At 47.7% G+C, this 70,504-nt stretch overlaps 3 protein-coding genes across 9 annotated transcripts; 1 reads left to right on the plus strand and 2 right to left on the minus strand.

The window, feature by feature from the left end:
* Positions 1-22,323: 22,323 nt before the first annotated feature.
* KBTBD13 (kelch repeat and BTB domain containing 13) lies at positions 22,324-23,700 on the minus strand. Its single transcript, XM_068962475.1, has one exon. The coding sequence runs from the start codon at positions 23,698-23,700 to the stop codon at positions 22,324-22,326; it is 1,377 nt and encodes a 458-aa protein (XP_068818576.1).
* A 7,330-nt stretch (positions 23,701-31,030) lies between these two features.
* Positions 31,031-45,556, plus strand: RASL12 (RAS like family 12). Of its 2 annotated transcripts, XM_068966364.1 has the most exons (5): positions 31,031-31,133; positions 33,066-33,122; positions 39,271-39,344; positions 40,075-40,265; positions 45,181-45,556. In XM_068966364.1, exons 1-5 carry the CDS (start codon positions 31,031-31,033, stop codon positions 45,554-45,556), a joined length of 801 nt encoding a protein of 266 aa, XP_068822465.1. The 2 variants fall into 2 exon arrangements, with proteins under 2 accessions (XP_068822465.1, XP_068822466.1); XM_068966365.1 differs by lacking the exon at positions 33,066-33,122.
* Positions 45,557-47,206: 1,650 nt separating this feature from the next.
* Positions 47,207-57,195, minus strand: SLC51B (SLC51 subunit beta). 6 transcript variants are annotated; one of them, XM_068965162.1, is made up of 6 exons: positions 56,980-57,164; positions 52,184-52,262; positions 51,771-51,871; positions 51,107-51,317; positions 49,947-50,037; positions 47,207-47,520 (listed from the first exon to the last, which is right to left on the minus strand). In XM_068965162.1, the coding sequence occupies exons 4-6, from the start codon at positions 51,201-51,203 to the stop codon at positions 47,316-47,318; spliced, it is 393 nt and encodes a 130-aa protein (XP_068821263.1). In that variant the 5' UTR covers positions 51,204-51,317; positions 51,771-51,871; positions 52,184-52,262; positions 56,980-57,164; the 3' UTR covers positions 47,207-47,315. The 6 variants fall into 6 exon arrangements, with proteins under 6 accessions (XP_068821263.1, XP_068821264.1, XP_068821262.1 ...); XM_068965163.1 differs by lacking the exon at positions 52,184-52,262; XM_068965161.1 differs by lacking the exon at positions 51,771-51,871.
* Between the last annotated feature and the right edge of the window lie 13,309 nt (positions 57,196-70,504).

Consider the following 70,504-nt stretch of genomic DNA (forward strand, 5'->3'; position numbering starts at 1 on the left):
TGTCCAAAGCCCCGCTCCTGGATAATCTGATTCAGAAAGTCCATCTTGGCAGCCCGCAGGAATCTGTTTTGTTTTTATAAGAAGCTCTCTGGAGAGTCTTTCATTTTCCTTTTTATTTTTTAAATCACTGTTTTGATTATATTGTTGAGCCTCTTCATTCATTTCCCCCCTCTCCCATCCCCCACCTCTGGCAACCACTATCTGTTCTTTGTATCTGTGAGCTTGTTTTTGTTTGGTAGTCCATGTATAAGAAAGATCATACAGTATTTGTCTTTCTGTGTCTGATTTGTCCCACGTAGCATAATGCCCTCAAGGCCCATCCATGTTATTACAAATGGCAAGATCTCATTCTTCCTTACGGCTGAATAATATCCATTGTATACACACCAGAGTCTCTACCCATGCACCCGTCAGTAGGCACTTAGGCGGTTGCTGTTGTCTTGGTGGTTTCTAATAATATGGCAGTGAACCTTTGGGGTGCAGATATACCTTTTCAAGTTAGTGTTTTCGTTTTCTTCAGATAATATCCAGAAGTGGAATTACTGGCTCATAAGGTAGCTCTATTTTTAATTTTTGGAGGCACCTCCACACCATCTTCCTGTTTTCCATAATGGCTGCACCAACTTCTATCCCCACAATGTGCATGAGGGTTCCCTTTTCTCCATATCCTCACGAACACTTGTGATTTCTTGTCGTTTTGATACTAGTCATTCTGATAGGTGTGAGATGGCATCTCATTGTGGTTTTGATTTATATTTCCCTAATAATGATGTTTTCATATACATATTGGCCTTCTGTATGTCTTCTTTGGGAAAAACTCTATTTAGATCTTCCCATTTTAAAATCAGATTGTGTAGGTATTTTGTTTTTGTTTTTTGGGTTTTTGTTTGCTGCTGACTTTATGAGTTCTTTTTCTAAAAATTATTTTTAATTTTCTATTATTTTTTGGCCGTACCATGGAGCATGCAGGATCTTAACTCCCCAACCAGGGATCCAACAGTACCCTTTGTGGTGGAAGCTCAGAATCTGAACCACTGGACCACAAGGGAAGTCCCTGAATGAGTTCTTTATCTATTTTGGATATTAGCTCCTTATCAGATATATGATTTGCAAATATTTTCTTTCATTATGCAGGTTGCCTTTTCACTCTGTTGATGGTTTCCTTTGCTGTACAGAGCTTTTTATAATAGTTTGATACAGTCCCACTTGCTTACTTTTGCTTTTGTTACATTTGCTTTGTGTCAGATTTAAAAAGTCCTCACCCAGACTGACGTCAAGGAGCTTACTGCCTATGTTTTCTTCTGGGAGTTTCATGGTTTCATATCTAACATTCAAGTCTTTAATTCCCTTGAGTTAATTTTTGTGTGTGGTGTGAGATAGTAGTGGGGTTTTATTCTTTTGCATACAGCTGCCCAGTTTTCACGGAGAAGGCGATGGCACCCAATTCCAGTCCTCTTGCCTGGAAAATCCCATGGGCGGAGGAGCCTGGTGGGCTGCAGTCCATGGGGTTGCGAAAAGTCAGACACGACTGAGCGACTTTCCTTTCACTTTTCACTTTCATGCATTGGAGAAGGAGATGGCAACCCACACCAGTGTTCTTGCCTGGAGAGTCCCAGGGACGGGGGAGCCTGGTGGGCTGCCATCTATGGGGTCGCACAGAGTCGACATGACTGAAACGACTTAGCAGCAGCAGCAGCATTAGCCCAGTTTTCTGAAGAGCTGTTGCTGTTCAGTCACTCAGTCGTGTCTGACTCTCTGCAACCCCATGGACTGCAGCACACCAGGCTTCCCAGTCCATCACCAACTCCTGAAGCTTGCTCAAACTCATGTCCATCAAGTTGGTGATGCCATCCAACCATCTCATCCTCTGTCGTCCCCTTCTCCTCCTGCCTTCAATCTTTCCCAGCATCAGGGCCTTTTCCAATGAGTCCGTTCTTTGCATCAGGTGGCCAAAGTATTGGAGCTTCAGCTTCAGCATCAGTCTTTCCAATGAATAGTCAGGACTGATTTCCTTTAGGATTGACTGGTTGGATCTCCTTGCAGTCCAAGGGACTCTCAAGAGTCTTATCCAACACCACAGTTCAAAAGCATCAATTCTTCAGTGCTCAGACTTCTTTATGGTCCAACTCTTACATCCTTACATGACAACTGGAAAAACCATAGCTTTCACTAGACGGACCTTTGTTGGCAAAGAATGTCTTTGCTTTTTAATATGCTGTTTAGGTTTGATATAGCTTTTCTTGCAAGGAGCAATCATCTTTTAATTTCATGGCTGAAGTCACCATCTGTAGTGATTTTGAAGCCCAAGAAAGTAAAGTCTGTCACTGTTTCCATTGTTTCCCCATCTGTTTGCCATGAAGGGATGGGAGCAAATGCCATGGTCTTCATTTTTTGAATGTTCAGTTTTAAGCCAGCTTTTCACTCTTCTCTTTCACCTTCATCAACAGGCTCTTTAGTTCCTCTTTGCTTTCTGCTATAAGAGTGGTATCATAAGGGTGTCATTGAAGAAACTGTCTTTTCCTCATTGTATATTCTTGGCTCCTTGATTGTAATTAACTGACCACATATATGTGTGGGTTTATTTCCCGGCTCTCTAGTCTGTTCCATTGATCTGTGTGTCTGTTTTTATGCCAATATCTTGGGGGATTTTTAGTCAATGTAATGGGCCCATGGACAATGTGTCTGGCTTCTGCTTTCACAGTCTGTGACCCTATATCAGTTTTCCCTGACTTGGGGATTAGGACCAGAGTTGTCTTCAGTCATCCCAGGCCTATCTTCTGGAGGTCCCTAGGGACTGAGGGGACAAATTGCTGGGGCTGCCCATGACAGGCAAGTAGACGTTAGAGGACAGTACGCTGATGCCTCTGTCCTTCCCAGTTGCCCTGAGCACTGACCTGGAGCAATTAGTGCAGAACTGAAATCTCTCAGCCCCCTCTACCCAACAAACAGGGCTGGACCTAGGGCTGAGGCCTGTAAAAAGACAAAATCTTGTTTGAACATGCAGTGAGGACCTTAGCAGGCCTACCCAGGCCTAAACAGAACCTGGGTCTTCTGAGGTCCATCCAGTCCCTGAGTACTTTCCACTAAGCCTCAAGGCCTGCCAACTTGAAATTACATTAAAAATATTCTTTGCCCTTAAAATTTTGCTTTAAATAACTTGCAGGCAATATAAAACTATTTGAGAAATCCGTGAGATGGCATAAAGTTAGTAAAAAAAATATAACTGCATTTGGAAAAGACAGGAAAATTAAAATTCAATTCTAAGATGCAATGTTACATCCAAGGCTCTTTCTGTTTTGATTAAGGTAATCTGCCTTAGTCTGCTGCTTTATTCAGTCCCCTTGATTGGAGGCGACCAGTTGGCTGGCCCCTCCCCCACATTCCAGTGCCTTGCTCTGTGTTACTCCCCCATCCTTCTCCCGTCTGCCCCAAACCTTCCCATCCCCAGAGACTATGGTTTGATTACAAATGAAACGTCAATGGGCACATTGTTAGTTTACATTATGTTTTAGGAGGTAGAATAGTGTCATAGTTAAAGGGCATGGGCTCTGAAGTCAAATTTGGGCTGAAACTGCAGCCCTGTTACTAACTAGCTGTGTGACCTTTTGAAAGTCTTAACCTATCTGTGCCTCAGTTCCTTACCCATAAAACATGGATACTAAAGCTTCCCAATTAGAATGATTAAACAGGAAAATGCACAGGAAGCTTATGACATGGTATCTAGTAGCTATTTTCTTATTTATTCACATTTATGCCCTACTTTGTTCTATAATCACTACTATCTTTATTCTGTCATCCTTCCCATTATTGTTATGGTTAAAAAATCTCCAGCATTTGTAATCAAACTCAGAAAACCTGGGAGAACTTCTCCCCCAGTGACTTAGCCTGTTAGCAGGATTTAAGAAGAGGGCCAGAGCAGAGGATTGTGGGAGAGAAACAATCTCAACAACTAATAGAAAGGGTCGTTGGTGGCCCCTTGAAACAGCAGCAGATGGCACATTCAGCCATCTGAAGCCAGAGTCTAGACAACGTAACCCTTGGAGAGGAAGCCAGGCGATGGTGGAGTCCCCCAAGGGGACCATTCTGACCCAAAGGTGCAGAATGAAGTAAGCTCTCCCTGACGCTTTGCTTCTGCTTCTGTCCCCACATACTCTGTCTCCTCTTCTGGGTCCCCACCATGTTCCCTCAGAGACCCCGGGTCAGCAGTTTGAAGAACCTGACTGATGGGGAGGGTGCGGTATTTCAGGCTGAAACCCCAAGTTCTCCCAAGTTCTTTGTGTGTTCCCTTCCCAGGGAGATGTATGCCCTCTAACTAGCTGACCCTTCTGCCTCCTTCTCATAATGACCTTTGTGATTACGTTGGGCCTACCTGGATAATCCAGGCTAATCTCCCACCTCAGAATCAGTAATCACATCTGCCAAGTCTCTTGCACCATGTAAGGTAGTTAACTCCAAGGATTAGAACATGGACACCTTTGGGGGACCATTATTCAGTCCCACACAGGGGGCAGTGATTAACCCCAAATAATATGTGACTACTGGTGGAATTTCAGGCAGTCACATAAGGGGGTTTTGTTGTGGTTTGCGTTACTCTTTACACAAAGAGCATTTCTATTTTGGAACAGAATGACAGTGGGGCAGGCCTTACCCAGGGGTCAGGGTCTCAGGCGAGGCCAGGCCCTCAGCAGGCTCAGGCCCACACAACTGGCTCTGCTCCCCTCTCGCCTCCAACAGGAGCCTCTGGGGCGCTAGCTTCAACTTGAGTCCACCTTCTACAGCTGACAATATTCTCCTGGTACCTGGAGCAGTGCCAGCTGAGAGGCTGCCAGAGGCTCCTCTTGGCCCTGACCATTCCCCTCAGGGGCAGCGGAGGAGGACACGCCTTCTGGGCACAGGTGGCATCCAGGGATCCCCGGAGGACTCAGGAGCTTCCTCTTCCCGGGGCCTCCTCCCCTCTGGGCCCCTTCATTCCCACTTCCTCCCTGCCTCTGCCCCCATCTGACCCCTTGCTGCCCTGTTCTCCTGTCTTAGCTACTGATTAGACAGGTGATTGTCGGCCCCTGCAGAGAAATACTCTTTGCCGTTTATAAGAGGATTTAGGGCCAGAGCGATGCTTCCCTCGTGAATAGTGGCTCATAAATGAGAAGCTTTAGGCCAAGTAATGGAGAAGGCAGTGGCACCCCACTCCAGTGCTCTTGCCTGGAAAATCCCATGGACAGAGGAGCCTGGTAGACTGCAGTCCATGGGGTTGCAAGAGTCAGACATGACTGAGCGACTTCACTTTCACTTTTCACTTTCACGCATTGGAGAAGGAAATGGCAACCCACTCCACTGTTCTTGCCTGGAGAATCCCAGGGATGGCAGAGCCTGGTGGCTGCCGTCAATGGGGTTGCACAGAGTCGGACATGACTGAAGCAACTTAGCAGCAGCAGCAGCAGGCCAAGTAAGAGCCAGCTGAGGGATGGGGTGGCTCCCTCAGTTTTCACCTTATTTGACCATCCATTCTGTCTCTTTTAAGACTCACTTAGAGGAGGATTTGGGGCTTTTGGGGGTGCTGGAAAGAGTGTTTCCTAATGAGAACTGGGGGAGGCTTCCAGAGCCCTTTCCTCAGGACAGGGTCGCCTGGCACACACCTCCCCAACCTTCCCACACCAAGGTGAGGGCTTTGTTCTCAGACATGCTGAGTTCAGACGAACACTTAGACAATCGGGAATCTCCTAGAAAGGCCTCCCCACCCCCACCACTCTCTCTCTTCCTCTCTATCACTTGTTGATTTTTAGTTGTACTGGGTCTTAGTTGTGGCATATGGAATCTAGTTCCCTGACGAGGGATCAAACCCAGGCCCTCTGCATTGAGAACACAGTCTTACTCACTGGACCGCCAGGGAAGTCTCTCTCTCTCTTATAGCTGCCCCACCTCACTGTCCTGGAGTTGGGTTGGTGGGGGGCGGCTTTGGGAAATGAAGCCCCATCCCAGGCATTCTCTGGAACAGTTGTGGAGCACGCATGCCTTCCTGCTTGGGACAAGGTAACCCTGAGTGAGGTAAGAACTGATGGCTCAAATTGACTTGAAGGCAGGAGCCACCCAAGCACCAAGTTCTTTCTTAAGCACCCACTTAGCTGTGTGCTAGTCTCCCTAAGAAGGCCCTACCCGTGTTCCGGGGGCTACAGCCTAGCTGATGAGCCCAAACTACCATTAAACAGCCATTCACTTAATAAGTCTTCTACCCAACAAAGCTTTACGGCATGCCAGCTGGGAGCCAGGACCTGCAGGCCCACAAGTGTGGGGAGTTGGGAAGGAAAGTGAGCCATGGCCCAGCCTGGGGTGGGAGGGTTCTGGGTGCCAGGCTGGTGGTGTGGGTCAGCGTGGCAGCTGGCTGTGAGCGGTCAATGTCTGTGTTGCTGCTGCTGGCAGGGCAGGCGGAAGGACAGGCGGGCTTTGGCCTGAGCAGGGCCTCTGGAGATGGTACGTGTCCAGCTCTTCCTGCGGAGCTGGGTCCTCGCCAGTACCCCTGCTGGCCCCACTCCCGGCCCAGCGATGGGGCACCCACCCCCACCCCTACCTCCCTGTCTCCTGGCGGGTGGCTCTGCCTCCTGCCCATTCTCCTCCTGAACCTGCCCTTATAAGGCCACCCACTCAGGAGACGTGTGTTCTGTGTCCTCTGGGAAGTTGCCCACACAACGTCATCTGCTGTTTTATTGCTTGAGACTGTTAACCTATGATTTTATTTATTTATTTATTTTTTGTCTTTAAGAAAATGTTTCCAGGCTGAACGGAGACATTAACTGGGTGAAGGTGGAAGGAGGGAAGTCAGGGGACCCAGGACAGGCCAGCCCCAGGGCAAGGCTTAATCACAGACTCTGAAAGCCTCAGCAGTCAGGCAATTTCACGAATCTCAGCTGGCCCTGTGCTGGGTACAGGGAAGACATGGGGATGGCGGGGAGGGCGTCAGGGGCTCTGCCAAGGGGACAGATGACTCCTTAGCTCCCGAGGCTGGTGCAGCAAGGGCGGCCTCCAGGCAGAGGTGAGCCCCACCTGGCAGGAGCTCTCACCAGGCTGAGGGAGGAGCCTCAGGCTGGCAAGAGGCGTCTTTCAGGAGGGGGCACAACTGAACTGGGTCTTGCAGGGTAGGTAGGAGTTCTTCATGTGGAGAAGGAGAGGATGGGTGTTCCAGGCTGCTGTCACCCAGGCAGGAGACAACCTGGGGTGGGAAGGGAGAGGTGAGGACCCCAGTGTTCCTGAAAGGTCATGGCTGGGCCCTGAGGGGTTCACACTTAACCCTGCAGCCAGGGAGCTGCGGAGTCGACACAGTGGTGCCAGCGAGTGGGGATAGAAGGGAGCCTGGAGTGATCACTGCTGCTTTCTGGCTACCTAGCTGGCGGCCCTTCCCCCTCCTTCTTCTTTTTTTTAATAACATACTTTTAAAAAATATTTATCTGTTTGGCTGCAGCAGGTCTTTGTTGTAGCACACGGGATCCTCGATCTTCATTGCAGCATTCAGGATCTTTAGTTGCAGCATGTGGGATCAAGTTCCCTGGCCAGGGATTGAACCTGGGCACGCCCACAGTGGGAACGTAGAGTCTTAGCCACTGAAACAGCAGGGAGGTCCTCCCCTCCCCCGCCCCACTGCCACTGCCGCCTTATTCTTAACTGACACTCGGGGATCCTGGAGGAATTCCCTCCCCCAGCTGTGGGTCATCTTGTTGTCAAGGTGCCCTGTCCTTCCCTGACCTGGCAGATGGGCACATGTCACCTGCACTGGACCTGGCTGACTGGCTGTGTCACCTTGGAACCTTGAGCACACTCATTCTGTCCTTTCTCAGCCAGTGCTCTGACCTTCCCTGGGAGCCTGGAGCTACTCAATGTCCTTCCACTAGAAGTCTGCTGTCCTTAATTTAGCTAAAGGTGGGTTCTCTGTCAGAACCCAAAGCATCCTGCTGATGCAATGAGAGAACGTGAGTAAAGGCAGCCCCAAATGGGGCGGAGAAAGGTCTAAGAGTGTAAAGCAGGCTGAGGGAAACATGGGCCAAGGTGTGGGCTTTCTCCATCAGGGACACCCTGCGGTCTTGTAACTGCGGACAGGTGCCCCCATCATGGCTTGTGAAGCCCTGGAGGGGGGCGGGCGGGAACCGAACCTGCTTTGTCTCGCTGCCCCCGTGCCTGACACAGCTTGTGATTAGAGGAGTTACTCCGAGTATTTGCTGAATGAAGAAGGAGGAAGGAAGGGAAGGAGGGAAAAGATGAAAATTAGCCCTCTAGGGAGGGTCTATGCCGAAGGTAGCTGGCTTCCAAGGAAGTGTCACCGATTTGCCTGATGAATGACTCACCAGAGGTGTTAGGGAAGCTCTGGGTACTTGGAATGACACTTTTAGCACAGTGGTCTTGGGGGACAAAGTCAGCCCCCATTCCCTAGTGCCCAGCCCCTCAGAGCCTGGAGGGGCCATGTGGCTGGCACTGGAGTGAGTAAGCCATCCCGGTGGCTGCTAGGAGGGTCCCATGGAAGGGACACAGGCTCAAGCTGGCTCACGACCCCTGTGATGGGCTCCCATGGGGACTGCATGGCCCCTTTTGGATGGCAGCAGGGCTGGATAGGAACAAGAGAGGGTCAGTGTCCCTGAGCAGGCCAGAAGAACTGACCACACTGTGGTGGATCACGCTGAGCTCTGAGGAGAGGGGTGGGCGCTGCTGGTCAAGGACGAGACCAGCCCTGACTCTGTGATGAGGAGCTTTCTTCTGTCTACCCCAGTGCCAGGGGATGTGGGGGCAGGTGGCCAAGGAGACGGCTGAGCGATGGTTCAAGGTAGGTCACTGCTGCTGAAGCTGTGTTTTGAGCTCCCCAGGGGAGCAGGGCTTTCAGTACAGGGGCTGGGGCCCTAGGATCATGGGGATGACACTGTCTCAGTATCTGGTGGGAGAACTCATATGCCTGCCCTACCACCCCACCAGCTCTATGACCCTAAGATGCTGCAGGCCCAGGGGTTACACTCTGGAGATGATGGCTAGCTGGGAGGACTGGCGGGAGAGGCTTTCAGGGCTCCCGGCCACACCATGTAGTCATTGCCTTCTCCATCGGAAGCCAGTCTGACTGCTACTGACCAGATAACCCACTGCCCTCGCCTGAGGGTGGAGAGTTTTCTGGGGTTTACTGACACTTGCTGTGGGCTTGGTACTGACTTTGGCTCCTTCTGTGTACTATTTTGCTCACGTCCCAACAGTCTTCATTGACTCATACCACCTGAGGCTCAGAGAGGCTAAGAGGTGCCCAGGGTCCCCTGGTCAGAAAGCGTTAAAATTGAGTTAGAATTCAGAAAGTCTGAAATAGAAGCTGGAGCACCAGGCTCCCCTCATCATGGGCCTGCACACTCATCCCCTCACCTGACCATACAGCAAACATGTGCACCAGACTGATGCTATGTCTTCAGTGACGGATGCAAAGTGGGGCTCAGAGAGGTGGTGCACTGGGCCCAAACGTCACGCGGCACATGGGTGGCAGGGCCAGGGCTGCAATGAAGGTCTCTAGGGCTCCTCAGGACCCCTTGGTTGAACCTGGTAAAAGTCAGGTCTGACCAGGACAGCTAGGCCCTACCTAGAGGCCAGGATTGCAGACCTGCCTGGTCCCTCCCTTGGGAAGGGGCGGCAAAAGCTGTGCTCCCTGGAGCTCATGCACTAGGTTCTTTTTTCATTCCCAGCCACTCCACTGAGAGCTTCTAAAGGTCACTTTTTTCCCCTCAAATTCAAGTGGTTTGGGAAGCAAGTCCCTAGCTTCCGGTCACTGAGGCACCACCCATTCTGGTAAGATGTTTCTCTGGTTCCCATCACTGTGTAATCAGACCAAGATAGTGAGATGGACATTTTCCAGTCCAGGCGTATCTTGGAGATATTGCAGGTTTTGTTCTAGGGCACTACAATAAAGCAAATATCACAATAACGTGAGTCACATGAATTTTTTGGTTCCCAGTGTAAAAGTTATGTTTACGTTTATTCTATACACTATTAAGGGCTTCCTGGGTGGCAAGATCCCCTGGAGGAAGGCATGGCAAGTGACTCCAGTATTTTTTTTTTAATTAGTTAATTTATTTTATTTATTCTTTAATTGAAGGATAATTGCTTTACAGAATTTTGTTTTCTGTCAAACCTCAACATGTATCAGCCATAGGTTCCCTCCCTCTTGAACCTCCCTCCTATCTCCCTCCCCATCCCACTCCTCCAGGTTGATACAGAGCCCCTGTTTGAGTTCCTTCAGACACACAGCAAATTCCCATTGGCTATTTTACATATGGTAGTGTAAGCTTCCATGTTAGTCTCTCCATACATCTTACCCTCTCCTCCTCTCTCCCTGCGTGCCTAAGTCCATTCTCCGTGTCTGTTTCTCCATTGCTGCCCTGCAAATAAATTCTTCAGTACCATATTTCTAGATTCCATATATATGCTTTAGTATATGATATTTATCTTTCTCTTTCTGACTTACTTCACTCTATAATAGGCTCTAGGTTCATCCACCTCATCAGAACTGACTCAGATGCATTCCTTTTTATGGCTGAGTTAAATTCCTTTGTGTATATGTACCACAAATTCTCTATCCATTCACCTGTCAATGGACATCTAGGTTACTTCCATGTTCTAGCTATTGTAAATAGTGCTGCAATGAACATTGGGATATACGTGTCTTTTTCAATTTTGGTTTCTTCAGGGTATATGCCTAGGAGTGGGATTGCTGGGTCATATGGTGGTTTTATTCCTGGTTTTTAAAGCAATCTCCATACCACCTTCCATAGTGGCTGTATCAATTTACATTCCCACCAACAGTGCAAGAGCATTCCCTTTTCTCCACACCCTCTCTAGCATTTATTATTTGTAGACTTTTTGATGATGGTCTCATTGTAGTTTTGATTTGCATTTCTTTAATAATGAGTGATGTTGAGCATCTTTTCATGTGTTTGTTAGCCATCTGTATGTCTTCTTTGGAGAAATGTCTGTTTAGATATTTTTCCCACTTTTTGATTGGGTTGTTTGTTTTTCTGTTATTGAGTTGTATGAGCTCCTTGTATATTTTGGAAATTAATCCTTTGTCAGTTGTTTCATTTGCTATTATTTTCTCCCATTTTGAGGGTTGTCTTTTCATCTTGATTATGGTTTCCTTTGCTGTGCAAAAGCTTTTAAGTTTAATTAGGTCCCACTTGTTTACTTTTGTTTTTATTTCCATTACTCTAGGAGGTAGGTCATAGAGAATCTTGTCTTGATTTATGTCATTGAGCATTCTATGTTCTCCTCTTAGAAGTTTTCTAGTTTCTGGCCTTACATGTAGGTCTTTAATCCATTTTGAGTTTATCTTTGTGTATGGTGTTAGGAATTGTTCTAATTTCATTCTTTTACATGTAGCTGTCCAGTTTTCCCAGCACCACTTTTTGAATAAGCTGTCTTTGCCCCATTGTATATTCTTGCCTCCTTTGTCAAAAGTAAGATATGAATAGGTGTGTGGGTTTATCTGTGGGCATTCTATCTTGTTCCATTGGTCTATATTTCTGTTTTTGTGCCAGTACCATACTGTCTTAATGACTGTAGCTTTGTAGTATAATCTGAAGTCAGGAAGGTTGATTCCTCCAGCTCCATTCTTCTTTCTCAAGACTCCTATAGCTATTTGGGGTCTTTTGTTTTTCCATATGAGTTGTGAAATTTTTTGTTCTAGTTCTATGAAAAAATGCCATTGGTAATTTGATAGGGATCACATTGAATCTGTAGATTGCATTTGGAAGTATAGTCATTTTCACAATATTGATTCTTCCTACCCAGGAACATGTAATATCTCTCCATCTGTTTATGTTATCTTTGAGTTCTTTCACTAGTGTCTGATAATTTTCTGTATATAGTTCTTTTGTCTCCTTAGGTAGGTTAGTTCCTATATATTTTATTCTTTTTGTTGCAGTGGTGAATGGGATTGATTCCTTAATTATCTTTTCTGATTTTTCATTATTAGTATATAGGAATGCAAGTAATTTCTGTGTATTGATTTTGTATCCTGTAATTTTGCTAAATTCACTGATTAGCTCTAGTAATTGTCTGATAGTATCTTTAGGGCTTTCTATACATATTATCATGTCATCTGGAAACAGTGAGAGCTTTTCTTCTTCTTTTCTGATCTGGATTCCTTTTATTTATTTTTCTTCTCTGATTGCTGTAGCTAGGATTTCCAAAACTATTTTGAATAATAGTGGTGAGCCCACTCCAGTATTCTTGTCTGGAAAATCCCATAAACAGAGGAGGCTGGTGGGCTACTATTGATAGGGTCGCAGAGTTGGACATGATTGACTGATTAAGCAAGCACACATACACTATAAAGTGTGCATTAGTGTAATATCTTAAAAAAAGTATCAGTTCAGTTCAGTCTCTCAATCATGTCTGACCCTTTGCAACCCCATGGACTGCAGCACACCAGGCCTCCCTGTCCATCACCAACTTCCAGAGCTTACTCAAACTCATGTCCGTTGAGTCAGTGATGCCATCCAACCATCTCATCCTCCATCATCCCCTTCTTCTCCCACCTTCAATCTTTCCCAATATCAGGACTGATTTCCTTTAGGATGGACTGGTTGGATCTCCTTGAAGTCCAAGGGACTCTCAAGAGTCTTCTCCAACACCACCGTTCAAAAGCATCAATTCTTCAGTGCTCAGCTTTCTTTATAGTCCAACTCTCACATTCATACATGACTATTGGAAGAACCATAGCTTTGACTAGATGGACCTTTGTTGGCAAAGTAATGTCTCTGCTTTTTAATATGTTGTCTAGGTGATCATAGCTTTTCTTCCAAGGAAAGCATCTTTTAATTTCATGGCTGCAATCACCATCTGCAGTGATTTTGGAGCCCCTCAAAATAAAGTCTCTCACTATTTCCATTGTTTCCCATCTATTTGCCATGAAGTGAGGGGACCAGATGCCATGATCTTTGTTTTTTGAATGTTGAGTTTTAAGACAGCTTTTTCACTCTCCTCTTTCACTTTTATCAAGAGGTTCTTTAGTTCTTCTTTACTTTCTGCCATAAGGGTGGTGTCATCTGCATATCTGAGGTTATTAATATCTCTCCCAGTAATCTTGATTCCAGCTGTGCTTTATCCAGCCCTGCATTTTGCATGATGTACTCTGCTAAGTTAAATAACCAGGGTGACAGTATACAGCCTTGGTGTACTCCTTTCCTGATTTGGAACCAGTCTGTTGTTCCCTGTCCAGTTCTAACTGTTGCTTCTTGACCTGCATACAGATTTCTCAGGAGGCAGGTCAGGTGGTCTGGTATTCCCATCTCTTGAAGAATTTTCCACAGTTTGTTGTGACCCACACAGTCAAAGCCTTTGGTATAGTCAATAAAGCAGAAGTTTTAAATAAATAAAGCTAAAGACAAAGGAGAAAAGGAAAGATATACCCATTTGAATGCAGAGTTCCGGAGAATAGCAAGGAGAGATAAGAAAGCCTTCCTTAGTGATCAATGCAAAGAAATAGAGGAAAACAATGGAATGGGAAAGACTAGAGATCTCTTCAAGAAAATTAGAGATACCAAGGGAACATTTCATGCAAAGATGGGCACAATAAATGACATAAATGGTATGGAGCTAACAGAAGCAGAAGATATTAAGAAGAGGTGGCAAGAATACGCAGAAGATCTATACAAAAAAGATCTTCATGACCCAGATAATCATGATGGTGTGATCACGCACGTAGAGCCAGACATCCTGAAATGCGAAGTCCAGTGGGCCTTAGGAAGCATCACTATGAACAAAGCTAGTGGAGGTGATGAAATTCCATTTGAGCTCTTTCAAACCCTAAAAGATGATGCTGTGAAAGTGCTGCACTCAATATGCCAGCAAATTTGGAAAACTCAGCAGTGGCCACAGGACTGGAAAAGGTCAGTTTTCATCCCAATTCCAAAGAAAGGTAATGCCAAAGAATGTTCAAACTACCATACAATTGCACTCATCTCACAGGCTAGCAAAGTAATGCTCAAAATTCTCCAAGCCAGGCTTCAACAGTACATGAGCCATGAACTTCCAGATGTTCAAGCTGGATTTAGAAAAGGCAGAGGAACCAGAGATCAAATTGCCAACATCTGTTGGATCACTGAAAAAAAAACAGTATAGCGACCTTAATTTTAAAAGATTTTGTTGCTGAAAAATGCTAACCATCTTCTAAGCCTTCAGAGAGTCATAATCTTTTTTTCGGTGGTGGTAGGGGCCTTGCCTCTTGTTGATGGCTGCTAATTGATCAGGGTGGTGGTGGCTGAATGTTAGGGAGGCTGGGCAAATTTCTTAAAATAATGCAACAATGAAGTTTGCCACATTGATTGACTTCCTTTTATGAATGACTTGTCTGTTGTATGCAGAGCTCTTTGACAGCATTTCACCCACAATAGAACATCTTTCAAAACTGGAGTCAGTCCTCTCAAACCCTGCCATTGCTTTACCAACTAAGTTTATGTAACAGTCTAAATATTTTCTTGTCATTTCAACAATTTATTAAGTTCACCATCTTTTATGGGTGCAGCTCAAGGCACCCCCAAACAATTACAACAGTAACATCTGATCACCATAACAAATAAAGTAACAATGAAAATGTTTTAAATACTGCAAAATTACCAAACAGACAAAGTGAGCAAGTGCTTGTTGGAAAAATTGGGCCAGGGCTTCCCTGGTGGTCCAGTGGTTGAGAATCTGCCTTGCAGTGCAAGGGACACTGGTTCAATCCCTGGTCCAGGCCCGGTCCCACATGCCACTAAGTCCATGTACCACAGCTACTGAGCCTGCAAGCTGCAACTACTGATTCTGAGTGCTGCAGCTACTGAAGCCTGTGCACCAGAGCCTGTGCTCTGCAAAAAGAACCCACTGCAACAAGAAGCCAATGCACCACAACTGGAGAAAGCCTGGGCGCAGCAACAGAGACCCACCACAGCCAAAATATAAGTCAACAAACTAAATTTTAAAAAATAAAAATGGCAGCAACACTCGCTCAGTGCAGGGCTGCCACAGACCTTCAATTCGTAAAAAAATGCAACATTGGCAAAGCATGATAAAGCAAAGCACAATAGCACGAGGTAAGCCTGTATCCTTTGCTGTTGCAAACCAAGGCACTTGATGACCGATGCCCAGAGAGACGAGTGCCAGAGGGGACAGGGCATGCATCTTGGCAGGAAAGAGATGGCAAGTCAAATCAGGTCACTAGAGGAGACTTGAGTGAAGAGGCTGTTTACCAAGGACAGAGGTTACTGCTATGGGGCTGGTGCAGGGCTAGCGCCAGTGGGGCTCTTGCCTTTCCCAGGCCTGCAGGGGGAGGGGAGAGGTGGCCACCACAACCAAGAGACTGACAGCGCTGCAAGGGACGGGCCACCCGACAGGAGCTGTGACTGTGGTCAGTGCAGGAAAGAGGTAGGTGCAAAGCTGCTGGGCAGGGAGGGAGCCGGCAATGAAGTCCCCAGACTCCTGCGCTCCTCTGCCCCTCACCTGCTGCTGCTGTCCCCACTGGAGTCAAGAGTCAAGGGGACCAGTAATGCAACACAAAGGGCACCCTCCCAGGGCAAGGGACAGGAGAGGGGAGAGTGGCTCTGAAGGGCAGGTAGGCCAGCTGAGGGGCTTGCTCTTGGAATTTGAGAAGCATGGCATCCATTTTCCATATTCATCACCCCAAACACATGCTGTGGCTCCCTCTTCCTACAGAATGAGACCCACAATCTCAGCCTGGCATTAAAGGCTCTTCGCACCCAGACTCCAACCTCCCTCCCTCCTGGGAGAGATACAGGTGCTTCACAGGATCTACTTGCACAACACCTCTGGGTACAATGAACCTCATTATCCTCGACATTTTATGAATAGATGGAGTTTGCATATGGATGACACAGCTGACAAGTAGTGGAGTTGGAATGTGAACCCAGCTCCACTGATGCTGAAGCCAATGCTTACCCACGCTGCCATGCAGCCTCCTCGCCGAGGGATACATGCCTGGACCATAGGACTGTGTTCATCCCACCCCTGGCCTGCCTCACAGAAAGGGTCTCAGTGGAGAAGGGGAGGGAGGAGAAAGGAACACGGATGGTGAGCATAACCTGTGCTGGCTTCTAGGTCCTCATTCCACTCTCATAACCACCCTCCAGGGAAGGAATTATCCTCCCTGTTTAGAGTTGAGACATCTTAATATCAGAAAGGTTAAGGAAATTTACCGTGGTCAGAAAGCAGAGCTGGGCCTTGACCTTGAAACCAGCTGCCTGCTCCGGGCACAGCTGGCCCTCTGCAGAGCCTCAGCCTCTTGTCTCCACCCCAGGGCAATGCTCACTCCCTCTCTGAGCCCCTGAAATTTCCTCTGCTAATCAGGACTATGGAGCTAGGACTATCCACAGAAGGCCCCAGTTAGAATGAAAATATTTCACTTGAGAGAAAAAGCATAGTGGGCCAGTGTCATAAGGCCACCCTTAGAGTTGTCAAAATCATGACTGTGTGTGCGTGTAATGTGAAGGGCCCAGGTGCTCAGATACCACCATTACAGATCAAGCCCTTTGTCTCTTTCTGCTGAATAAAGCAGAGTGCTAAAAAAATGTGACACAAGAGGGTTATATTTCCTGGAAAAGTGAGCATGGAGGTCCGGAATCAGGGAGGGCAGACCGGATGGGTCATTTTGGAGACCTCCCTCATGGGTGTCCTGGCAGGCAACACAAGAGATGCAGCATGGTGTGACGGGAAGAAGATTCTAGAGATGGGGGTCAGAGTGGTCCACTGCATTGCTGCGTGTCTCCACACAAGCTATGTGCCCTGCCCTTGCCAACTTCCCTTTCCTCACTGTTCTAAGACCCTGCAACCTGACAGAAAGACCTCTTCACCTTTTGCTAATTGCTAAGATGCCAGAGAGAGAATCCCCATTCCAGCCCGGGCAGAATCTTGAGGGTTGCAGGGACATCGCTGGGAGGAGACCCAGGAGAACCCCTCCAAGGGGGTCCTGCATCCCACGCCCACAATGAGCCTGCTCAGACATAGCCTGTCTGCCTACAGCTGTGTCTCCCACCAGCACAGTTAACTTGCCACCGTTCCTGGGAAGTGACAGCAACTTGAAGCAAAGCAATTAGGATGAAAAAGAGGTCCAGCTGCTTGGGGCCAAAGGAAAATAAACAGACCAGCCCTGTGTGTATTCCACCGCCAAGAGGAGCAATTCTTCACGGGATGATTAGCACTTTCATTCCCGTCACCTCCCCTCCACGAGCCTCTGGGCTGCTGCCGTTTTCAGATCCCACTCTTCCCACGGTGTGCTGTGCACCCCACAGCGCATCACCTCATCATGAAGGTCTCCCCTAGTCACCTGCCCACGCTACCCCCTGCCAGAAATGATACCCCTCTCCTCTGAAATCTGACAGCCTCTCTCTGTGGGTTTTCCATGTGATGGATTCATTTATTCTTTTGATATCCATTGAGCACCATTCATTCATTCAATATCAGTATTTATTAAGCCCTTACTATGTTCTATTCACTGTCCTGGTGATACAGCAGTGAACAAACAGACACGAATCTCTGTCCTCATGGAGCTCAGCTTCAGTAGATGAAGGATGAAATCGGGAGGAAATGGGACAGGGGATCTGGACTGGACTTGGCTCTCACTCAAGAGAGATGAGACACACCCAAGGGTCTAAGCTGAGAAGCACCAGTTCATGGCCGGTGGGTCATCAGGACAGCTCTGCCCATGTGAGCATGCTGGAGTGGCCAGCAGGGAAGCAGGCCCTGGATGGAGTGTGGGAAAGGCTGGTGAGTCCTCTTGCCTCTGTCAGGCAGGCTATGTAAGCAAACCAGAAAATTCCCAGGGAGAGGAACACTTGGGGTGCAGGGCATCCAGCATCAGGGTCAGGGAGAAAGTTTACAGAAGACAGGAGGGAGCTCCAGGGAACGGGGCTACAGGGCTCTCATGGAAGTTCAGGGAAATGCACCTTACTGAATTAAGCTGTGTGTGTGTGTGTGTGTGTGTGTGTGTGTGTGTGTGTGTGTGCGCGCGTGCGCATGTGCGTTTGTGTGTGTGTAGATCTCTCTAGAAGGACAAAACTTCTTAGAGTGTCCCTCTGGGCGGGCACAGAGAGATTTCAAACTCAGCCTTCTGGGCTCCCAATATCTCTGTAACTTGCCTTCCTGCACCTAGCCTGCTCCCCCAGGCACCTACGTGCAGTTTGGATGCCAGGGCATGAGAGGTGGAGAATCCCAAATCCTGGTCACAGGTCCACGCTCTTCCACTTTACCGACTGTGTGACTCTGCGTGAAAGCCGAAGTTCTGTCAGGATACCCTACCCCATCTCCTCCCAGACTTCCGCTTTCTGCAAACCACACATGGTAACCATCTTTGCCAAGGGCGCAGGCTGTAGGAAGAAATGATGGAGCCTGACCTGTGAGGCCAGAAGAGGAGGTGGGCTGGATTATTAATACCGCCCCACACTGAGGGAGTATCTGTCAATGTGTCGATGCCCGCCCCCAGGTCTTCATCAGTCATTAACACCCTTTCGTTAATTAATTAATTAACACCCTTTTGAAGGGGGCCATTCACCTCCCAGGTAGATCCTAAGGCAAGAGAACCCAGGACAGTTAATTTTCCTATCTCAGGGGTTAGAGAGAAAGGGCTGAGTCCAGGGGGGCAGATGAACCCCGAGAGAAGAGGTGCAGTAAGACGGGTAACAGGGAGGGGAGTGTAATTGAGAGTGGCAGAACCACTCTGTCCATCCCAGTATGTCAGTGGAACAGGGAGGGGAGGCAGCAACAGAAAACAGCACATGGCCCTGGGGTCAAAGCCAGGATCTGCTACTTCCTACTCAGGCCTCTTCTAGTCAATGTGACCTTTAGGTGTTTGGGTTTGTTTATTTGTTGTTGTTGTTTTAACTTTATCTTTAAGAAGGGAGTGCGGATGTTGCCCAGCTGCCTACCACTTAAAATTCTTGCAAAGCTTAAATAAGTCTACTGTGGGAAAACTCTCTGTGAATACTGTGTTATTATTACACACAAAAGGCATCTCAGTAAGGGCTGCTCTGGACCAACGGACAACTGAACCCTGGAGCCAGCAGGCCGGTCTGGGCTGGTTCATGTGGTTGGCTGCAGAAGCTGACGAAGGTCTGCAGGCTGAGAGAGCCGAGGAGCTGGTGGGCCTGGAGACCAGAAGTGTGTTCAGCATCAGTCAGGAGGAGTGAGCAAGGAGGAGAGTGTTCTGCGCTTTAAGAAAAATTATCCGTAACTTGGAAATAGGCAAAAGGAGGACTGTGTGTCCTTTCAGTGTCATTCTGGGGCAGGATTGAAGCACTCAGAGTTATTTAATTCTCCCTGGGTTGGGAAGATCCTCTGGAGGAGGGCATGGCAATCCACTCCAGTATTCTTGCCCGGAGAATCCAAGGACAGAGGAGCCTGGTAGGCAACGTATGGTCCATAGGGTTGCAAAGAGTCGGACATGACTGAAGTGACTTGGCAAGAGACTGTACCTTTGTTCTACAATTTACTGTTTTAAAAAACTATTTATTTGGCTGCATCAGGTCTTAGTTGTGTCACATGGGATTTTTCGTTGCAGTACAGGTTTAGTTGCTCTGCAGCATGTGGGACCCTAGTTCCCTGACCAGGGATCAAACCTGTGTCCCCAGCATTGAGAGGCAGATTCTTAACCACTGGGCCACTGGAAAAGTCCCAACAATTTACTACTGATTAGGGTCCTGACTTTGTAGAGTTATATGCTAACTTGTAGCTCCATATACAAGTATGTATGTGGATATAGGTGAATATGAAAAGGAATTTAGCCCAGTAGAGAACCACAAAATTTATGGCATTATTCTCTATAAGATATTAACCAGCTTCACCTCTACCTTAGCAAACTTATTTTGGTGTGTCTTTTCCAACAAAATATACAGACCTTTTGCCTCTCAAATGGACCACTGAACAAGCCTTACTATTTTTTGGTTCCCTTCTTAATGAGTTAGATTTGACATGTGAATAAAATGACACTTTGATAGAACAAAAAAGTGATGGGCTCTGTGGTGTGGGCCAGCCACTTGGTCACTGAACCTCACATATCTCATGAACTGGGAGAAGGTACACAACCCTCAGGCTGAGGCAGGGCTAGAATGGGAAGACAGATGAGAAAGTACTCTGCACATCATTCACAGGATGGAAAAGTCAGGATTTATTATTGTGACTCATCAGATTAGGTTAATCCAGGCCTGAAAGGTCCCAGGCTTCTAGGTCCATGTTCTCCAGGGTTTGGGACATAGTTCAGGGGAAAGGCAGCAAGGGGCAACCCAGACACTAGGTTCCATGCCCAGGAGGTATCTGGCTGATGCTGTTACTCGCCATTTGTGACGAGGCCAGGATTTCCCACAGCCCTTGCATCTTGGAGGATGGAGACCATTTAGGACCACTCAAAGAAGTCTGCCCAGGGGATGGAGCAGCCGGGCGACTGAGCTGGGCATCTGACCAGAGACCAGCGTAGGGGTATGCTAAAGGAGAGATAAGAGTCCTAACACCAGAGGTCAGAACCAGATCCCTAACTAGCAGTCGCTATAGCCTGGGGTCTTTTAGGACCTCGTGTTTTTCTTTCTTTTTTTAAAAAAAATTTTATTGAACTATTTACAATATTGTGTTAATTTCTGGTGTACAGCAAAGTGACTCATATATATATGTCTATATATATATATATATATTTCCATTATGGTTTATCACAGGATATTGCTTTTAATCCTCTGTGCTATATGTAAGTAGGACCTTGTTGCTTATCCATTTTGTATATAATAGTTTGTATCTACTAAACCCAGACTTTCAATCCTTCCCTCCCAAACCCTCCTCTTCCTTGGCAATCCCAAGCCCTTCTTTATGTCTGTGAGCCTGCTTCTGTTTTATAGATATGTGCATTTGTAGGACCTCATCATTTGATTCTGCAGGTAGGAAAGTGCCCCGGCTCAGCTGACAGCACAATAAGATCTGTGTTCTTGCTATCTGCATACGTGCACACAGCTGCACGAATGTGCACATACAGACACAGACAATGATGTCAGCCAGGGGTCCAATGAGCAATGCAGGCAGTCAAGGCTGGGAACAGCCAACCCTGCACAGAGGAGGTAGGTACAGAGGCAACAGAGAGAGAGAGAGAGGCATTCCAGGTTCAGGGAATGGCCACAATGGAGGCCGTTTGTTTATTTACTAAGTCCTATCTGACTCTTTTGCAACCCTATGGACTGTAGCTCACCAGGCTCCTCTGTCCATGGGATTTCCCAAGCAAGAATACTGGAGTGGGTTGCCATTTCCTTCTCCAGGAGATCTTCCTGGCCCAGGGATCAAACCCGTGTCTCCTGCATTGGCAGGCGGATTCTTTACCAGCAGAGCCACCATCAGACCTGCTCTAAATTGGGCGCATACTTTGAGTAACCTAAAGTTATGAAAATTAACAGTCCACTGCCCCTGGGGTGATGACAAAAAGGCAGTGGGCAAGAGACCTCCGACTGGGCTCTCCCCTGTGGGCCCACATCCCATTAAATGGTGCCGGGATCCCGTTCTCCCTCACAGGTCTCACTCCAGGTGCTGTTCAGTCTCCCTCTCCACAGGCCAGGCCAGCCTCGATGCCTCCCCAGAGGCCTCCATCTACAGCTGCTCTGCCTCAAAGGCAGGGCTCACAGACTCTTCCCATCTGCCCAGCTTTCCCTGCCTCTCCTCTTCTGAATCTCCCCCTTTAGCAGCTAATTATCCTGTCCGTCTTAATACAGTTTGTTTACTACCCTCCTGCCTGGAATAACATATTTTCCCTCTCCCTATTTTCCCTTTGTCCTGATTGCTTCAGTACTTTGTTTATTATATTGCAGGGTTTGTTTCTTGTTTGTTTTTCTAAGTTGCCTTCAGCCCTCTGTGGATCAAGACAAGTGCATGTAAACACTTTGTTGTTCTGGGCTAGACTCGAAGCTTTTGAACCCCTGTCTGGTAACGACAGTCACATTAGGCGCAATGTGCCTAATTCTTACTTGACTGGCAGTTTCATTAACATCACTTAACCCACTCCCAGCCGGTCCTCAATTACTGGCCCTTTCACACACAAGCCTGGATTATTGAAATCCTATCCCCCATCCCTTCCACTGACGTTGTGACCCACCAGCTCTCAAGAGAGCCCAAGTAATTTGAGGGTTGAGATCCCGAGTCGACGCTTCCTGAGATTCTTGGATACCTTCACACAACCAGAAGTCACAAGACCCTGGACATCTCAACCAGGGCCTGAAGTTTCCGGCAGCTCCTAAGGTCACTCTCATAGACTCAGCCATAGCTCACAGAAGGCTCTGGGCATCTAGTCCGAAAAGTCCAGCCTAAGGATCACAGTTCTGGTGTTGTCGAGGCCACAGGCCCCCGGGCACCGGGAGGCAGCCTCAGGAGAAAGGTCTGCAAGGAACCGGGCCGTGGGAAGCCGGCCTTCTCCCTAAGCAACCGCCAGGAGCCGCCCTCAATGGCATAGAGCAGGGTGAACACGCGGTTGACCGTATAGACGGTGTCGCCGCGCACCACGGCAGTGAAGAGCGCGCCTTTGCTGTTGACGAACTGACCGGGCAGCGCTGTCCACTGGCCCGTGGCTAGGTTGAGGCAGTCGATGGCGCAGTGCAGGAAGTCATCCTTAGGTCCGTTACGCACCACGTAGAGGCTGTCGCGGTGGGCCACCATGCAGTGGCCGTAGCTCTGCGGGCGCCGCAGCTCGGCCACGGGCAGCCACTCATCAGCCCGCACAGCGTACTCCACTACGGCCGTCGTGTCTGCCGGCTGCCACAGACACACGAAGAGGCGGCCGCGGGCATGTGCGCAGGGTACGCCGGCAGCTGGCTGCGGCAAGTCGGCCATGAAGCTCCAGCAGCCCGAGGCCGGGTCGTAGCGCTCCACTGAGCTCATAGCTGTCCTCTGGAACTCCCCCCCGATGGCGTAGAGGTGGCCCTCGAAGCCGGCCAGCGCCGTGTCGTAGCGCGGCTGGTGGGGGCTGGGGAACTCGCGCCACGTTCCGCCGTCGGGGTCGTAGCAGAAGCCCAGGTCCACCACCTCCTTGTTGGGGCCCCGCACACCCCCCACAATGTAGAGCTTGTTGCCCAGCGTGGCCACGCCGGCCAGGAGCGTGCTGGCCTCCAGGGGCAGCGCGGCCAGCGTCCGCCAGGTGTCCTCCTCCTCATCCAGGTAGCACATGGTGCGCGAAGGGTCCTCCAGGAAGCCGGGCGCCGGCGCATGTGTGCTCACGGCCACGTAGCTGCTGGGCCGCAGAGCCGCCACGTAGGTGCGGGCCTCGGGCAGCGCCAGCTCGGCCGCCAGCTCGCGGGCGCCGTCGCGGATGAAGAGCGCGGCGCTGTGGAAGACGTCGTGCAGGCCGAAGGCTGCGGCCGCGTCGCACAGCAGCGCGCAGTTCTCCGACGTGAGGCTGTGCTCTAGGAAGCGCGCCAGCGCCGGCGCCTGCAGGAAGGCGGCGCACTCCACCGCCTGCAGCAGCTCGTCGGCAGCCGCCAGCGCTGGACGCTCTCCGCGCAGCACCCGCAGCGTGGTGCGGAAGCCGTCCGGGCTCAGCGCGCCCAGGTGCACCTCGGCAGCGCGCGCCTCCCGCATGCCCGAGCGGAAGAGGCCGCGGAAGAAGCCGCAGTGCTCCACTAGCAGGGCCCGGTCTGCCTGGAAGAGTTGGCTGCCCACCCACACCTGCACCGGGGTTTCTGGGCCCTGCGGCATGGCGGGCTCGAGGGGCAGAGGCCGCCTCTGGGGGCCTGGACGCAGCAGCCACGCACACTGGGGCTCCCCCGCAGCGACAGAAACTTCCCCCAGGAGATATAAATATCTCCCTGGCTAAAGATAGTAGGGCTCATGTGATGTGGTGGCCAGCAGGCTGGATGGCCGAGGGCCCGGAGGGCATCTGGACACCTGCCGGGTCACTCACTTCCGTGTGATAAATAATAATAATAATAATAGTGACCATATAGTGGGCACCTACGGGCCTTAGGGCACCGTGAAGACAGTCTACAAAGATATCCCATTTAACCTGCACTAAATCAGCTGTAACCCCTTGTGCAGATACCCTAACTCTGACCCTCTGCTTCCTCAAAATGGGGCCAATAATTAACACCTATTGCACGGTATTTGGACAATATCTAAAGTGTTCAGAATGAAGGTCGGAAAATTTATATGGCTTTTCAAGGTCATTCAGCTGGGAAAGTGCAAGGAGGAGGTTAATACCTGGCCCACCCCTTGGTTGGTGAGGCAGGGGTACTTGGGTGCCAGACAGACAGAGGTAGAGTCTGTCCAGGGCCAGGCTGGGGTCCAGGGCAGATTCTCCTTTGCCTTGGGCCTCTGCCTCTGAATCCAGCTAGTCCAGTTTCTTTTTGAGCCTTGATTTCCTACTCTGTAAAACGGATGGGTAACAGGTGAACGTTCAGTAAGTCCCTTGAGTGTGGAAGTAGTCTCTGATTGGGGATGGGAATGGGAAGCTGATGTCTCTTCCCCACTGGGTACTCCCTGCTCGTCCATTGCTGTATAGCTCAGATCTTGGGGGAAAGAAAAGTGGCGCTGCTAAGGGGACTCTGTGTCTGTGGACGGGAAGGAGACAGGCTGCTTCTGTTTAAGTGAAGCCTTAAACTGCACTGCAGGCCTTTTCGTGAGCACTGTAACTTCCATAATCCTTACAACAATCTGACGAGTAGATACTGTTATTTTCCCTCAGTTGATAGATGTTATCCATTTTTTGCTTACAGCATGCATGAGTCAAATATTATTAAACTCATAGATGAGGAGACAGAGTCACCAAGAGGTTTGCTCACCCGGCCGAGGTGACGTGGCCAGAGAGCAGCACAGCTAGGACTGGAGTGCACCCAGTGTGATCCCAGAACCCACATCCCTAACCATTGTGTTCTCTGTCCTCTCTGTGCTACAAATGCTGGGCAATCACTTTGTGCCAGGAGGTCACAGTCGGAAGGAATTTCGGTGTCCTATGATTCAACCCCTTCATTTACAGTGTGAAAGTGAAAGTGTTAGTTGCTTCCAACAAGCCTTTGCAACAGCCTGGACTATAGCCCACCAGGCTCCTCTGTTCATGGAATTCTCCAGGCAAGAATACTGGAGTGGGTTGCCATTCCCTTCTGAAAGGGATCTTCCTGTCCCAAGTATCCAACTTGGGTCTCCTGCATTGCAGGCAGATTCTTTACTACCCGAGCCACCAGGGAAACTTCAGAAAGGGAATTGCCCAGGGTTGCGTAGCTGGTAGCAGAGAGCCCCAGGCCTCCTGCTATCCATCTTGCCTGGGACTTTCCTGGGTTACCAGCTAAGACTCTGGATTCTAAAATGTCAGCCAGAGGGAGCTTAGTGGTTAACTTCTCTGCTACTTTGTGCTACAAGTTGGTTAACTGAGGCCCAGCCCTGTGTAGGATGTATCTTCCCCTCAGGGGATTTTCAGCTGCAGGTCTTCAGGAGGATGGAGTGGCTCAGTGGCTCACAGTGATAAAGCTGTACTTGGGAGGGGAGCTGGGGAACTTCCCTACCCCCAAGACACACGCATGCATAGACCCTTACGTATCAATCTGTAGATCCAACACGAGTGTGCCTTTCTTGCCAGGGAACTCTCAGCCCAGTTCACCCCATCAAAGCAGGGCTGGGGTGTGGGGACCACTTGTGTGAGCCTGGGAAGCCTGAAGCCTGGAGGCAGCAGCCAGAAATAGCCAAGACTCTCTGCCCCAGAGACCTGACAGGAAGAGGAGGAGGAGATAGAAGGGGTGGGCCAGAGTCCCCATGGGTACTATACCAGGCCCTTAGTCAGCTTTTCTCCTTCCCTGGGGCTAGATGTTGGCTATAGGCATGACAGTCCCCCTCTTGAAGGAAAGGAGGCTCTGCAGTGCCCAGGCCTGACTCTGACCTTGCTGGTGGCCTCCAGGACAGGAAGAATGTCTCTGTTCCCATTTCATGGATGAGGAAAGGGAGGCCTAGAGATGGAATGGGCCTTTCCTTGGTTATGATTGAAGATGTGGGATGGATCGAAGCCCGTCCACTTGACTCCAGGCCCTGGCCCAACTGCCCCTCCTCATCTGCAGTAGCCTTGTCTTTGGGAAGGGTAACTGCTACCTCCTGCCAGGCTCAAACAAAGGGCCACAGTTCCCTCCCCAAATGTCTGATTCCAGGCACCTAGTAACTGGCAGACAGGCAGAACCCCGCTTGTACCTCTCCTGAGAGCGTAAGCCCCTCCAGGCTGAAGTTTGCGTGCAAGCCCAGTTTTCCCACAAGTCCAGCGAGTTGGGCACTAGCACACACACCCAACCCCCACCCTTACAGCCAGGAAGGGAAGTGAGGAGGAGGCCACCCAAGGTGGGGGTCTTGATTCTGAGACTAGATCCAGGATCTGCACTCTGGCTCTGTGCCCGAGGCCCCAGTGGGGTGTTTTCTGCAGCTGGTGAGAGTTTCCTCCACCCGGACAAATGTCCCTCTGGGACTTGGAGAGGACAAGGAGCTGTCATGGCTGTGGACAGCCCACGGAATTCCCAGGCCCTGCGCGACCCCACACCAACCTCCCTCTCTACTTTGTGAGGTTGGGGGTGGGAGCAAGCAGTGGGGCTCTGTGTCAGACTCTGAGCTTTTCCAGAGCGCACCCTGCCTTGTTAATCTCTTTCCCTGCAGTGACTGGGCCCTGACCTGAGGAGGAGTCCCCAGTCTGGTGGAGAAGACACAACCCCTGACCTAGGAGATCCTGCAGGCTGGTGGAGGACTGGGCTCAGCTCCTCCTGTGCTGGGCAGTCCCTTTTGATCCTCCACTATAAATGCAGGGATTGAACCGTATGAGACTGAAGTCTTTTCCAATTGTGACCTCATGGCCTTCCTGCCTGATGAGTGACTCCTGGCCTTTGCCACCATAGTGATGTTTCTGCACACAGGGTAGTGATGTGCTTGCTTGTACCTGAAGAAGAGCACTGTACTAGGAGTCAGGATTCCTGCTGGGTTTTGATGCTGGTATTATCTCTGACTTGAAAAAGCTACCCAAGTTGTCCAGTCCTCGGTTCTTTGTAAAGTGGAGCTTGTATCTGACTTGTAAGGTTTTGTTCAGTTTTCACATCTGACTTTATAATTGAAAAATCACAGAAGAGGTTATCATATTGTGCCTCCAGGGAATGCAGTGACATCTCAAAGGGAGCCAAAAACGTTAGCTTTATATATGGAATGGCTTCTAGGGGTGGGCTGGGTAGCAAGGGCAAGACTTAGTCCTACCTGTTCAGACCTGTCTAGATGGGACTCATGCACTCTGGAGACATCTACTGAGCATCTGTCGAGCCCATTGCTGGGCGAGGAGCCAAATCCTCTGCATTTTGAGTGCCTGAGGACCCCTTATAAGAGCCTCAAAGGTGGGGAAGTGGTGATAAGCAGGGGTGGGATACTGGTTCTAGTAGAATCACCTCTCTCTTAACCTAAAGTGCCCAAACTTCTGGTCATAAAACAGTTTTGACTTCTTGGTAGTTGGGTAAGAAGTGTGAGCTATTTGTGTCTGGGTGAGTTCAGGAAACTATCATTTGCTGTTTGGGCCTATGGGCCAAGCTCTGGGTGGAACATTCTCATGTTATCTCATCTAATACTTAATATTATCCCTATTTTAAAGATGAGGTGTCTCTGTAATTCTTCCACTATGAAATGGGTGTGATAACCATCTCTTAGGATGATAATAAGGAACAGATGGATAAAAACAGAAAGTGTATTGTGAATAATTATAGGAGATTATTAACATATTGGCTTAGTCTAATAGATATTTAATTATATTGCAGCTCTGGGAATTCTGAATGAGTTTTGGGGTCTTTGAAAAATAGACCAAGAAGGCCAACTGAAAATCAATGATAATTTCTCATTGATAGGCATTCCAAACACGTGTATTTCAAATCCTTTAACTCAAAGAGTCCTTTTAGTTCAACATTGTTCATAGATTTTTACAAAATCCCCAAGATAGATTAATAATTTGGTGATGGTATTTGCATATACAAATAGTGAATATTCCTATTCAATGAATTCTACCCTCCAGGGAATGACATAGATGGAAAATGTTGAAATTTTTATATTTCAACCTGATGGGTCTGATCCAGTACTTCATATTTCCTGTGTAAAATTTCCATAATTACTTGACTGTATTTTTGGTTGTTTTGTTTTGGCCACGAGATATCTTACTCTAGTTCCTCAATCAGGGATCGAACGTGTGCCTCCGGCAGTGGAAGTGCAGAGTCTTAACCACTGGACCACCAGGGAAGTCCCTTGACTGTATTTTTGGATAGATTTTGGAACTGCTGGTAGTGTTTGAGAAAATAGTGATGTGTGAGAAAAAACATGCAGAGAGTAATATTCTTTAAAAAAAAAAGATAATAAACTGAGGCCCAGCTTATTCCATGGTTTGACAGTAAATGATGATTCCAAGGGCCTTTCTGGTCCAAGTGGGCACTTCTGGGCGCTGGACAAGCAGCCCACAGATGAAGAGGCTGAGGATGGAGAATGGGCGTGGTTGCAGTTGTGAGGTGGGCAACTGTTTTCCTCCTAAACCTCACAGGAGGGGCAGACTTTGAGCACTTAGCAGTCATAGCTGAGGGTCTGGACAACCAGCTGGCAACCAGTTCAAATAATCTATGAACTAGAAGGGGATTAAGGATCATCTCATCCCATCTTGCAAATCATTGTGGTATCTTCTTACAACAGCAGTCCCCAATACTTTTGGCATCAGGGACTGGTTTTGTGGAAGACAATTTTTTCCACAGACCCGGGGGTGGGATGGTTTCAGGATGATTCAAGTGTACTACATTTATTGTGCAGTTTATTTCTATTATGATTACATCAGCTCCACCTCAGATCATCAGGCATTAGATCCCAGAGGTTGGGGACCCCTGCCTTATAACACCTTGAAATCTCACCCCCATTTGCCTTTAGTGTCAGGAGGTTCATTTCCTCCAGACAGTAGTCCCTTCTAATTATGGACAGCTCAGGTGGTTAGAGTTCACAAAATCACTGAGCTGGAAACTGCTATCTTGAAGCTCCCATCTACTAGTTGGTCTGAGTCTCAAAGACAAGAAAAGTAACTCCCCCCAAATCACATAAGTATAGAAGTAGCAGAGCCCAAGATTATTCCCTGTTGTGTCTCTGGGGTTCCACAGCTTGCCCTCTCTCCAGCAGTCCTCCCATGAGACCGAGTCTCCCCATAGCCCCACCCAGAACAAGTCTGTTCTCCCCGGGCCAGCCCACGGATGTGGCCAGAACTTGGCTCCCACTTTTTCTCCTTCTGCAACTCAAAGGCCATTAGCTGTGTGAGCGATTCTGGCCTGTGGGTGTAATCTAAACAAATTCCTCCTAACACCTTAGAGTCTTAATAACACAGCTGCTTTACCATGATCTCCCAGAAACAATTAGGCTGAGTCACTATTTATGTCCTGTCCTGGAAAATAATTTTCTCTCTTGGTTGAAAAGAAGTTATTACCATCAGGCTCTGACTCCATTCCCTCCATCTGCTGACCTGGACTTTCCTGGTTTCTTCTGTGCGTAGGTGGGTAGATTAGCTGTGGGAGAATAGGGGGGTTGGGGTTGGAGGGGGATAGGTTGTGATGAGAAGTCTCTTGAGATGCCCACATCTTTCCCCACTCTGGTCTGGAGTGTATTTCAAAAGAAAGATCCCACAGGGTTCTAGAAAGTACTTAGACCTGGAACTCAGGGTTGATTTTGGTCACTCTCCATTGGGCCTGAACCACTCATGGAATTTTGGATTCATTTCCCCCTTCCTTTAGCATTATAGATGGGAGTGTGTGTGTGTGTGTGTGTGTGTGTGTGTGTGTGTGTGTGTGAGTGAGTCATTTAGGTCGTGTCTGACTCTTTGCAACCCTATGGACTGTAGCCCACCAGGCTCCTCTGTCCTTGAGATTCTCCAGGCAAGACTACTGGAGTGGGTTGCCATGCACTCCTCCAGGGGATCTTCCCACCCCAGGGACTGAACGTGCGTCTCCTGAGACTCCAGCATTGCAGGCGGATTCTTTACCACTAAGCTACCAGAGAAGCCCATAGATGGAGTCACTAAAGCCCAAAGAAGTGAGATGACTTGCCTAAGGTCACCCATTTAAGATCTGGCACTAGATCCTAAATGTCCAGATTCCTCCTGTTGGTCCTTTGCCCTTTCTCCAGCAGGTCCAGATTTTTCCCTGGGTTTCAAGGCCAATGACAGTTGATCCCTACCAGGTTCATCCGTCCAGGTTTTAGAACAAATAAATGCCCCCCTTTGCACGCTGGGCCACTCATAAGCTCCCATCAGGGAGAAAACCGTAATCCCGGTTGGGTTAGGTTTCTTGAAGCTGGGCCCAGGTTGGCCATGAAATCTTAGTAAGGAGATCTTCCCTCGCCCCTTTCCCAGAAACCAGGGTCCTTTATGGGTTCTGCAGGTCCCACATCGAAGGGGAGGGTAATGTGGTTGGGGAAGTTGAGCGCCAAGGCTGAGGGGGCTTGCGATCCAGAGAAAGCACATGGCTTGGATTTGAACCCGGCAGGCTTCCCGGAGGAGGAGGCGGGGCCGATGGGTAAGACAAAGGGAGGGGTGGATCTTCTTGCTGATGGGAAGTGACTGACTGGAGGTTCAGACCAGGCTGGAAACATCCTTCCCCCGAGTCCCTCTACCCCGTTCCTCCCTCTCTCCCGTCCTTGCCCTTTCCCGTCGGGTCCTGGGGGGCGCTGCGGGCGGTGACGGCTCCCAACCTTCGAGGCCCAGCGCAGCCGTGGGGCGCGCGGCAGGCGGGGAGCCGGGTGAGCGCGCCCCGCAGGGGTCTCCCCGGCCCTTACAAGGAGTCGGCGGCGCTCGGGGCGGCCCCGCCCGCCGGCACCCCCCGCCCCCGCCCCTCCTCCCCGCCGCGGCTGGCGGGGCCGCGGGAACGCCGCCCGCTGGGCGCCGGGCCCGGGAAGCGGACGCCGACGCCGCCGGGCCCGCGAGTGCCAGCGGCCCGCCACTCGCTCCCGAGGCCCCGACGGGCGGGCACGCTGCTCGGGGCCCTGAGGCGGGACCCGCGTCTCTCTCCGCAGCGTCGCCATGGCCTCGGTGTTCGGGAAGCCCCGCGCGGGCGGCGGGCCGCAGAGCGCGCCCCTCGAGGTCAACTTGGCCATCCTGGGGCGCCGCGGGGCGGGCAAGTCCGGTGAGTGGGGTGCGGGCGGAAGGGAAGGGGTTCGGCCGGGACGGGGGACACGGGGAGCGGTGGACAGAAGCGGGAGCTCGGGGTGTGCAGGCAGGCTCTCCCACTGTCTTCAGGGGCTTTCTGCGCCCAGGTGAGCTGGCTGAGACACCGCGATTTTCTTCTGTGCCTCAGTTTCTCTGTTGCTTGGCTCTCCCTCTTGCTTTGTTTTCACCACCTCCGTGTCTCAGCTGTCTTGGGTTCCTGGCCTGCCTGTCCCTCTGTGTCTCCCCACTGACTGTGCGCTCCTTGTCTGTGATCCCAGCTGTCTCCTTTCGTGTCTCTGGTCCCTTGCTGGTCTCCTCCGCGCCTGTACCACCCTCCGTCCCCTCTTCCGGGCCAGCAGACAGCCCTGGTGACTGGCCCCAGAGGGATCTGTGAGGCACTGATTCCCAGCCCCGTGCCCCTATTAGCTTCGTCGCAGCCTTGCTGCTTCTTGATTTCGGCCAGGGGTGAAGGGGCCCCAGACCCCTGAAGGGAGGTGATAAAAGGCACTGACTTTGGGGGTTTCCCAGGGGGAGAGTGCCACTCCCCACTCCCCACCTCAGTTCCCTGCAATTCTGGAACAAAGTGTGAATTCTTTTCAAATGTATTTGTTTCAAGCCAGACCCTTCTCCTGACTTTCTGGAAACACATTGGACTGTAATCTCAGGTGCCTTGGACTGAGCCTTGATGAACAAAGCTCTTGGATTTCTACTCAGGCCATTTCTAGCAACACTGAACAGCCTTCATCACTTCTGGTAGCTATCACCCAGCTGGAGCTCAGGTGGTGGGGGTGTCACTGTAGGCAAAGATTCAGAAAAAGGGTTCACAGCCCTCTGCCACTCTCAGTCCCAGGCAGCTGAAGGTGGGAGGGCCGAGGGGGCTCCTCCACTGGCTGTCTTCCAGTTACAGCCATTAGTAAATGGCCGTCATGGACTCCGCTATGAGTTTCCTTCTTTGAGAGTCACCAGGGGCCTCCTTTCCACTTTTGAAGCCAGCCCCCTGACTCAGAGTGGGGATTCTGAATCATGCTGTCCTACAGAAAAGACTTCCCCTCGTCCCTTAGAAAATCAAACTGTTATTCGCAACTCTGTCACTGGTACATTAGCCAGTGACTACATGAATGAAGGAATTTAAATGTTAAAATATGTGTTCCCTGGATAATTAGTTTGCAAACTGACCCTGTTAGGAATCCTGGGATAGAATTTTAAGGATTTTCTTTAAAATATTGTGCTTCTTTTGAAGAGTCCAGGGTAGTAGTGAGCTGGCCCTTGGCTTTACGTGGCTAAAGTTCTGAACAAAATCAGTCTTGTGAATGCATTCCACCTGGAGACAACTTCCCTGGGTTTTATGTTCTGAGAGACTTGCCTGATGAGTGTGGAGGCCTTAGAGGCGAGACTTGAGGACTAAGAACTAGAGTGTGTTTACTTGGGACTCAGAGGGTTCATATCCCTCCCAGAGATTACCCATTGATCAGCTCAACTTCTACTCTCTCTTTGGCTTATAGCCAAGACTGGGATAAAGGCCCCCATACTTCAGAATCTCTGTGCCTCATCTCTGAAGGGGATCTCTCTCTTCAGTTTCAGTTTCACTAGGCAGACCCTATGGTAACAGTTGATGGGTCCAGACGCCTTAAGTAGGGTCTTCATAAACATAAACACCCCTTAGACTTGCCTCTCATTTCTTTGCTCGCTGCCTCCCCCACCCCCAAAAAATGCAACTGGGAAGGACATGTTCCCCATATTTCTGGTTTCATCTGAGCCTTTCAAACCAGCTCCCCAGCCACATTCTCCCAGAGAGCAAAGGGGTTACAGCACCTAGAAAAGTCTTCTCTAAAATGAGAGGAGCAGCCTCCAGTGTCCAGCAGCCAGACACAATGGGGATACTAAGCCAACTTCTTTCTACTTCTTGCAGCCCTCACCGTGAAGTTTCTGACCAGGAGGTTTATCAGCGAATATGACCCCAACTTGGGTAAGGACCCATCCACTCCTCCCTGTTCCTCTGGCTGTGTCCCGTTGGACTCTCCCCTGCACACCCACATACACTGTGGTAGGTCCAGGCCTGACCGGAACCACGCATCTGGGGGCCAAGGGGAGGAGCCATCAGCATAACCCAGGCCATGGGCAAAATATTTTACGTTCCAGAAATGTACCCTTCCACAGCACACCCCGGATAGCTTGGGGTTTAGCCCAATTAAGAGAACTGAGAGAAGTTGATTTGCCCTAAAATATTAGGTATGATGAGACTTAAAAAAAAAAAAAATCAAACATTGCAGAACATCCACATCCATTAAGTGTGATTCTTTCAGACCGTCATTCAGTATACTTTTCCAGAAAAGCTGGACAAGACATTTGGAAAATTCCCTAGTGATACTGGGTTCTAAACCAGTTTTTTAACCACACAAGAAAACTAGTCTTGTTTGGTGGCTCTCTCATGGTATATTGGGAAAAGGGATGCCTGGTGTCCCTTTTGAATCCTGAGTTTGAATCCTGGCTCGGTCACTTACTGGCTGTGCACCTTTGAAGCAGTCACCTAACCTCTCTGAACTTTTGTTTCCTTATCTGTAAAATGGGCATAAAAATACCTATCTCAGAGAATTACTGTGAGGATTAAAGAAATAATATATGTAAGAGATCTAGCCTAGGGCTTGACCCACAGGAGACACTAAATGCATGTTTTCTTCTCCTTCCTTCTTCCTTCTCAGATGGCTTCCCATCTTTGGTGGCTGAGATTCCCCCAAGTTAATCAAATCAGTGTTTCTGAAAATTAATTTTAGCAGCAGAATGCTTTCCTCAAATAACTGCTTAATGGAACCCCAATATCTAAATAAATACAGAATTTTATTAGTATAAACATAATTTAAGCTCACATTTATAGCATTTCTTTATGGTCAACTTTCCACTGAGAAAAATGGGGTGTCTGGATGCTCTCTGCTTTTTGGAAACGGGGACTGCAGTCTTAGACTATTTTCCCCATTCATGAGAATTGAATAAGCTTTTGTGGAACTCCCAAAGGCCCTCTGAGGAAATCCAAGGCTCTGGGAGGACCCTCGGGGTCCCACCCATTGAAACCTCCACAGTGAAGCACCACTCACAGCAGGCCTCTGATGGAATGCCCCTGTGACACCAAAAGGAAAGAGCTCTTTAGCCCCTAGGTGTCCATCAGCCCCTCAGTCCAGGCTGGGATATTGACTCCCACTGTCAGACCAGGAAGGGGACGTCATGGCTATTTGGTCCAATGGCTTTTAGAATTTATTCCTTAATCAGCAGAATCTCTTCTTCCAAGGAGGTCTTACACAAAACCCCAGGGTGTCAAACAGAGAAAGCAAAAGGGGTTCCTGGCTAAGTCAGGAGTGCAGGGCAGGCAACTTGCTGACAGTCCCTAAGGCGATTTATTCCTCGGAGTTTGGGGTGACTACCTGCGCTTTGACACACCCCTCCGCTGCAGTGGAGGAAGTAGACCCAAGGAACTTTCTGGGCCAAGGTCATCAGTAAGTCTGAGGGGAGCCCATTGATTAGCGGAGGTCAGTGACCTCTGGAGTGTGACACAGGACGCAGTTGTGGGTGGCAGGGGGTGGTGTTGGGAGAGGCCAGACTTGAAGTTGGTCACCGAGGGGAGAGGGAGGGAGAAAAGTCACACAGCAGGGATGTCTGGGAAGGAAAAATGGAGATGCCCAAGGACAGTGCCTGAGAAGACAGATTCTGCCTGCCTCAATATAAGTATGGGACATACTTATAACTATTAGCTGTTTATCTGAAATTCAAGTTTAACTGGTCATCTTGTATTTATTTGACAACCCACCTCCAGTCTCTCTCCTTCCTGTCCCCCAATTCATACACTTCAGGCAGGGTCCCACCAGGGGTGCCTAGTACAGTGGTAGTTTGAGCCTCCTGATTGAGCAGTTTTGGAGTTCTGAGTGGGTGGAGGAATATGAAGTCAGACGGCTGAGGGCGGGGCAGCTGTGCAGTGGTTAGTCACCTCAGCCTTTGGTCTCTCACCCCACCCTCAGAGCTTCTGAGCCTGTCCACTGTCTAAACATTCCAGCCACTATCCCATGGCTGGTTCCAGCAACAGCGGGGACTCTGACCAGATCCTCTTCTGTGCAGAAAAGTCTGAGCATCTAAGGGAGAGTTAGCCATGTGGAGATATAAAACCTTCTAAGAGCCTGAGCCCAAAGAGGCCTCTTCGGGGTGGAGACCTGTGTTGTTCATTCCTGTTTCTAGCTTGGAGTGCAGCATAGGCACAACATAGATGATAGTAAACATGGGATTTGAAATTGGGTTTTAGGATTATTACCCTTTAAAGACCTCCTATTAGTGTGTATGTTAGTCGCGCAGTCGTGTCTGACTCTCTGTGACCCCCATGGACTGTAGCCTGCCAGGCTCCTCTGTCTGTAGGATTCTTCAGGCAAGAATACTGGAGTGGGTTGTCATTCCCATCTCCAGGGGATCTTCCTGACCCAGGGATCAAACTAGATCTCCCACTTTCCAGGCAGATTCTTTACCATTTGAGCCACCAGAGAAGTCCAGACCTCCTATTATTATCCCCATTGTATAAGTAAAGACACTGAGGCAGAGAGGGCTCAGTGTTTTGCCTCAGATCATGGAGAACTTCAGGTGTAAAGGAAGACAAGACACCACTGCAGCTGTCCTCCGTTAAGGGTATCCGTATGCTATTGAGGACTTCCCAGGTGGCTCAGTAGGTAAAGATATATGGGTTTGATACCTGGGTTGGGAAGATCCCCTGGAGGAGGACATGGCAACCCACTCTAGTATCCTTGCCTAGAGAATCCCCATGGGTAAAGGAACCTGGCAGGCTAGTCCATGGGGTCAAAAAGAGTCAGACACGACTGAGCATGCATGAGTGGTATGCTATTGAGGGCCTGAAGTCAGAAGCCTGTGGGATCTCTGAGCCTCAGTTTCCCCATCTGGAAGATAGGACTAATAGACTGTGTTCTCTGTGTGAGTTGTGCCTTGTTATGGAACTAATAAGTTGTGCCTTGTAATAATAATTAATAGTACTAATAAGTTGTGCCTTGTAATAGGACTAATAGACTGTATTCTGTGTGTGAGTTGTGCCTTATTATGGTTTGGGAGCTACTGGAACCAAGAGATTCAGTGCCTGTGTGCCTGTGCTGAGCACTCCAGGAAGGGAGCAGGGTCTCCAGAACACCCTCTTCTCACAGAGGGACTGGGGGAATCTTAGCTGGTTCGCCTAGGGCAGAATGATAGCTTCTTACCTCTCTTCACCCCCAGCCTGCTCCAACAAGGATACAGGTGCCATTTCAGAAGCATTATCCTATACATACAGGAGCTCCTTTGGTGGTGCTTTAAAAATTATCAGTGTAAATGATAGGAAAACACTTGGGGGAAAGAAACTTCTCCAAGCATCAGAGTCCTCAGAAGCTCATTTAGAACTGGGAGTTGTGCTCTGTGCTCAGTCACTTCCATCGTGTCGGACTCTGACCCCGTGGACTGTAGCTCCCAGGCTCCTCTATCTGTGGGATTCTCCAGGCAAGAACACTGCAGGGGGGTGCCATTTCCTTCTCCAGGGGAATCTTCCGTGTCGCTTATGTGTCTCATTTCTCCTGCAGTGGCAGGCAGGTTCTTTACCACTAGTGCCACCTGGGGAACCCTAGGAGTTATGAAGCCCTGATTTATTAAAGGACTCCAGAATGTCCTGAGGGCAGGGAATTTGTGACAGGAAGGCAGGACGTGACTGCATTTTGAAAAGGAGCCCCTACCCCACCCCCAGCCCCTGGAGTCACCTCACTTGCAAGGGAGCGAGGGAGCTGGGTAAGATGATCTCATGACCTCTGAGCCTTCTTCACTCGCCCATGTATGTTCCTCAGTTGCGGCCCAGTCAGAGCTGGAGGACTGGCGGGTCCACTGAACAGAGGGCGTGAGAGGGTCTCACCGTGGAGCCCTTGAGTTCATGTTCTTTCTGGTAGGGTGCTGTGTGCCTGTGACCGAGTTCCCTCCTCTGGGTCTCACCTCCTTGTCATCTCTCTTCAGCAGAGCTAACAGGAATCTCAAAAGGCTATCGTGTTGCACGGGGCTACAGTAGACCAAGCCTGGGCTAATATTTCCCCCCAGGCTGGGCACAGCAACGGTGCCTCCTTGGGCCCAGGACTTGGGAAGCACCTAAAAGGCACGCATCAGACAACTCTGGCAGGAAAATAAAGACAAATCTGAACGAGACGTAGGCATCCACTCTTCTTGCACCAAATATAGTTAAACATTTGGGGCATATTTTCCATTAGATTTTTTTTTTGTCTTTGAATAAGAGTGGCTATTTATCCAAGTCCCCGCAGCAGGCTGGGGATGGGAGCTGTCTGCGATTTCTGCTGGCTGCTAGTGGGCCTGGCATGTGTCCAGGCCTGGCTTGTCTGCCAGTGACCCTCGGAGAGAAGTGTTTGTGAATTCCGCCAGAGTTGGGGGGGACTATTCTCACAGTGGATTCTGCCAGCAAGGCAGAGAGGACCCCAGTTCTGCACAGAGCATTCTTCTTTGGGGTCATCTGGGGGCCCAGGGCCCCCTAGGGAAAGGTGAGGGCCAAGTGCACCCCACATGTGGGCCAGTGGCACAGGGGAAATTTGGGGGTGGGGAAAGAAATTGCCTGTGACAGTGAGGTCCTCTTTGCAGGCCCTGCCACTTGACTCTTTCTCAGGTTTGAGGTCATGAGAACTTTGAAAAATATATATATATATATAAACCAATTTGAAATCCGAATAAGATCAGTGGTTCGGCTCATAGTATGGCACCAAAGTCAGTTTCCTAGTTTTGATCCTTGAACTATGGTTATGTAAGGGGCTAACAGTGTGGGGGAGAGAAGTGCGGGGTAGGGTACACAGGAACTCTGTGTACTGTTTTGCAACTTCTACATGAGTCTAAAATTATTTCAAAATAAAAAGTTAAAAAAAAATCACCTAGGAATGTGAACCTGCCCTGGAAACTTGGGAGCATCATGTCCCCAGCATCCTTTCCCAGGCATTGTGGAGGGCCAGGTATGTGCCTGGGGGCCCATCCAGTCCTCCCACAGCCCTTTGAGATGGTGCAGGGACAAGCCTTTAGCACAGTGCCTGACACAGAGCTGAAACTTGAAAACTGTTAGCCAGTGTTATCATATTATCCCTGGTGCTGCTGCTGCTGCTAGGTCACTTTAGTCATGTCCAACTCTTGGAGACCCCATGGACTGCAGCCCACTAGGCTCCTCTGTCCATGGGATTCTCCAGGCAAGAGTACTGGAGTGGGGTACCATCGCCTTCTCCGTCACGCTGTCCCTATTCACTTTCAAAATTTTTTATTTGGCTGAGCCAGGTGTTAGATGTGGCATGTGGGATCTAGTTTCCTGACCAAGGGTCAAACCCAGGCCCCCTAGCCACTGGACCACCAGGGAAGTCCCACGTTATCCTTATTTTAAAATTAGAAAACAGAGCCTCAAAATGTTGAAAAGACTTGGCCAAGCCACACAGCTTAAAAGTAGCTGACACTGGGTTTGATTTCCATATCTCCAACCTAAAACTTTCAACTCTACTAGATTCCTCTGCATTTATTTTGACATAGATTATGTGTGAAACTTCCTTGGAACTTCTAAACAAGATCTGACTCCCCAGCCTCAGTCACGTTGTGTGTTTCTCCTTTCATGTCCCTTCCCCTCCTGAGGGCGAGAGGATTATCCTGACCGTCCTTGAGGGGCTTCCTGTGGGCAAGGTGCTGTGCTAGGAGAAGAGGGTGGAGAAGCTTGGGGATCAGGAGGAAGGGGCTAGCAGTGTAATTCCCGAGGCCTCTGCTGCTCACTGGGCCCAGGAGCCACACACCTCCTTCTGCAGGCATGGTGGGTGGACCCAGCACATAGTCCTGTCCTCTGTGGCATGTTCTGAGTGACCTCTGATGCTCTGAGCCCTGACAGGTGCAGCAGCATCTCCTTGGTGGGAGGTTCTGCCCGTGTCCTCTATGTGGGTGAGAGCCAAGATCCTCTCCTGTGGTCCCAGCTCAGCCAGCCCCAGAGCAGCCCCCCAGGGGTGCACAGGATCTAGCAGAAAGGCAAGCTGGGAGTCAGACCTAGCTCTCCCTGGAGTGGCCGGCCTGCCTCTGACTGGGCTGACCGTCTGTTACAGAGGACACCTACAGCTCTGAGGAGACCGTGGACCACCAGCCTGTCCACCTGAGGGTCATGGACACTGCAGACCTGGTAACATTACCCCTCTCCCTCCCCCCCACCCCCCCGGCCTTTAGCCCCGAGGAGCTGAGAATCCGTGCAGCCTCTGGAGGAGTCCTGTTTCCAGAGTGGGGGCCTCGGATGGGAATCTGTAAACCTTTTCAGCTCCAATCTGCTGTGTCCCCGAGTTGCTGACCCCTCTGGGTCTGAATCCATTGATTTGCCAAATGAGAAGGGATAGGACGGGGCCTGGGGAGGACTAATGATTGCTGGTGCCATCCCTGAGATCCTGCGCTCTGGGGCTTGGTGCCTGTGTCCACAGGTGCATACCTGTGTTTACAGATGCTCCTCTGACCCCAGCTCCCACTCCCCGCCCAGTACATACATCTTCCTATGCTCCCACCACCCCCTACCAAGGCCCGATGCCAGTTCTTCTCAGAAGCTAAAGGGGCACCATGAACCTGACCCCAAACCAGCAGTGCCCAGGCACAGCCAGGTCTCAGTGGGGGGCATGCCAGAGTCTTGGCTCCGTGCCCCAGAGCAGGTCTCCCAGTCTGTGGTTGGGTGGTGGGAGTGAGGCTCAGAGACAATGTCTCCTTTCACATCAAGCCAAATCCACACTCAAGTGCCCCTTTGAAAAGGGCCCTGCTGGGGAACAATGTACAAAGACCCGGGGAGCAGGGAGGCGGGGAGAGGCAGCTCAGGTGAAGTCCTTTACCCCTGCCTGTTCTGCCCCTGACTGAGGCTGCCTGCTTTGTCCCAGGACACCCCCAGGAACTGTGAGCGCTACCTGAACTGGGCCCACGCCTTCCTGGTGGTGTACAGCGTTGACAGCCGCCAGAGCTTCGAGGGCAGCAGCAGCTACCTGGAGCTGCTCGCTTTGCACGCAAAGGAGACGCAACGCAGCTTCCCAGCTCTGCTGTTGGGCAACAAGCTGGACATGGCCCAGTACAGGTGAGCACGCACTTCGTCCCACAGCCCAGAGCTCGCTTTCCTCATCCAGGCGATATCATCTTTGGGGATTATTTGGCTGCGAAGAAGCGTGATCTCCTCTGATGTAGGTGGAAGGGAGGGGACATGTCGTAAGGGTACAGGGTGGGCAGGTCTTCCAGGCAGTGCCAGGCAGGAAGGGAAAGGCATCCAGGCTGCACAGGGGCTGGACCCTGAAGGTCGGAAGAGAGGCCACTCCTTCCATCTTTCCGGGGCTCTGAGGTCTCTTGGCTTCACCCTTTCTTGCCTGAGACTATATGACCTTCTGTTTCCACTCCCTGCGGCTGGCTGGTCATCCAGGGCCCAATTCCAGTTCTGGAGAGAGAGGCTCTGATAGGCAGCGTGAGTCAGGCCAGTCTGCTCTGGTTCAGCCAGCTCTCGCCTCCCCCAAGTGAGGTCCCCAGGCTCACTCCCACCGTTGGCTGTGCCGAGGGCAGGAGTCTCTTAGAAAGGGCTGGACTTCAATCAAAGGCCACAGACTGGCCTGGGGGCAGATGACCACTGAGTAATGCAGTCATATTTTGTTTGGCCGGCACAGTGTTTTAAAAGACCTGGAACTGGAATGCTCTAGGGCGGGGTGTGCTCCCTCCAGCTGACCACAGGCCTCACCGTCCCCATGGCTTACTCCTCCCCACACATTCAAGTTGCCTGCCTGGCCCCTGAGGTGTTTGAGACTATGACGCCTTCACCTGATGAGTGACCCCACTGGCCTTCTCTAGTTCGGACGTCCATCCCTTGTGGCCAGTCTATTTGGGAGGTAGGGCAGCCTTCCTGCCACCCCTCCCTCCTCAAGGCCAGTCACCCCTGCTTCCCAGATGCCAAAGGCCCATTGACTGGTGTTATAAAGGAGGGGATGCTTGATATAGATCAGGGCTGATGGGCAGTGGGGAAAAGAGGTGTGGTCTCATGAAGAAGATTCACAGGAGGAGCCTTCAAAGGCGGGCATGCCCTCACACCCAGACAAATTCTGTCTCAGGGAATGAGGGAAGTTGTGTGAACTTAAAGCCAAAAAGTAGTCTTCGTGGAGTCAAAGAGCCCCCAGAACCTAGAGGAGGAATCAGAAGACTGGATTGAGAATAATCAGTTTTAAATATGAAGGAAAAAACTAGGCCACTATTTTGGTCCCAATATTTGCCCAAGGGATTGTCTGAAAGTGGTTTGGGAGCAAAGAGCAAAGCAGCCTCAGTTCCCTAAGAAGGAGTCATGATGATTTATCCCCATTTCCTTCTTTGGTTCAGTCCTGATGTTGGTAGGTCAGGATTTGACAGGCACAGTCAATCTAACTTTTGCTGAGCAGTGGCCAATGTCTCCCATGACTGTCTTGCAGCTGAAGGGTAAAATGTGGGTTAGGGCAGTGGTTCCCAAACCACTGATATCATTTTTGCTAGGCTATGCCAAAATAAGCAAAAAGGGTGATAATGTTACATGCTGGGTCAGCCATTCACACACATGCATGCGCACATGGGGTGGTTGTTTCTGAAAGCTCATTATTCAAGGCCCACAATGACAAAGTTTCAGATTCAAGTTCATCACAAAGGCATGTAATACCAAATATCCTTTCAAAAGCTCCTCAGGAAACTCAACTGACAGGACACCAGCCTTGGGTGGGGAATGGATTCTGTGCTGTGCCCTGACCCTTTTCGTCCTAGACACTCTCCCTGTCTGATGGGCTAACCTGCTCCTAGCCCTTGCTTCTGCTAGATTACCCTTGGCTCAGAAATCTTTTCCCTCCATACTTGCCCTGAGTTCTCCTCTAACCTCACAGTCTGTGCCATTGTCCTCAGGGATGGTGGGTGAGGCTGCTCAGCAGTGGGATTCGGCCATTGAAACCTTGATCTCCAGCCCTCAGGGCTGCCCCCGCTGCATCTCTTCTGGACATCTGGTCTACCGAAGGGCCAGTATTTTTCTCTCGCCTGATGTCCATGCTTTCAGGACCTTCCTGAAAGTTACAAATACTTGATCCCACCATCATGAGAGGTGGTTACAAATACTTGATTCCACCATTATGAGTTGTTCAGTCATCCAGTTGTGTCTGACTCTTTGAGACCCCATGAACTGCAGCACGCCAGGCCTCCCTGTCCCTCACCATCTCCTGGAGTTTGCCCAAGTTCATGTTCATTGCATTGGTGATGCTGTCCAGCCATCTCATCCTCTGAAACCTTCTTCTCCTGCCCTCATTCTTTCCCAGCATCAGGGAGTTTTCCAATGAGTTGTCTGTTCACAGCAGATGACCAAAATAATGGAGCTTCAGCATCAGTCTTTCCAGTGAATATTCAGGGTTGATCTCCCTAAAGATTAACTGGTTTGATCTCCTTGCTGTCCACGGGACTTTCAGGAGTCTTCTCCAGCCCCGCAGTTCAAAGGCATCAATTCTTTGGTGTTCTTCTTTCTTTACAGTCCAGCTCTCACAACTGTATGTGACCACTGGGAAAACCATAGCCTTGATAAGGGACCTATACGGACCTTTATTGGCAGAGTAATGTCTCTGCTTTTCAACACACTGTCTTTAGGTTTGTCATCGCTTTCCTGCCAAGAAGCAGTCATCTTCTGATTTCATGGCTGCAGTCACCGTCCACAGTGATTTTGGAGCCTGAGAAGAGGAAATCTGTCACTACTTTCCCCTTTTCCCCTTCTATTTGCCTTGCAGTAATGGGGGCGGATGCCATGATCTTAGTGTTTTTAATATTAATGTTAAGCTGGCTCTTTCACTGTCTTCCTTCACCCTCATCAAGAGGCTCTTTAATTCCTCTGCTGTCTGCTGTTAGAGTGGTATCATCTGCATATCTGCGGTTGTTGATGTTTCCCTCTCCTATCTTGATTCTTTGGGCGGAAAACTCCCTTGATGTTTCCAGTTTTCCTGTAGAGATCTCTAGTCTTTCCCCTTTTGTGTTTTCTTCAATTGTTAAACCCTGTTCACTGAAGAAGGCCTTCTTGTCTCTTCTAGCTATTCTTTGAAATTCTGAGTTTAATTGGATGTACCTCTCTCCCTTGCTTTTTGCTTCTCTTCGTTCTTCTGCTACTCCTAAAGCCTCCTTAGATAATCACTTTGCCTTCTTGCTTTTCTTTTTCTTTGGGACGGTTTTGTTCACTGCCTCCTATACAATGTTACGGACCTTTGTCCATAGTTTTTCAGATACAGTGTTATCTAGATCTAGTCCCTTGAATCTATTCATTACCGCTACTGCGAATTCATATAGGATTTGATTTAAGTCATATCTGACTGGCCTAGTGTTTTTTCCAGTTTTCTTTAGTTTAAGCCTGAAGTTTGCTCTAAGAAGCTGGTGATCTGAGCCACAGTTAGCTCCAGGTCTTGTTTTTTGCTGACTGTATGCAGCTTCTCCATCTTCGGCTACAAAAAATGTAATTGATTTGATTTTGGTATTGACCATTTGGTGATGTCCATGTGTAAAGTCATCTTTGCACATCTTGTGTTGTTGAAAAAGTATTTGCTATGACTGATGCATTCTCTTGGCAGAATTCAGTTAGCCTTTGCCCTGCTTCATTTTGTTCTCCAAGGCCAAACTTGCCTGTTACTCCAGGTATATCTTGACTACCTAGTTTTGCATTCCAATCCCTGATGATGAATATAACATATTTTTTAGGTGTTAGTTAGTTTAGGAGGCCTTCTAGGTCTTCATAGAAATGATCAACTTCAGCTTCTTCGGCATCGGTGGTAGGGGCATGGACTTGGATTATTGTGATGTTGAATGGCTTGCCTTGAAATGAATTGAGATCATTCTGTCATTTTTGAAGTTGCACCCAAGTTCTATATTTCAGACTCTTTTGTTGATTATGAGGGCTACTCCATTTCTTTTATGGGATTCTTGCCAACAGTAGTAGATACAATGGTTATCTGAATTCGCCCATTCCCATCCATTTTAGTTTGCTGATTCCTAGGATGTAAATGTTTAGTCTTACCATCTCCTGCTTGACCACATCCAATTTTCCATGATTCATGGACCTAACTAACATTCCAGGTTCCTATACAATACTGTTCTTTGCAGCATCGGATTTTACTTTCATCACCAGACAACTGAGTGTCATATCTGCTTTGTCCCAGTCACTTCATTCATTCTGGGGATACTGGTAATTCTTTTTCACTCTTCCCCAGTAGCATATTGGGCACTTTAAGGCCTGAGGGACTTATCTTGTGGTATCATAATTTTTTGACCTTTTATACAGTTCATGAGGGGTGGTTGCAAGTACGTAATCCCACCGTCATGGGAGGTGGTCACAAATACGTAATCCCACCGTCATGGGAGGTGGTCACAAATACGTAATCCCACCGTCATGGGAGGTGGTGCAGGATAAAGTGGGAACAGGTGCTGCTCCCTCTCTTGTGTTGTCATAGCCCTGAGAGCTCTGCCGACCACAGGCGTCCTGAGTCACGACCATAGCCCACCAGGCCTCTGTAGACACCGCGGTCTCACATGCTTCTGACCAAGCCAACACCGCTCTCCAGAGCTTAATCCACACCCTAGGGCTGAGGGTGGCTCATTTCCTGACCAAGGAAAAGAGCTGAGGAGACGTGGGGCTGAGAGCAGCCATCTTCCTCTGGCCACAGGCAAGGTCTAGCCAGGGACTTTGGGCCAGCTTCTGCTTTCCCCTCAGTCTCATTTTGACATTCTGGCTTAGGTGACATCAGCTGCCATTTACTGAGCAGGGACTGTGCTAGGCCCTTGACACAAATCGTCTTTCTTAATCTTAACAACCCTGAGAGGCAGCTGTCATTCTCCCATTTAACTGATGAGTAAAACTGAGCCTCAGAGAGATGACGATGGCTCCAGGGCATGGAGCTGGTACGTGAGGAGCCAGGAGTAGGGCCGGGCCTGCCTGACTCGGATGCTCCTGACCCTGACTCCCCCTGCTTCCTCGCCAGGCAGGTCACCCAGGCAGAGGGCGCCGCCTTGGCGGGCAGGTTCGGGTGCCTGTTTTTCGAGGTCTCTGCCTGCCTGGACTTTGAGCATGTGCAGCACGTCTTCCATGAGGCAGTACGGGAGGCGCGGCGGGAGCTAGAGAAGAACTCCCTGGCCAGGCCTCTCTTCATCTCGGAGGAGCGAGCTGTGCATCACCAGGCTCCACTCACGGCCCGCCACGGGCTGGCCAGCTGCACCTTCAACACACTTTCTACCACCAGCCTGAAGGAGATGCCTGCTGTGGCACAGGCCAAGCTGGTCACTGTGAAGTCATCCCGGGCTCAGAGCAAGCGCAAGGCACCCACCCTGACGCTATTGAAGGGCTTCAAGATCTTCTGAGGGCCCCTGCTCAGGATCCCAGGCTCGGCACTGGGCCGTCTGCCTGGCAGGGGCTGGCTTCTCACCACCGGCTTTCCTTCTGATGGAATAGTAGCCCTCACCATCCAGCGGACAGCTGAACCCTCCTCCAGCGCCAGACAGTGTCCCTGACACCCAGATCACTGTAGGAGCCGTAGGGACATACAGGAATGCTGTTCCTGTTCCCTCCAGGCCTTAGTTTCCATGGTAACCACTGTATCCCTCACCCTGAAGGAAACACCACTGTGACAACGTGGAGAGGTCAGCTGGAAATGGAAGAAAATGGCAACATGCTTCATGGTGCCATCACCCCCTTTCCTGCTCCAGCTATAGCCTGGCCTGATGTGGCCTCCAGGGGACGGCTCTGGGTGGACAGCTTCATGAGGCCTTCCTGAGGCTTGAGAGCAGCCCACCCTGAAGTCCCAGCACCTCCTGGTGGATGGGCAGGGCAGGGCTGGGCAGGGGCAGGTTTGGGAGGGCTGGAGCCTAACCCTCCCTTTGTCTTCTGACCTCGCAGAACCACCAGGCCACAAACCCCACAGTTCATTCAAGTAAAATCTAGTTGAGAAATCCTACTCAGCCTGTGAGAAGCAAAGGTGTCTGGGGAAGGGGTATTTCCAGTGCTTTGCCTCTCAGTGAAGGTGGAGGGAAAGTGCTGCAGGCTGGCCAGTGCAGGGAGCCTCTGGGGTGTTTCACTGGGAGGCAGGGCCCCTGAATTTTCCAACCTTCAGTCAAGGACTCTGTCCACAGACCCTCAGGACCAGCCTTCTCAAGGTGACTGATCAAAACTGCAGAACAAAGTCGTCCTCTCCAATGACAATAACCCAGGACTCCAGGGAGCCCACCCTGGGTGTACCAGGCATCCAGTAAGGAGAAACTGTTCTGCGTATTCTGTCTCTAGTCTGGGATGGCAGGACCTAGGATCTTTGGCAACGGGTCTGTGTGTTCAAAGTCCCCTTTTGTAAGATAGAACCTACAGCATTTTGAGTTCATAAATTTTTCATAAATTATTTGGGGTTGCCACCCAAGCTTGTACTGCAACACTGTGGCTCACACACGGGATCACGACACTCCTTTGGGATCCCATGGTTAGTAAGAGAAAGGCCTCAGAGGCAGGGGGTTTCATAGTTTTCTAGCTCTGTTTACCGCAGGGCCCCTGGCCCAGAGGAAGCCTTTCATGGACCCTTGGCAGATCAGCAGATAAAGGAGAGGGCTGCAGTGGAGGGAAGGGAGTATATACATGCTAAGTCACTTTAGTCGTGCCCGACTCTGTGGGACTGTATGGACTGTAGCCCACCAGGCTCCTCTGTCTAGGGCTTCCTTGGTGGATCAGATGGAGGGAAGGGAGGGGAAATGAATTCTGAGCCCAGAACCCTGCCCCTTCCTTACTCAGCCCTTCCAGGAGCTTGGATTGAAAACAGGATCTCCAGCCCAGGCTTCAGCCACATTCTACAGATGGAGAAGCCGAGGTCAGAGGGAGGCTGGGAACTCCTTAAGACCATGCGAGGAGTCTGACCAGGCTTCCTGACCCACAGGCTGGCTCTGGGTTTTGCACTTTCACTCCAAGCCTCTTATGTGTGGCCCACTGCCATTTGAACAAACCATGCAACTCCAGCTGCCCACATCCAGAAGCATTTTAATAAAAAGATTTTGTTCGTTTTTTTCAAAACAGGGTTTTAGTTTCATTGCAGTTCACTCACTCTGTCTGCTAACACTCCGGGGGCACTGCCCTGCACCCTGACTAGTTTTCAGATTCTTGTGGGTCTGGAAGATGGACCAGCGGCACATCCCTGTATTTTGCCTCCATTTCTCCCTGGGCCAAAGTTGGCTTTTCAGAGAGCAGAGTCTCTGTTAGGATGGTCAGGTTGTTCTCATCTTTGTTTCCATTCTCAGCCAAGTACAGGACTTCTGGAGTTTGTTTTTCCGGTGGCAGCTTCTTTTGATTTCTGGGAGGAGAGAAAACACTATTGAATGTGGGTTCCCTGTGTGGGGGTACCAAGAGGTTGGAGCAGTGGTTGGGGCTCCCAAGTGGGTTAGCAAGTTTGAAGGGGTAAATCCAGTACACAGTTCTGGAAACAGTCTGGGGAGAAAGCTGAGATGGTTTGATAGGTGTTTGGCAGAGAAACATCTTAGACTTCTCCATGCATCTTCTTACCAAACCCACAGCGCCATCTGTGACTCAGCTACTGTTGCTCCTCTTGCAAGTGACATAAAATGGCTCAGAGGGGCCTGAGGAGCATGTGCCTGGGTCATGCATTTCTCTCCTGACTCCCAGCCCTGTGTTCTTTCCACCAAGCTACACTTTCATCCTGCTTCGTGTAGTCCTTATTACCCCATCCCCACCCTCACTCCACTCCATCCCAAGACAGACTGTAGCAGGAAATTCCTACCTAATCCTTCTGCCTCTAGGTGCTTATGTCTCCAAACCGGCCTGCACACAGCAGCCATGATTCCAGAGTCCTCAGCTCAGGTACGTTCACTGGCTCCCCACTGCCCACTTCTGGAACCTGGCATTCAAGATCCAGCCTTCCTACCAGTAACTTACCCAAGCATCTTCCCTCCGAGGTGGTTCTACTCCAAATCTCCTAGTGAAGAGACCCCACCAGGGTTTGAGCTGACTGCCCAGACAGTCTGTTTGGGTCACAGGGGAACATCTGACTGTCTGCTGCTCCTGAGGACAGCTGCCTTGTCTCTGAGGTGACTTTGCTGAGGCGGATGCTTCCTGACAGTCTGAGAGAGGAAAAGTCACCTTCTCAGAGACACTACCCCTCTGGGTCCTTCTCACAGACTGATCTCACTAAAACATAAACCTTTCATGTCCCTGTACAAAGCTCTTCTCTGGCTCCCCAGTGCCCATGAGCTAGAACCTGAAAACTCCTTAGGGAGCCCCCAGGGCGTGTACACTCTGGGCCCTGCTGCCTCTTGACCTCCCTTTCCTCCCGCCCCCACAGTCCACACTACAACCCCCTGGGCCCTCCTGCTCCTCCCTTGAGCTTGGGGGATGCTGTCCCTTAGTCAGCCCAGCCTCCGTCTCTTTTTTCCTCAAGGCCCTAGATCCCACCTCTATATATCCCTCAGTCATCACCTGTCATTCTCAACTACAGTTGTCTCCCCTCCAAACTGTCAGCTCCATAAGACCGGGGCTGAATCTCTCTTGTCCAGCCCTGTGGTCCCCATTCTCGGCACAGAACCTGGTACAGAGCAGTGCTTGGCTTATTCTGTGGAATAAATGATGACTGAGCCGTAGCAGTTCGTAACGACTAGTTACTGATGTGAACGAAATAACTGAGTTATTTCTTTCTGGCTTTATAGCAGAACTATGAGGAGGATTCATAGATGACATAAAATATAGCATAGGAAGAAGAGCTTGGAGGTTAGGCCAACCCTTCCATGGATCCTCAGTGAGCTTATTCTGTTCAGTGGGAATAAGTAACTTGTGCCAGCCCCACCTTACAGGGCTGGTTTGATCAAGTGAGAGAATGTGCAGATGCCTTCAAAGTTGCAAACCATGATACAGATCTGAGGAGGGATTCTCAGTATTACTGTTTAAAAGTTACTGCTAGTTACTAAGATATAGTAATTATTGAATGAATGAATGGGAATGAGTGAACCAAGTATTTGTTGAATAACTTCCAGAATCTGACACTGCCAGTTGCTCGGGGAAGCAAAGTTGAGTCAAACGTAGTTCCTGCCCTCAAGGAGCTCTCAAAAGTTAGTCCTGGACTCATCCAGAGAGTTTAACAAAATGCCAGGGCCCAGGTCCCCTCCCCTGCAGACCCTCTGCGTCAGAATATCTAAGGTGAGGCACAGATTTCTGTGTTTAACATTCTTCCGCAGGTGATTTGTTCATCCAGGGTTAAGGAGTAATGTTGTTATAAAAATGTCAGAATTACCCAGGAGCCCCAAGTGCTCTCAGGTCTCTATCCATGCCCTGCATTTGACCTTGGAGTAGCACAAGGTTGTGCCATGTAACCACATCCCTAATTCTGCAAAAGCCCCCACTGAGCACTCCCCACAATCCTAGGAGGAAGAAATCCATCACGGTTGCCATTTATAGAAGGAGAAGCCAGCCTGGAGGTACTGAGTGTCTTGCCCAGCTAGTGAGTGGCAGAACTGGAATCTGAACCCAGCCTGTATGACTCCAGAGCCAGAGATCCTGGTTTCTGAGACACACCAGCCCCCGCTCTGCTTGCTGGCCAGGGAATGGCCATCGGGGACAGCTGCTAGTTTTTCTGCAGCTTTGGGTTCTCAAACAAACAAAACCCTACAGGCTGCATTTTACTGACCCAAAGGGTGGACAGCCAAGGTCTCTAGATGACCCCTCTTTAGATTTCTCCACCCTCCAGAGACCACCCCTAGACCAGCTCCTCACCTGTTTGCCTGGATGTTCCTTCCCAAGAGGATGAAGCTTATTATGACCACCAAGGCTGCCAGGACGAACATGGAAATATTCCAAGGAGTTGCTGGGGAGGGACACACAGGATGGAGCCTTAAGGACAGGCTGGGTGCACCTCAGGCCCCTAACAGACCAACTCACAGCATCAGCTTCCCCCTGCTGTGGGCCACATATTGTAGAGAGAGACTAACCAAGCTGAAGATGAGCCAGGGAACTCCTGGTCCAAAGCAGGGGACAGGGGGAGAAGAGATCTCTGCTCCAAAGAAGTTCTCATCTACCTGGGGGAGATAGCACTGCAGTGGGATAATAATGGTGGGGAAAGGAGGGGTAGTGAAGGCAAACTTCACCATCTTCAGAGTTTTGCTAGGGGCTGGCCAAGTGCAGTCCAAGGGAAGGAGGAAGGGAGGGAGGAAGTGAGGAGAGGGAGGAAGGGAGGGAGGAAAGAAGTGAGGGAGGGAGGGAAGAAAGGGTGGCAGTTAAATTAGATTTGACAAGCTGCCTGCAGATAATACATAAAGTAGCTCATCTGAGTTTGGATAATCAGGATCTGTCCATAGCATACCCAGATGAGGCAGCATCTAGCTTCAGAGCTTTTGCATCTCCTGTTGCCTCTACCAGGAATGCCTTTCCCCACATAATCTGCATGGCTAATTCTGTTGCCTCCTGCAGGCCTTTATTCAGATATCAGCTTCTGAGCAAGGCCTTGCTTGACCACATGACATTCCCTGGCTGCACACTTCCTATTCCTTTCTTGGCTTAAATTTTCTCCTTATTACTCATTTCACCAGCATGCTATGCATTTTAGTCACTTGTTGGTTTTCCTTTTTCACTAGAAGGAATGCTCTATGAGGGCAGAGATTCTTGTGTGTTTCCACTTCTGTAACCCCCATGCTGAGAACAGTCCCTGGTGCAGAGAAGGAACTTAATAAATATTTGTGAATGACAGGATGGGTGAGTACATGAGTGACCAGCTCTGAGGAAAGGAGAGCGCAGTTTAGCCAGGCCCCTCTGGGTAGTGAGACCCTCAGCCTCAGTTCTTGCCCTGGAGGAAACGTGCAGCCTGCCATGGAGGAGGGGACCATGATGGGGGCTTCAGCCAGGAGAGGGCACCCCCACCACCCATCCCCGCCGCTTACCATCCTCTACTCGGAAAAGCCAAAGCACTTCTTCCAGCAGCTCCAGAGGCACCTCGGTGATGGGTGGGGCTCCAGTTAGCCCCTCGCTGTAGCTCATGCCCTTGCTTCTGGTTGGGATATGTTTCTGACAAGGAAGTTCTCAGACCCCTTCGCTCCCAGCTGCTCTCCTGGCCTACTAAGGTTATGACCCTTGACAAAGGCCTGAAGACTCCTGGAAACGAAGAATGGAGCATGAATGGATATCCCACCCCAACTTACTCTCCCCTCCCTGCCCAAACCCTGGGCCCAAACCCTGCCCTTCCCTGGGCCCAAAGTTACAGGACTGAAATAGCCGGAACTCCCGGAGCAGGTGGGGCCTGAAGCAGCAGAGACCATAGAAATGGGAGCCATTCAAATCTTTATTGAAACTCATTACACGTGGGGAGGAGCACTAATGCGGGCTGTGGGGAGGACTGAGCCACTGATGGGCTGTGGGACTGACCCTTGCAGGGTCTCTCCAGTTCTTGCCTGCCCAGCATCCCCTCCAGCTTCTGTAGTCCACCCCTCTCCTTCACCAAGTTTCCTTAGCGGCGGATTTTCCTGTACTGGCCAATCACAGGTGCCCGTCTCCCCCACGTGATGAAGGCTGGGCCTATCACCGTCTCACTCCTGGATATCAACATACCCAGGACCCAGAGTGGAGAATGGTGAAGTGCCCGACAAAGGTAGCTGCTGGTTAAATTGGACCATTACAGTTTAATATAGTCCTGGAGGTCCTAACAAGTGCTATAAGGAAAGAAAAGGAAGTGTAAGACTTGATAAGAAAGAGTTAAAACTCATAATTTTCAGATGACAAGATCATCTATTAATACCTAGAAAAATAAACAATAGAACTAATAGACGCATTCACTGAAGTTGCTGTATACAAGCTAGACATAGTATTTCTCCCGTTATTAGTGAAACCGGAAAATTAAATAAAAAGATCATTCACAGTAGCAGCATCCCACAGTAGCACAGTAGCATATGAAGAATTTTTTTGGCGGGGTGGGCTGTGCTGCAGGGCATGTAGGATCTTAGTTACCCGAACAGAGATCGAACCTGTGCCCCCTGCAATGGAAGCATGTAGTTCTTAACTCCTGGACCACCAAGGAAGTCTCTTGAAGAACATTTTTTAACTCTAGAACAAGATAATAATAATAAATGATCTGAATAAATAGAATGAGATTTACGTTTTCAGACAGGATAAACTTACTAAGATATCTGCTGCTGCTGCTGCTGCTAAGTCGCTTCAGTCGTGTCCGACTCTGTGCGACCCCATAGACAGCAGCCCACCAGGCTCTGCGGTCCCTGGGATTCTCCAGGCAAGAATACTGGAGTGGGTTGCCATTTCCTTCTCCAATGCATGAAAGTGAAAAGTGAAAGTGAAGTCACTGAATCATGTTCAACTCTCAGCAACCCCATGGACTGCAGCCTACCAGGCTCCTCCGTCCATGGGACTTTCCAGGCAAGAGTACTGGAGTGGGGTGCCATTGCCTTCTCCGTACTAAGATATCAGTTATCCCCAAATAAATCTATAAATTCAATGCAATCTCAGTCAAAATTCTAACTGGATTTTTTTGAGGACCTTGATACACTTACCCTAGTATTTATATAGACAAAGTAAACAGGAGTTTAGAGTTAAACAGGATTGAGCACATAAACATCGAAAAAAAGACGAAGAGGGGAGACTGGCCCCATCAGATGTTGAGATGTATTATAATAAAAAATGTGGTTCTGACATAAACCCAAGTCATTAAACCAAAGCATGGGAACAGAGATTTCATAGACACCTATATTCATGTAGAAACTTGATATTTCTAAGGTAAGGATAGCTCTGCTGACCAGTAGGGAAAGAAGGACTTGTTTAGTAGATGGGGTCAGGAAAACTGGCTCACTCTATGGAGAAAAGGAAGACCAGTCACACATCTAGGGCTTTCCCAGGTGGCTCGAATCCACCTGCCCGTGCAGGAGATGCAGGTTCAATTCCTGCATTGGGAAGATCCCCTGGGGGTGTAAATGGCAACCCATGCTAGTATTCTTGCCTGGGAAATCCATGGACAGAGGAGCCTGGCGGGCTACAGTCCAGGGGTCACTACAGTCCATGAGCTGGACACTACTGGCACACATCATGCACAGATGCACATCTAACAAACAGCACACACACACAGACCCCAATATTAGAGGCCTCGATGCAAGAGGGAAAAGTGCAAAGCTGATAGAAGTAGGGCAGCACTTCTTAAAACCACACACGCTTAAGTCATTGAATAACAACGGAAAACTGCTGAATTTGATCATATCAAAATAAGATGATCTGTTCAATGAAGAATTCTATCAATACAGTAGTAAACACATTTCTGACTGGGATAGGATACTTGTGATGCTTAAAACCCAGAAGAAACTGATATCTAAAATGTACAAAGAATTCTAACAAATTAACAGGAAAAAGACTAGAATCCTAATAGATACTATAAACAGGCAGTTTACAAGATAGGAAGCTCAAAAGGCTAGCAAGCATATGAAAGTATGCTTAAACTCTTTGGAAATCAGAAGAATGACAATTAAAATGAAATGAAACACCACTTGACATCTATTAGACTGGCATAGTTTGGAAGGTGGATAATGCCAGGTGTTGGTGTGGTTCTGGGGCTGTAGCCTTATGCACTGCCAGGGTGTGTAGACTGGGGCAGCCATCTAGAGAGCAAATTAGTCAAAGTAAGTGTACACATGACCCAGCAGTTCTACTCCTGAGCGTATTCATATCCTGAAAGTATCCCCAAGGATCATAAGGGAGCATGCAACACCAGTTATGAAAATTCAAAATACATGCATACAAAACAACAATACACATTTTACAAAGACACACTTAAAAAAAGACACATTCAACACATTAGATAATTATCTCTGGTGCGGCGGTGGGCATGGGAGGGAGAAGGGAGGAAAAGGGGACAGAAGTGGAGATCAAAGTGAAGGGTTTTGAACAAACCAGTCATGAAAACATGTCATAGGGCTAAGAGGACAACAAGGCAAAGAGAGGCCAGAGGCCGTCTCAAAATCCCCCCACTCTTGATGTCCAACCCAAAATAGCCTTTGCAGGCTCAGCCAGGAACATCCAGAAACAACCGGATGGCAAGCAGCCAAACAAAAAACCAAGGTACTAATAAAAAGACTGACGTCAGAGTTTTCTCCAACTCTAAATGCTCTGAGGAAACTGAACAAACATCTACAGATTTTGAAGGAAAATATTTTGATGAAAATATAATACTGAGCCAAGGTTTTTTATATGTGAGTCATCATTCACGTGCCAAGGGCTTGCTGGGTGGCTCGGTGGTAAAGAATCTACCTGCAATGCAGGAGATGCGGATCTGACCCCTGAGTTGGGAAGATCCCCCGGAGAAGGACATGGCAACCCATTCCGGTATTCTTGTCTAGGAAATTCCATGAACAGAGGAGCCTGGCGGGCTACAGTCCACGGGTCACAAGAGTCGGACACAACTTAGCAACAAAACCATCACTACACTACTAATGTGCCAAGACAGAGATGGAAGTCAGGGAAAAAGAAAGATTTTTTTTTTTTAAAGAGTTTCACGGACTCAGATGCCCACTACCTACTTACTCATTTGAAGGATATATATATACTGAATAATGGAAAGACAAATTTCAGGGATGGCCAATCGATGTGATCTTGTGTTCCAGCTCCAACTTCTCCAGAGCACTTGTTAAGGGCTGTGATCGTCTGTCTAGCCTCAGATGCAGGAATGCCTGGACTAATTGGTAATATCGGCCACAGACCCCTCTTGCATATGCAGAACACCCACCCGCTCCCCCGACATGCACCCCCAGAGAAAAGAACATGGAGGCCAAGATGCCAACACGCACTCCCTCTAGGGAAGTGAGCTGGGGCCTAGACCCATGGGGCATCCACTTTGAACACTTCTGTGCTGTATACATTTCTCCTGAGTACCTATTACCTTTGTGAAAACGATACATGTAATTACATTTTTAAATGTATATATTTTGTATGTATATTCTAAACACGTATTTTTTGTATTTGCATGTATTTTAAATGTATGCATATATTAGCCAAAGAAAATGAAAACACCAATTCAAAAGATACATTCCCTCTGATGTTCATAGTAGCATTATTTACAATAGCCAAGATATGGAAGCCACCTAAATGTCCATTGACAGAGAAATGGATAAAGATGTGGTACACCCATACAATGGAGTCAGTCATAAAAGAGAATGAAATATTGCCATTTGCAACCACATGGATGGACTTGGAGGTATTAGGCTAAGTGAGATAAGCCAGGCAAAGAAAGACAAATACTGTATGTATCACTTATACATGGAATCTAAAAAATAAACTAGTGAATATAACAGAAAAGAAACAGACTCACAGGTATCTAGAGAACAAACTAGTTACTAGTGGGAAGAGGGAACGGGGAGGGACAAGAGAGGGGTAGGGGATTCAGAGATACAGACTACTACGTATAAAATAAATAAGCTACAAGGATATATTGTACAGCATAAGGAATACAGGCAATAGTTTATAATAACTATAAACAGACTATAACATTTAAAAACTGTAAATCACTATGTTACACACCTGAAACATATAATATTGTAAATCAACTATACCTCAATAAAAAAAGTATCTATCAATTGTATTTATACCTTTTTGGACAAAAATTCCAATTCTGAATGTTTAATTAGTGGAACTAATCAACATGTCAGTTCTTCCCAACGTGATCTATAGATACAGGCAACCCAAATCAAAATCCCAGCAAGTTATTTTATGGATATTGACAAACTGAATTTCAAGTTTATAACGAGAAGCAAAAGGCCCAGGATACTCAACACAGTATTGAAGGAGAAGAACAAAGTTAGAGGACTGATGCTCCCCAACTTCCAGAGTCACTTTAAAACTCCAGTAATCAAGACAGTGTGGTACTGGAACTAATCAAAAAGCATACACATCTGCGTGTGGACTGATGCCCACATTGGAATGTATATTTTAAACACGCATAATATTGTTATAATAAAAATATAGCAACAAATGAAACAAAATGATAAGGTGGATACATGTTGGCCCTCTCTATGTTAATGCTACAGAAACAAAGGATACATTCCCCTCAAAGCACTTATCCAGTTTTCTTCTACACAGAGCATAGCAGTAATATCTCTGAATTTTAAAAAAATTATTAGCCAAACATCATGATTTACTTGCATTTCACTCTTCTATTATTGTCTTTTTCCTGCTTCTGGTTCCCATCCAGGATATCATATTGCATTTAGTCATCATGTGCTCTTAGGCCCCTCCAGAAGATTCCTGCTTTATTTATATTTTTATCTTTTCTTTTTTATTTTTCTTTTGAACTTTTAATTTTGTATTGGAGTATAGCTGATTAACAACATTGTGACGGTTTCAGGTGAACAGAGAAGGAACTCAGCCATACATCTACATGTATCCACTCTCCCCCAAACATCCAGGCTGCCACATAACATTGAGCAGAGTTCCCTGTGCCATACAGTAGGGCTTTGCTGGTTATGCATTTAAACATAGCAGTGTGTACAGAGTCTATCCCAAACTCCCTGACGATCCCTCCCCCGGGCAGCCATAAGCTCTGTTCCCTCAGTTTGTGAGCCTGTTTCTGTTTTGTAAATTCATTTGTATCATATCTTTTCAGATTCCACAGATAAGGGATGTCACAGGATATTTCTCCTGTCTGACTTGCTTCACTCAGTATGAGATGCCTGCATTTTAATCAGAGCTTAACTACCTGCTCCTGGACATGATTCCTGCCAAAGACCTGGCACCCGCCACCCCATTCCCGCGGCAGGCTGAAGACACTCACCCTGGGTCCCGGGTTCCAAGGACTCGTCTGGTCTGCTGGCGGGAGCAGCACTGATTTCTCTCTTCCTCCTCCTTTCAGGGTACACTGGCTGGTCTTTGCACCTAAGCTTCCCGCACAGCTGTCACCTGGGGGGCAGTGCGGCAGAGCCTCTGGCAGCCGGGCCCATTTGGGAGCTCTGCATTTAGCACACGCCCAGGCCTGGGGCCTCCTTTGTCACTCCGGGGTGACTGACCTCTTGAATGAGTAGCCGCTGATGGCAAACAGGCCCCATCTGACTTTCACAGTCAGCAAGAACAAGGAGCCTGATACTTTCCTTCTTATCTCTTGGCCTCAAGTAACAGGAAAACATCCAAACCCTCCTGCCAGCCCAGAGGAACGGGCTGGGGAGGACCCTCTGTCTGGAGCGCCATCATTGCAGGGGGATGTGTGGTATGCCCACTCTGGGCCTCTATTTCCTGGTGTTATCAATATTTAACCACCGAGCCAGGGAGCCAAGGCTGGCCTTTTACAGCCTCTGCTTTCTCACAGTGAGGGTCATGGCCTCATGTGATAGCCTCACAGGAAGCTATAAAATAAGACCTTTGGAGGGCTGGGGGTGGGGAGGCAAGACACGTGAGGCTGTGTGGGTGACCCAGAGAGGAGGAAGCAGGTCGGGTTGAACAGCGCTGAGTAGCAAGGGCTTGGTGGGGAGGCAGGAGCGAGGTGTCCTCCCACCAAGCCAGACACATTCAATTCTGATCATCAGTGGGCTTTTCTACCTACCAGCTCCTTGCATCTCCAGAAACCTTTAGAGCTGGCTTAGCAAGGAGTAGGGTTCTCATTTCCCAAATGACAAAAGAGGTTGAAAGAAGTCACATGACAGGTGCAAGCTCCTCTACGAGTTAGTACTGGCCAGCGGTGTGGACAACAGAGAAAAGGCGGTGCAATGGGGACCTAGGTCGTGAATGGAATTCCAGCTCCTCCTCATTCTGTCACTCATTCATTCAATAAATATTACTCAAACACCTACTGTGGACACAAGGTAAGCAAGACAGGCAAGGTCTCTAGTCTCCTGAAGCTCATACTCTAGGGGACAGACAGCCCACACTAAAGTAAGTAAAACATAAATAATTTCAACTAGTGTCAATTTCTGTGAATAATTTCAACAGCAAAATGATACAGAAATAGATGGGGAGCTATGATAACTGTATTACGTTACTAAAAACTGAATGATGAAGAATTAATGATGCAAAGACTTGGGGCAGCAGGTGCAAAGGTGCTGAAGAAATAATGAGGTTCACAAGTCTGAGAAACACACAACAAAGGGCAACGCAGCTAAAGCACAGTGATGATGGGAGGTGGCACGGAGTAGCTACAGGGTAGACAGAAGCAGATGATGCCGCAGGATCAAGAATATGGATGTAGAGAGAAATCACTGGAGGTGACATCATTGGACTGACATTTATCCAGGATCAGTTGGCCCAATGGGTGGACAGTGGTTTGTCAGGGAGCAAGAGAGGAGGTGGGAGCCTGTTGCATTCATCCAGGCAAGAGACAGTGGTGGTTTGGACCAGGTTAGTGCAGCGGAGATGGTGAGAAGTGCTCAGATTCAGGATGTATTTTGGAGAGAAAGGCAGCTCATAGATTTCAAAAAAAAGGACTGCAACTCTAACTTTCTTAAGCACAAAAGGAATTTAAAAGGAATTCATTGGCTCGTATAATTGGGAAGAGCAGAGTGGAGTCAACCTTAGGGATAGCTGGAATCAGGAGCCTGAAGATTCTTTGCTCTTTCTCTCTCTTGGTCTCTCTCTGTTCTCTCTGGATATCAGGTTCTTTCCTACAGGCAGGCCATCTCCTGGCAGCTGGACCAGACTGGGGGAAATCCAGGCTCACACCCTCACAGCCAGAGGGGGAAGGAGTCTCTTTTCTCAACTCCAGTTTCAATTCCTGGGACAGGACCCTAATTATCCAGGTCTGGGTCACAAACCCACATTTTGGATCAGTTATTGTGGTCAAGGGTGAAGTACTATGAATGCTGGCTCAAATCTCATGCTCATCGAGTAGCCAAGAGAGAAAGGCTGTGAGCTGGATAGGCATGTCAGTGTGGGTCCCTAAAGTGGCCCGTGACTACAGTCGTCTGAATCTGCCCTGGGGGAGTGTCACTGGGATTGTGTCCCCTTCAAGAGGTGCCTGCCCCAGCCAAGGCTTTCCACTCTCCAGCCTGTGTCTCTTTTCTTTCTCCTCTCATTCAGTTCATTCTGCTATAACTTATCCAATAACTGTTATTCCATGTCTGCCCTGTGCCAGGATTTATGCTACTAATGAACAATCACAGGCATTGTCCCTGACCTCATGGAGACTGTAGTCTTGCGGTCACACCAGGGATCATGCAATTGATGGCTGTGTGATAAGTGCCATGAAGTACACTCTGTGAACTCACAGAGTTGTGAGTTCATTACCAAGCCCTCCCTTCCACATAGCGTCAAATGTCACCTCTGGACAAACGAATCTTACCTTGAACTCTCTTGACCTCTCCAGCCCATAGTCTCCCTGCCTGGAAGACGGTGGGCAATTAGTGGTGGAAGGCAATAGAAAGGGCTTTGGACTTTCCCCTGCTACTCTTTCTGCCACCTCATAATCTTTCTAGTCTCAGCTTAAACATTATCTTGTTAAGAATTGTGATTGACTCCAGGTAACAAAGACCCAATTTCAATGGTTTAAATACATAAGGGCTTATTTTTTCATATAGAATTTGAAAGGTAGCCAATTACTAATTTAACTGCTCAAAAGCTCAAAGAAATCAGTGCTTAGATTTCTGAGATTTCCCTCATGGCTAACGCAGCCCTTCCTATGATGTTCAAGTTCTGAGGAGAAAAAGAAAAAGGGGAGAAAGAAAAAAAAAAGTGCCTATCAAGTATCATGGACAAATAACCTGACAGAGAGTAAATCCAGACAACAGAGAGAATTACAGACGATGACGGAATTCCCATAGCAGGCTAACCAGAGAATCTTATTGCCAGGGGAACCTCACGGGTCATGCCCAGCGACCAGTGATGGCTGCACAGACTGCAACAGAGCCTTCTAACTGTCTCTAGAATACATTCTTACCTTGTTCCTTTTCATAAAAGAATCCTCTGAATTTCAGAATCATACGGCCACCCAGCTAGAGACCACATTTCCCAGATCCCTTGCAGTTTGGGGTGCTCCTTTGATTCGGTTTTGGACAAGAGATGAGAGACAGTAGTGTAGTACTTTTGAATTACTCTTTTTTTGCAACTTATGTAAACCTTCTAATTGATGTGTAACCTATGCACAGAAAGGTAAACAAATATTAACCTGCGGTTTAGTGGGTTTTCATGTGTGAACCTACCCACGTGTGGGAACTTACATCCTCCGGATCAGAATATTGTCAGAAGCTAGAAGCCTTCTTGTGTCCACTTCTGGCTCCTGACCCCATCCGCTCGAAGGCAACCACTATCTTGACTTTTAATACCATATGTTAGCTTGCCTGTTTTTATATTTTCCATAAATAGAATCGATCAATATGTAATCTCTTGTGTCTGGCTTCTTTTGCTTAACGTTATATTGTGGTATTCATCCATGTCATGTGTAGTTGTGGTTTATTCTTATTTTCAGAATATTCCATTGTGTGACTATGCCACACTATTTTTGATCTATGGATTTTGTTTCTATAAGAGAAATTTCAACCCATCCACTTCCTTTCTCTGTCTGGAACATGAATATGATGGTGGAAAGAACATCTAAAGGCAGGAGTCATTAAATTACAACCCATGGGTCAAGTCTAACCTGCTTTTGTAAATACAGTTTCATTGGAACATGGCCATCCCCATTTGCTTATGTAATGCCTATGACTACTTTTGGGCTTTCCAGGTGACTCAGTGGTAAAGAATCCATCTGCAATGCAGGAGACTTAGGATCTGTGGGTCGGGAAGATCCCCTGGGGAAGGAAATGGCAACCCCCTCCAGTATTCTTGCCTGGAAACTCCCATGGACAGAGGAGCCTGGTGGGCTACAGTACATGGGGTCGCAAAAGAGTTGGACACAACCTTTTGTGTCCAGTGTAATGCTTTTGCATTACATTAGCAGAATTGGGCAGTTGTGACAAAGACTGCACAGCCTGCAAAGCCTAAAATATTTACTCTTTGGATCTTTACAGGAAATGTTTGTGGACCCAGACAAGAAGTTAGGAGGACCTGGGTCCCTGGATGACCTCATGGAAAAGAGCAGCCTACCTGCCCTGGGTCAGCTGTCCACCTGTGGAGTGTTATGTGTGAGAGAGGCACACTTTGGTATGATTTGAGGCACTGTGTTTGAGATCTCTTTGTTACAGAATCTTAATCTATACTGTAACTAATACATACACTATTTACGCTCAGTAACTGCTTAATTAGTGAATGCAGTGGCATCAGAAGAATTCAGTACTAGTTCAGTTCACTTTTACTATGACCAATTGTATGTCCATGGACCTTGGACTTCTTTTTCTTATCAAACCATATAAACTTCAGAGAGGAGTAAAAAGGAAAGGTATTTTAGACATTATTACCATGACAAAACCCAGGCCCTTTAAACTCAGGAGGTTTTTAACCTGGGGCTAACCAGTTAGCTTTTCTGCTTAATAAATAAACAGGTAAAACCCAATATAAAGAGGTGAAACCCTTTGCCTAAGAACGAGGGTAGTGAAGGTAGGGTCACACCAACTGAGCTGTCCAGGGTCCTGATCCCTCAGTTCAGGGCACTTCAATATGAGCCCAGGATTAAAGTGCCAGGTAGGGTCCTCCCCTGAGCTCCAGGGACTTAGGGGTGGACATCTTTCTGCTTTTCAACCTCCTTCCTTCTTCCTCCCCACAAAAAGACGTGATGCTTGCCAAGGCTGAAAGCCAGCAAAGGCTTCAAGGTGGTGGAGACTGCTCTATATTTTCAGATCAGACTGTTCCGTTTTTGGGGGCGAGCCATTCATTATCAGCTGAAGCCAAAAGAGATGGTCAAGCCCTTGACTAGCTGTTTGTTCTTTCCTTCATTTTCACAAACATCACTTACACTCAGAAGCCAATTTAGTCATTAAAACAATAATTTTTCCAAGTCCCCCAAAGCAGCACATTCTCTTCTCAGTAAACTTCACAGAAAATGAAATGAAATCCAGAGGGAAATGATAACACACAAGATAATGCAGTAGAGATACATGTATAAAGATGTTCACTGCAGCATTGTTCAAAGAGGCTTTTTAAAATCTAAATGTCCAAGAACAAGGGGGAGGTTAAATTATGGTACAATCGGAAACAATATTTCTTCTAAGAGCCAATTTTTATACTAAACTTAGAGGAGGGAAACCCGTAGTAGATTTAGTGAGATTTTCTGAAAAGACACAGCAATTAAGTGTCCAAAACTATTGGTGCTTAATCACTGACCTGATGCCTCCATCTGCAATAGGGTGATTGAGAAAAGAGATCAGTATCCAAAGGGAAGCCGCCATCACACTGAAATGAAATCATCTCAGTGATTAAATGCTTTTTCAGCAGACATAGGTTTTGCTGGAAGTATTTCAGGGACATTTGCGAAATATTGGAAGTTTGGGCAGAAGCTGGTGTGAAACAATGGCACAGAGTTTATGCTTTCTCCAAGAAAGTACATTCTGTACCCAGCACTTTTACCTTAGCTGTAACACTGGAAACTTAGTATGTCATTGACCCTTAATTCTATGTCATTGACCCCTTGCTCCTGGTTATAGTATAACCAAATATCTTCTGCAGTCTCTGACTAAATCAAAGTCCAAGAGTAGAATAAAGCCAAAGTCTATCAGCCTTTCATTTTAATTATATGAAGTACTTGACGTTTAATCATTCCCCTGCACAGAACACTGAATAGTTTTATCTTGAAGAAAGGTACTCAATAATCTGATCGAGAAATGTCTAACCACTTGGTCAATAAGCATTGTGTGTTACTTTGTCTGAATTTTGTGGTTCTCACCTTCACAAGCAGGTAAGCATTCTTTCAGGAAACTAAATAGAATATAGTTGAGAACTCTTGAGACTGCTTAGTTAGGACTATAGTTAAAGTTTTATCACCATCTTGCTGTCAGGGGAAAGGCATCTGGTAGCCCCAGTTTGGAGAAGGCAATGGCAACCCACTCCAGTACTCTTGCCTGGAAAATCCCATGGGTGAAGGAGCCTGGTGGGCTGCAGTCCATGGGGTCGCTAAGAGTCGGACGTGACTGAGCGACTTCGCTTTCACTTTTCACTTTCATGCATTGGAGAAGGAAATGGCAACCCACTCCAGTGTTCTTGCCTGGAGAATCCCAGGGATGGGGGAGCCTGGTGGGCTGCTGTCTATGGGGTCGCACAGAGTCGAACATGACTGAAGCGACTTAGCAGCAGCAGTCCCAGTTTAGATGTGTACTTTTGGTCAGTAATTAGATAACCATTATGAGATTAGATTTAAAACCAAAACCAAAACCAAAACCATGTTCAATTAGAAAGTCACTAAGACTTTTGACTGATGTCAATTGTGTGAGTAAGTGACTAGGGTTTCCAGAATAAGTCTTAATCCCCTTAAGTTTATAAGAAAAATTTTTAATTTTTTTATCAGAAATTTTAATTTATTTCCAGAAGGAAGGTATGAATTAAATCATTCAAAAAGAAAAAATTCTATCCCGGACCATATTTGGAACAATTTTTCTCCTGCACAACTCCTCCTTTGGGCTCAGATAAGTTTTAAAAATCTGCCCTGGTTAAAAAAATAAAAAAGATTGTATGTCCATTAAGTTTCTTACCTAGTTGATCACTTTTTACTTTTTTGAGAAAATGGAGGCAAGTAGTCACATAAAAATATAATCATTGATGGAAATATTTGTATCCACATTAATATTATTCCTTTAAATCAGCTTCCTATATTTGGAAGGAATTTCTTTGTATTTTTAATTGTTTTCTTGAAATGTAGTTGATTTACAATGTTGTGTTAATTTCTGCTGTATAGCACAGTGATTCTATATATATATATATATATATATTCTTTTTCATATTCTTTTCCATTATAGCTTATCACAGAGTACTGAATACAGTTCCTTGTGCTTATGCCGTAGGACCTCATTGCTTATCCATCACGTGACACTAGTTTGCAGCTGATAACCCTAAACTCCCACTTGATCCCTCTCCCAATCCTCTCCCCCGCTTGGGAATCCAAGTGTCCTCTATGTCTGTGAGGCTGTTTCTGTTTCATAGATCAGTTCATCTGGGTCATATATTAGATCCCACATGTAAGTGATATTATATGACATTTGTCTCTCTCTCTGACTTACTTCACTTAGTGTGAAAATCTCTAGGTCCATCCATATTGTTGCAAATGGATGCAACATCCATTTAGTTCTTTTTCATGGCTGAATAGTTTTCCACTGTATATTTGTACCACATCTTCCTCATCCATTCCTCTGTTTGTTGGCAGACACTTAAATTGTTTCCATATTTTGGCTATTGTTCATAGTGCTTCTATGAACACAGGGGTTCATGTATCTTTTTGAATTCTAGTTTTGTCTGGGTATATAGATACGCCCAGGAGTGGGATTGCTGGATCATATGGAAACTCTATTTTTAAATTGTTGAAGAATGTCCACTGTTTCCATAATGACTGCACCAACAGTGTAGGAGGGTTGGGAGGAATTTCTAAACAGATATGGTATGGTGTTTCATCAGTCTGGCGGTAGCTGTCTAATGCAGTTTATGAACCTGAATGATGTAAGTTCTACTCTATGTGTCATGTTTTAAATCAGGAGTGCGACAAGAGGCATCTATAAATGGGCAAAGCCTCCTTGCTGAGTGGTAAACAAAATCAGAGCCATAAGATTAGCAGCAGAAAGTTAACTTTTGCCTGTAAATGTTTACCAGGCTGTAGAGTTGAGTTCCCATTTCTTCCACCAGAAGTGCTTGATACTGACATTCTCAGTGCGTTTGCTCTGAGAACAGAAACTAAGCACCCTCTAATTCCCCTCACCAGGTTCGGTCATCAGTTCCCACATCTCTTTTGCAGCTCAAGTTTGTCAATGTTTCTGGCCTGCCTAGTAGTGGCAGCCTGTATGACATGTAAGTTTGTGACTCTGTAAGTCATTTCCCTGAAAGGTTTTGTAGCATCATTTCCATATATAAAATGCAGTGCTTGTTTCTTATCCACGGGAAGCTTTAAAACTCATAAAAAGAAATTAATCTCTAAATATGACCCTCCTGACTGGATTTACATGTGTGGATCTTCCAATCATACTTTGGTGAGAAGGAGAACCAATTCTAATTGAACTTACGACTGGAAAGCAAGGGCCTTTCAGACCTCTCTTCTGAGTGGTGCTGCCGAGAAGGACACTTTGTACATCCTAGTCTCTAATGCAGTGTGATGTTGGGGCATGTATTCTGAGGCAACCAGTCCCTGGCTTCTGAAAACTGGATAATCTGAAGTATACAATATTATTTCTTTCATGAATTTTGATGGGTCAAAATAGGAATAGGATTTATCTGGGAAGTAATTAAAATGTTCTAAAATTGACTGAAATAAAACACAAACTTACGGGAAGGATTCATAAAGCTAATAATCAGGGAGATTTAGGGTAATATTTCCTTTAACTATGTTGCTGCTGCTAAGTCACTTCAGTCGTGTCCGACTCTGTGTGACCCCATAGACGGCAGCCCACCAGGCTCCCCCGTCCCTGGGATTCTCCAGGCAAGAACACTGGAGTGGGTTGCCATTTCCTTCTCTAATGCATGAAAGTGGAAAGTGAAAGTGAAGTCGCTCAGTCATGTCCGACTCTTAGCGACCCCATGGACTGCAGCCCACCAGGCTCCTCCGTCCATGGGATTTTCTAGGCAAGAGTCCTGGAGTGGGGTGCTATTGCTTTCTCCGAACTATGTGTGTTAAGGGAGAGCATTCCTGGACTTCCTGGTTAGTCCAGTGGTTAAGACTGTGCCCCTAATGCAGGGAGCACAGATTCTAGCCCTGTTCAGAGAATTAAGATCCTGCGTGGTGCAATCTGAAAAACAATAGAATATACTTTTCAGTTTGAACAGTTAAAGCCTGCTAAACTGAAGGTTAGAGATGCAATAAAAATGCCTTTAATCAGTCATATGTATAGCAGAGTACAGAACAGAACAAAAATACCAGAAACATTCCAAGACAATGCCATCCACATTCCATCACCGGTTTCATTCAGTCCTACATGATGAATTCTCTGTAGGCAAATATGGGATCAACTGTCCAAATTTACAGATTTATCTGCTTCTAGATAAAGGAGGTTCAGAAGTTTTGGGATTTAAGTGCTCTGGTACATCCTGCCAGGCAAAGTCAACTCACACCAAAAGGCCAGAGCTCATGAGTTAATTCCCTGTAGTATTAATAGTTAAAATTGATGGCACATCATTGTACAATGCTGGTGGAAATATAAAACAGTGCAGCTACTTTAGGAAACACCTGACAGTTATTCTAAAAGAAGAATGTGAAACTATCATATGACCCAGCAATTCCACTACTAGGCCTATACCCAAGAAAACTGAAAACATACGTTCACACCAAAATTTGCATGAACATGAATGTTCACAGCAGTATTATTCATAATAATTAACAAGTAGAAACAACCCAAATGTCCCTCAGCTGATGAATGAGTGAGCAATGGAACATTCACCAGCTATAAAAAGCAAAGAAGTACTGATATTTACAACAGATGAACCTTTAAAACTATATAGTGAAAGAAGCCAGTCACAGAAGACTACATCTGATATGATTCCATTTACATGAAATGTCCAGAACAGGCAAATATATGGAGACAGAAAATCAATTAGTAGTTGCCTAGGGGCAATGGAGAGGTTGAATAGGGGTAATGGAATAGGATTTATATGGGAAGTAACTAAAATGTTCTAAAATTGACTGAAGTAGTTGGTGCACAACTCTGTAAATATACCAAAAGCCACCAACTTGTACATTTTAAATGAGTGAATTGAATAATATGTGAATTATATCTCAATAAAACTGTTAAAAATAATGAGTATCTGATACAGTCCTTGGGCTTCCTGTGTGGCTCAGTGGTAAAGAATCTGCCTGCCAATGCAGGAGACACAGGTTCGAACCCTGGGTCAGGAAGACCCTCTGAGAAGGAAATGGCAACCCACTGCAGTATTCTTGCCTGGAGAATCCAATGGACAGAGAAGCCTCGTGGGCTACAGTCCATGGGTTGCAACGAGTCAGACACAACCTAGCAACTGAGCACATATGCATGATACAGTCCTTACGACCAAGGTTATTAGATTTTCCTTTGACATTTCTTGCAGAAAATCTCTGACTTATGTACAAGGGCATTTAGAGAAATGTCAAGAGAGAGCAAAACCCACATGTTGATGACAAGCCTACGTATTAATAGCTCTGCTTTCACTTATTATTACAGTGTCAACTAAATACCTCAGAACAAAAGAGAATGGAATTCCCTACTGGAGAGTAGGATAGAAGCAAGGGGCTGTTCCATACCTCTTATATAAAGACTTAATTGATCATCAGTCCCAGAGGGAAAGATGTATTACAGACAGTGAAAGTTTTGACAAATCTCTAGGATATGACCCTCTGTCTGTAAAGTGTAGAGTGGATATCACAATCACCTCCAACTGACAAAGTTATTATCATTCTAAGAGAAACCTTCTTAGAAATAAATTCATTGACAACTTTTATTCATGAACAGAAATATGCTACTATCCAACACAGGGTCTATAATAAGATAGCCACAGTGATACTTTACCTGTAGAAACTAATAGGGTAGTAGCTTGCGCTTCTCTTTTTAATTAGGCAGCTTTCTCCATATTCTGAATCCAATAAATAGAGAAGCATGCTATTGAGGTAACTGAAAATTATGGAGTGTAACTCCATATGCAACTTATTTCTAGCATCTCTCTTCTCTGTGCGTGATATCTGAGGGTAAAAGGAGAAAGAGGCTTTGGTGCTGTCTAGTAGCTGTCTAGGAAATAAAAAAGATGGGTTTGGGTGTAAAATCAGGCTAGCTATTTTATTACTTCAGATGTGGGGCCCAATTTCAGGGAAGGGCAATGTCAAAAAGAACCCAGGTGTCCAAGAACAAGAAATGGCCATTGCTTTAGCTAATTTACCAACCAGAGTTTTGCAAGGCTTTGAACACTACAGCAGAAGGCGACGCAACAAACAGGAATCCCAGCAGCTCAAGAAGCAAGGCATCCTTCACAGTTCCGTTTGTTTGCTTACAGTCATTCATAGATTTTATTTATTTTATTTCCAAAAGTTTCGTGAAAGTTAATAGACTCCTTTCAGATTTCCCCAGTGGTGCCGTGGATGGGAGTCCTCCTGCCAATGAAGGGGACACAGGTTTGATTCTGGGTCCAGGAAGACTCCACATGCCATGGAACAACCAAGCCTGCGTGCCTAGAGTCCATGCTGTGTAACAAGAGAAGCTACCACAATCAGAGGCCTGATCAAGGCAACTAAAGTGTAGCCCCTACTTGCTGCAACTAGAAAAAGGGCAGAAACAAAGGAACAAATTCTCCAAGCCAGGCTTCAACAGAACGTGAACCAAGAACTTGCAAATGTTCAAGCTGGATTTAGAAAAGGCCGAGGAACCAGAGATCAAATGACAACATCTGTTGGATCATTGAAAAAGCAAAAGAGTTCCAGAAAAACATCTACTTCTGCTTTATTGACTATGCTAAAGCCTTTGACTGAGTGGATCACAATAAACTGTGGAAAATTCTGAAAGAGATGGGAATACCAGACCACCTGACCTGCCTCCTGAGAAATCTGTATGCAGGTCAAGAAGCAACAGTTAGAACTGGACATGGAACAATAGACTGGTTCCAAATCGGGAAAGGAGTACGTCAAGGCTGTATATTGTCACCCTGGTTATTTAACTTATATGCAGAGTACATCATGAGAAATGCCGGGCTGGATGAAGCACAAGCTGGAATCAAGATTGCCTCAAGAAATATCAATAACTTCAGATGTGCAGATGACACTACCCTTATGGCAGAAAGTGGAGAACTAAAGAGCCTCTTGATGAAAGTGCAAGAGGAGAGTGAAAAAGTTGGCTTAAAACTCAACATTCAAAAAACGATCATGGCATCTAGTCCCATCACTTCATGGCAAATAGATGGGGAAACAATGGAAACAGAGTTTATTTTCAGGGGCTCCAAAATCACTGCAGATGGTGACTGCAGCCATGAAATTAAAAGATGCTTGCTCCTTGGAAGAAAAGCTATGACCAACTTAGCATATTAAAAGCAGAGACATAACTTTGCCAACAAAGGTCTGTCTAGCCAAAGCCATGGTTTTCCCAGTAGTCATGTATGGATGTGAGAGCTGGACTATAAAGAAAGCTGAGCACTGAAGAATTGATGCTTTTGAACTGTGGTGTTGGAGAAGGCTCTTGAGAGTCCCTTGGACTGCAAGGAGATCCAACCAGTCCAACCTAAAGGAAATCAGTCCTGAATATTCATTGGAAGGACTGATGCTGAAACTGAAACTCCAATACTTTGGCCATCTGATGCCAAGAACCGACTCTTTGGAGAAGACCCTGATGCTGGGAAAGATTGAAGGCAGGAGGAGTAGGGGACGACAGAGGATGAGATGGTTGGATGGCATCACTGACTCAATGGACATAAGTTTGAGCAAGCTCCGGGAGTTGGTGACAGTCAGGGAAGCCTGGCGTGCTGCAGTCCATGGGGTTTCAAAGAGTCGGACATGACTAAGTGACTGAACTGAGCAACAAAGACCCAGGGAAGCCATAAACAAATACTTTTTAAAAATAGACTCTTTTAATAGTATACATTTGGGAAGTGACAGCAAAAACCTTCTAAAACCTACGCAAAAGAAAAATGCAAATCGATTTCACTACTTCACATCAAGGACAGACCATATACTCATGATCAGGTATGTGATTCCTATATCAAGCTAGATTTTTCAGTACTTTATTATACACGTGTGTGCACGTGCACGCGCTCGGCCTCATCCAACTCTTTGCGACCCTGTGGACTGTGGCCCACCAGGCTCCTCTCGCCGTGGGATTTCCCAGGCAAGAATATTGTATTGGGTGCTACTTCCTCCTCCAGGGGATCTTTCTGGCCCAGGGATCCAACCCACATCTCCCGCATCTGCGGCATTGCAGGCAGATTCTTTACCGCTGAGCCATCAGGGAAGCCCATTTAGTATACATGAGCTTGCCAATATAAGCTTTTAATATAGCTCTATACATCTATATTTTGAATGTGCAGCCTAAATGATAGGTACAATGTTATTTAAAGTTTAAAATTTTGGCTTTAAAAATAAAATTAGCCTAATAAACATACTTTAGGACATTTTTTTACTGCATTGATTTTATTCTAACAATTCGAATCTAATGAAAAAGTACATTCCATACAGACCAGAGTATGTAAAAAACATGTTTTAATAATTTTATTGAAATATAATTGATGCACCACATGATTCATTCATTTAAAATGTGTGCAAGTCAACGACTTTTAGTACGTTCAAAGAACGGTGCCACCATTTCTGT

Source organism: Capricornis sumatraensis, chromosome 2 (genome assembly GCF_032405125.1).
Source record: "Capricornis sumatraensis isolate serow.1 chromosome 2, serow.2, whole genome shotgun sequence".
Taxonomy (NCBI): Eukaryota; Metazoa; Chordata; class Mammalia; order Artiodactyla; family Bovidae; genus Capricornis; species Capricornis sumatraensis.

Coding starts and splice junctions, on each gene's coding strand:
- KBTBD13 (XM_068962475.1), bottom strand. CDS start 23,700: ATGCCGCAGGGCCCAGAAACCCCGGTGCAGGTGTGGGTGGGCAGCCAA.
- RASL12 (XM_068966364.1), top strand. CDS start 31,031: ATGGCCTCGGTGTTCGGGAAGCCCCGCGCGGGCGGCGGGCCGCAGAGC. Junction 33,123..39,270: donor CGAATATGACCCCAACTTGG/GTAAGGACCCAT, acceptor CGTCTGTTACAG/AGGACACCTACAGCTCTGAG. Junction 39,345..40,074: donor TCATGGACACTGCAGACCTG/GTAACATTACCC, acceptor GCTTTGTCCCAG/GACACCCCCAGGAACTGTGA.
- SLC51B (XM_068965163.1), bottom strand. CDS start 51,203: ATGAGCTACAGCGAGGGGCTAACTGGAGCCCCACCCATCACCGAGGTG. Junction 50,038..51,106: donor GCTTTTCCGAGTAGAGGATG/GTAAGCGGCGGG, acceptor GTCCCTCCCCAG/CAACTCCTTGGAATATTTCC. Junction 47,521..49,946: donor AGGAACATCCAGGCAAACAG/GTGAGGAGCTGG, acceptor CTCTCCTCCCAG/AAATCAAAAGAAGCTGCCAC.